General features: G+C 37.9%; 3 protein-coding genes, 2 long non-coding RNA genes and 1 other non-coding gene across 6 annotated transcripts; 2 read left to right on the forward strand and 4 right to left on the reverse strand.

Moving 5' to 3' along the window:
- Window positions 1-3,601: 3,601 nt before the first annotated feature.
- Window positions 3,602-11,639, reverse strand: LOC117299683. Its single transcript, XR_004520092.1, has 9 exons — window positions 11,557-11,639; window positions 9,807-9,876; window positions 8,889-8,996; window positions 7,953-8,057; window positions 7,146-7,299; window positions 6,778-6,886; window positions 5,602-5,709; window positions 4,839-4,969; window positions 3,602-4,044 (listed from the first exon to the last, which is right to left on the reverse strand). It is a non-coding gene; the product is annotated as an uncharacterized LOC117299683 (long non-coding RNA).
- A 453-nt stretch (window positions 11,640-12,092) lies between these two features.
- On the forward strand, window positions 12,093-20,238 carry LOC117293305 (hydroxyacid oxidase 1-like). The gene is made up of 8 exons (XM_033775563.1): window positions 12,093-12,260; window positions 12,697-12,848; window positions 13,349-13,601; window positions 14,067-14,203; window positions 15,198-15,289; window positions 15,896-16,057; window positions 16,733-16,802; window positions 17,199-20,238. The coding sequence occupies exons 1-8, from the start codon at window positions 12,136-12,138 to the stop codon at window positions 17,261-17,263; spliced, it is 1,056 nt and encodes a 351-aa protein (XP_033631454.1). The 5' UTR covers window positions 12,093-12,135; the 3' UTR covers window positions 17,264-20,238.
- Window positions 20,239-21,233: 995 nt separating this feature from the next.
- Window positions 21,234-39,660, reverse strand: LOC117304514. Its single transcript, XM_033789061.1, has 18 exons — window positions 39,253-39,660; window positions 37,092-37,172; window positions 35,183-35,310; window positions 33,878-33,986; window positions 32,365-32,505; window positions 31,852-31,959; window positions 31,241-31,339; window positions 30,759-30,837; window positions 30,039-30,133; window positions 29,398-29,511; window positions 28,423-28,479; window positions 27,376-27,489; window positions 26,674-26,847; window positions 26,067-26,142; window positions 24,698-24,804; window positions 23,884-24,048; window positions 23,046-23,276; window positions 21,234-22,293 (listed from the first exon to the last, which is right to left on the reverse strand). Exons 1-18 carry the CDS (start codon window positions 39,349-39,351, stop codon window positions 21,670-21,672), a joined length of 2,601 nt encoding a protein of 866 aa, XP_033644952.1. The 5' UTR covers window positions 39,352-39,660; the 3' UTR covers window positions 21,234-21,669.
- Window positions 39,661-40,354: 694 nt separating this feature from the next.
- On the forward strand, window positions 40,355-40,474 carry LOC117301469. Its single transcript, XR_004520318.1, has one exon. It is a non-coding gene; the product is annotated as a U5 spliceosomal RNA (small nuclear RNA).
- Window positions 40,475-44,169: 3,695 nt separating this feature from the next.
- On the reverse strand, window positions 44,170-46,519 carry LOC117297606. Its single transcript, XR_004519903.1, has 4 exons — window positions 46,100-46,519; window positions 45,342-45,479; window positions 44,887-45,111; window positions 44,170-44,285 (listed from the first exon to the last, which is right to left on the reverse strand). It is a non-coding gene; the product is annotated as an uncharacterized LOC117297606 (long non-coding RNA).
- A 6,907-nt stretch (window positions 46,520-53,426) lies between these two features.
- Window positions 53,427-54,523, reverse strand: LOC117295641 (uncharacterized protein DKFZp434B061-like). The gene is made up of 3 exons (XM_033778384.1): window positions 54,347-54,523; window positions 53,742-54,037; window positions 53,427-53,589 (listed from the first exon to the last, which is right to left on the reverse strand). The coding sequence occupies exons 1-3, from the start codon at window positions 54,521-54,523 to the stop codon at window positions 53,427-53,429; spliced, it is 636 nt and encodes a 211-aa protein (XP_033634275.1).
- Window positions 54,524-60,068: the final 5,545 nt, after the last annotated feature.

Consider the following 60,068-nt stretch of genomic DNA (forward strand, 5'->3'; position numbering starts at 1 on the left):
TTGAGCGACAGGCCTCTGTTGCTATGCCACTGATTGCCGATGTCGGTTCACTTTCGTTTTTTGAGCGAAAGGCCTGTGGTGTTATGCCACTGGTTGCCGATGTCGGTTCACTTTCGTTTCTTGAGCGAAAGGCCTCTGGTGCTATGCCACTGGTTGCCGATGTTGGTTCACTTTCGTTTCCTGAGCGACAGGCCTCTGGTGCTATGCCACTGGTTGCTGATGTCGGTTCACTTTGGTCTCTTGAGCGAAAGGCCTCTGGTGCTATGCCACTGTTTGCCGATGTCGGTTCACTTTCGTTTCTTGAACGAAAGGCCTCTGGTGCTACGCCACTGGTTGCTGATGTCGGTTCACTTTCGTTTCTTGAGCGAAAGGCCTCTGGTGCTATGCCACTGGTTGCCGATGTCGGTTCACTGTTGTTTCTTGAGCGAAAGGCCTCTGTTGCTATGCCACTGGTTGCCGATGTTCGTTCACTTTACTTTCTTGAGCGACATGCCTCTAGTGCAAATGTCACTGGTTGCCGATGTCGGTTCACTTTCGTTTCTTGAGTGACAGGCCTCTGGTGCTATGCCTTTGTTTGCTGATGTCAGTTCACTTTCCTTTCTTGAAAGACAGGCCTCTGGTGCTATGCCACTGGTTGCCGATGTCGGTTCACTTTCCTTTCTTGAACGAAAGGCCTCTGGTGCTACGCCACTGGTTGCTGATGTTGGTTCACTTTCGTTTCTTGAGCGACAGGCCTCTAGTGCTTTGTCACTGGTTGTTGATGTCGATTCACTTTCGTTTCTTGAGCGAAAGGCCTCTGGTGCTATGCCACTGGTTGCTGATGTCGGTTCACTTTCGTCTCTTGAGCGAAAGGCCTCTGGTGCTATGCCACTGGTTGCCGATGTTGGTTCACTTTCGTTTCTTGAACGAAAGGCCTCTGGTGCTACGCCACTGGTTGCTGATGTCGGTTCACTTTCGTTTCTTGAGCGACAGGCCTCTAGTGGTATGTCACTGGTTGCTAATGTCGATTCACTTTCGTTTCTTGAGCGAAAGGCCTCTGGTGCTATGCCACTGGTTGCCGATGTCGGTTCACTGTCATTTCTTGAGCGAAAGCCTCTGGTGCTATGCCACCGGTTGCCGATGTTGGTTCACTTTCGTTTCCTGAGCGACAGGCCTCTGGTGCTATGCCACTGGTTGCTGATGTCGGTTCACTTTCGTCTCTTGAGCGAAAGGCCTCTGGTGCTATGCCACTGGTTGCCGATGTTGGTTCACTTTCGTTTCTTGAGCGAAAGGCCTCTGGTGCTATGCCACTGGTTGCTGATGTCGGTTCACTGTTGTTTCTTGAGCGAAAGGCCTCTGTTGCTTTGCAACTGGTTGCCGATGTTCGTTCACTTTACTTTCTTGAGCGACATGCCTCTAGTGCAAATGTCACTGGTTGCCGATCTCGGTTCACTTTCGTTTCTTGAGTGACAGGCCTCTGGTGCTATGCCTTTGTTTGCTGATGTCAGTTCACTTTCCTTTCTTGAAAGACAGGCCTCTGGTGCTATGCGACTGGTTGCCGATGTCGGTTCACTTTCCTTTCTTGAGGGAAAGGCCTCTGGTGCTATGCCACTGGTTGCCGATGTCGGTTCACTTTCCTTTATGTCGATTCACTCTCGTTTCTTGAGCGAAAGGCCTCTGGTGCTATGCCACTGGTTGCTGATGTGGGTTCACTTTCGTCTCTTGAGCGAAAGGCCTCTGGTGCTATGCCACTGGTTGCCGATGTTGGTTCACTTTCGTTTTATTGAACGAAAGGCCTCTGGTGCTACGCCACTGGTTGCTGATGTCGGTTCACTTTCGTTTCTTGAGCGACAGGCCTCTAGTGCTATGTCACTGGTTGCTGATGTTGGTTCACTTTCGTTTCTTGAGCGAAAGGCCTCTGGTGCTATGCCACTGGTTGCTGATGTCGGTTCACTTTCGTTTCTTGAGCGAAAGGCCTCTGGTGCTATGCCACTGGTTGCTGATGTCGGTTCACTGTTGTTTCTTGAGCGAAAGGCCTCTGTTGCTTTGCAACTGGTTGCCGATGTTCGTTCACTTTACTTTCTTGAGCGACATGCCTCTAGTGCAAATGTCACTGGTTGCCGATCTCGGTTCACTTTCGTTTCTTGAGTGACAGGCCTCTGGTGCTATGCCTTTGTTTGCTGATGTCAGTTCACTTTCCTTTCTTGAAAGACAGGCCTCTGGTGCTATGCGACTGGTTGCCGATGTCGGTTCACTTTCCTTTCTTGAGGGAAAGGCCTCTGGTGCTATGCCACTGGTTGCCGATGTCGGTTCACTTTCCTTTATGTCGATTCACTTTCGTTTCTTGAGCGAAAGGCCTCTGGTGCTATGCCACTGGTTGCTGATGTGGGTTCACTTTCGTCTCTTGAGCGAAAGGCCTCTGGTGCTATGCCACTGGTTGCCGATGTTGGTTCACTTTTGTTTTATTGAACGAAAGGCCTCTGGTGCTACGCCACTGGTTGCTGATGTCGGTTCACTTTCGTAATAATTTTTTAAGTTCAAAATACACACATTGTGTGCTTGCTTGCAAATGGTGCACTTACTTTTTACAAGAACATTTAATTGAATGTTAGATTACATCAGGAATGTACCTGGCATCATTAAATAACATGTCTACAATTACTTCTGCCTCAGACATTAAATAACTAACATGTCTACTTACAAATGAAACCAACAAGCTGGTTGCTCATTTAGGATTCCTTCATATATAAAATGCCTTGAAGACCTTGAGGGTTCAATAATATTACTTTTTCTCTCAAACTCTGAAGCTTTCAAGATTGCAATGAGAGTTATTTGCTACACTTTTTTATGCTGTGAAATGGAAACATTGAGGTGTCCTAAAATGTAACGGGACACACAAAAGGAAGTCAAAAACTTCTATTTATGCTGAACTATGTAACTCTTTGCAATCTTGCTTCTTCATCTCTCCTGCACCAGGAGTGTCTTTTAGACAAAAATGGCACATTATAAATTGCCACTATTATTATATTTGTTATTATTATTTATTATTATTTAATGAACTAGCCATAACTAGGGGCGTTTAATTTGCCCTTGTCATCAAAATATGGTGATCCGTTAATAATGACTCCATTTATACATCATTTAAATTTCAAACCAATTTAGCCAAAGTGTACCTTAAACAAATGGATCCGATTTGCCTGAACTAAGTTTTGTAAATTTGTTTTAGGTCAGGCAAGGTGTTCAGCACATCCCAGATCTTTTACTTATCATCATCTGATGCGAAATAATTTCATTCCTAGTTTATGATTTAACTTAAAGCCATTATACACTTTCGGAACAGAAAAAAACAAAAAGTTCACAGATTTACAAATAACTTACAGGGTTTACAGAAGGTAATGGTAAAAGACTTCTCTTGAAATATAATTCCATGAAATGCCTTATTTTTTGAGAAAATATTAAAACAATTACCAATTCTCGACATCAAGAATTACGGATTTATAGTAAACACATGTTATGACACGGCGAAACGTGCAAAAACAGGAGTGGGTTTTCCTGTTATTTTCTCCCGACTCCAATGACTCCGATGACCGATTGAGCCTAAATTATCACAGGTTTGTTATTTTATATATAAGGTGTGATACACAAAGTGTGAGCCTTTGGACAATACTGTTTACCGATGGTTTTAAGAAAGAATATCAATGGTTCATACTAAAAAGCTTTTTATTTATTTAAAATTGTATTTCTGTACAGTAAAAGGGGTTTTGTTAATCAAAAACATGTTTCCTATCTTTTAAATCTGTAATCAATCTGTAGGGACAGACCTCGCATTTTGGGTTAGGATGATGCCAGCATTCATCCCCAAAAATGTTGTGGCATGTGATGAGATATTGTGTTGGAATGAGTACTGCAAAAACAGACCACCCTTTGATGTTAGTGTAAAACAACCACAGGGATTTTACCTTCCTCTTGCGTAACCCTCACACATGTTAACTGGTGATGTGTAGACAGTGGGCTGACTATACGCAGTTGCAGGTCTCGGAAATCTGTGTGACAGGTAGGCATCATCTACAGATAGATTAAAACAAACAAATGCTTTGTTAAGGTACAGTTTAATTGTGACATTCAAAAATGTAAGCTTAGTTTTTTCAAGTATTCAAAGAAAAGATTAAAAGATGTTCGAGGTCAACGATGGGATGTTAACGTTTGAGACAAGGTCATTCTTTATGTTGAGGTCTGTGTATATTTGTAGAGGATTCCTCAACATGAAAAATAAATCAAACAATTCCCTGAATCCCCGCCCCCCCCCCCCCCCCCCAAAAATTAAAAAAAGAAGAAGCCCCCCAAAAAACTAGAATGGTGTTTTGACAAGTGCAAGACCAATTCTACAGATCAAGTTTGGAGATGACAAGTTCTTCTAGAGTTATTGCTTGGGCAACATTTATTTTGTTTTAGCCATAATGACCTTGCCATTTGACCTAGGGGATCCAAAAACAATAGGCTTCTGGGGGATCCCAAGACCAATCAACACATCAAATTTGGAGTTGATGTGCCAAATCTTTTTTTTTTAGCCACAATGACCATGACATTTGACTATGGGTTCCAAAAACAATAAACTTCTGGGGATCCCAAGACCAATTCACAGATCAAATTAAGAGACAGTATGCCGTGTCTTGTTTTTGTTTTAGCCAAAATGACCTTGACATTTCCCCACAAACCATTTTCTTTACACCTTTTACTTATTAGAGTCTTGGGACTCCACTGCCAATAGGTTAAACTACCAAAGATTAAAGATTGATGATATATTGCAATGATAGATTCATAAATTAACAGCTGTTTTCATGTTCAGGAGTTTCCCTTACCCTTTATAAAGGAGAGAGCAGTTCCTTTTCCAGGATCATTGTACGCTGTTAGGAAGATCATCAACTGCAGGTCTCAGACATCTTCTTGGTTGATGAGTAAATCTTTGTGGAGATGACAACCCTTTCTGTACCTTGCAAACAAAGAACACGATAATGTTTTAGATAGCTTTACAACAATTAAGGAGTGATGGAACACATGAGGTTATTCTTTAGTGTAAAACAAAGTTTTGTAATAATCAATCAATATAAAATCAACTAATATTTAACTTTATGTTCGAAATAAACTTTTCTTAACCAGTGATCGTGGGATAACGCTTTAACAGGGCAAGTGTTTTGTACTTTGTTCTGTAACAAAAAGGACCAAAGGCACTTGAAATCCTGCTCTAAGCCTCCCCCTTACTAGAGACTCTTGTGTAATCCCCACTTCTAGACCTCTGAGTGACAAATGAGGGTTATGGGAGCTTTATAGGCTGCTATCAATGTTTTCTTGGTATTTGGCTTAAGAGATAAGGTTAAAAGGCTTAGATCTGGCAAATTCACAGTTCACAAAATCAATATTTCCTCAAAAGGAAAAAGAAATTCCAGTTCATTTTGTGAGAGCGTTTGTCCTCTTTTAGGTCAAAATTAAAAAGAAGAAGAAAAAAAGAGCATAAATAATAAATAAATAGTTTCAAAAATGAATCCTGCAGGTGCGCACAGGAATATTTAAGAGTTCCCAGCAATAAGTGAACAACTCTGGAATAAATCATCAAAATAAATTTACCTTGGGTTGGAGACAACATCATTGAATCCTGAGCTTTGCTGCATTCCAATCTTGCATCTACTTCTGGAGAGGAAGACTTCATCTGACAATGGTGTGTCTGCGGCTAGGCTAAATGGGAACAAAATAAAAGAGACACCTATCGATTAGGTCTATAAGAGACTATTTATGTGAGGTATCAAAGCACTCGCTAGTCAAGCACAGCATGGTGGCACAACTTGCTGCCAAACCATACCAGCTAGGCTAAATGGGAATAAAATAAAAGAGACATCTATCGATTAGGTCTATAAGAGACTATTTATGTGAGGTATCAAAGCACTCGCTAGTCAAGCACAGCAGGGTGGCACAACTTGCTGCTAAACCATACCAGCTAGGCTAAATGGGAATAAAATAAAAGAAACACCTATCGATTAGGTCTATAAGAGACTATTTATGTGAGGTATCAAAGCACTCGCTAGTCAAGCACAGCATGGTGGCACAACTTGCTGCCAAACCATACCAGCTAGGCTAAATGGGAATTAAATAAAAGGGACAGCTATCGATTAGGTCTATAAGAGACTATTTATGTGAGGTATCAAGGCACTCACTAGTCAAGCACAGCATGGTGGCACAACTTGCTGCCAAACCATACCAGCTAGGCTAAATGGGAATTAAATAAAAGGGATACCTATCGATTAGGTCTATAAGAGACTATTTATGTGAGGTATCAAAGCACTCGCTAGTCAAGCACAGCATGGTGGCACAACTTGCTGCCAAACCATACCAGCTAGGCTAAATGGGAATTAAATAAAAGAGACACCTATCGATTAGGTCTATAAGAGACTATTTATGTGAGGTATCAAAGCACTCACTAGTCAAGCACAGCATGGTGGCAACACTTGCTGCTAAACCATACCAGAAACACAGGAACAAGCCCCTCACTTTCACTGTGAGTGTTCTGGGTTCTATTACATGTGTTTCATAACATACAAGACCTACAGCTGTATGCACCTTCCAGAGGATGAAGCAAAAGTGCCTTGCTCATCAAAAGGAAATGCCACAATCAGGATTCGAACCCAGTGGCAGGTGGTTGAAAATAAAAATACCTACGTGTTTCCATATTTTTCTCAAAGCCTATTATTATCAAACTATCAAAAATCTCTTGATGCATTTCCAATTGATGCCCTTTCATAAATTTACCTATTGATGGAGAAGACATCGTTGTTTCTTAAAGCTGGGCTGTATTCCCATCATGCATCTACCTCTGGAGAGGTAGACTTCATCTGACAATGGTGTGTCTACAGCTAGCCTATAAGGGAATAAAATAAAAACAGTTTAAAGTAATTTCATATTTTTTAAAACATGGGATATGGAATTTCATGGTGGTGTTGTTATGCACATCGGGTCACCCCCAAGTGACCCACTTTACAAGCACGGCACTGGGGGCTGACCCGAGTGAGCCCCTGCAATGACTTCAAAGCTATTCGAACGTACCGGGGCAGCAGACCAGGTCGACACAGGGAAGCTAAGCGAACGCAATCATTATTTATTTATTTGAGTGTCCCTACCTGTACATTGCTTTTGTTGGCAGAACTCTGTATGTGATGGTTGACTTGATTGAGGACACAGTCTAAACTCCACCAATGGTGAGCTGCCATCAGGTTGATGTCTCAGACATGTAATGGTTCGGACTTTGATACCAACACCACAAGTTACTGAACACTGGAACCAAACAAGATGAGAAAATCACGTCAAGTTCTGAAGTTGATTTATGATTAAATAAGGCATCAGTAGAGCCTACTGCATCATTTTAGAGCATAAAATAAAAACTCAAATTTTGGCCAAAATTTGACAAAATGCCTGGATTTACCCCTTGACGTTTTTTTCATTTTTGGGCCCTTTTTCAAGTTTCAATATTTGCCTAAATAAAGCTTAGATCTAGGTTCAAGTTGCATAAAAAGGCAACAGTAGAGCCTACTGAATCATTTTAGAGTATAAAATAAAAACTCAAATTTTTGCAAAAATTTGACATAATGCCTGGACTTACCCCTTGACGTTTTTTTAATTTTGGGCCCTTATTAAAAGATTAAATTTTTCTCTAAAAAAAGCTTAAAACTGGGTTCAAGTTGCACAAGTTTTTTTAATTTTTTATATGTGTTACATAACAAGACCTACAGCTGTATGCACCTTCCAGAGAATGAAGCAAAAATGACTTGCTCATTAAAAGGGCACACCACAACTGGGATTCGAACCCATTGGGAAGTGGTATAAAAATAACATGACGTATATGTTTCCATATCTTTTATCAAAACCTAGTTTTATCAAGTTGTCTATAGTCTCTTGATGCATCTTAAATTAAAGGTTTATAAATTCACCTGTTGATGGAGAAGACATCACTGAATCTTGAAGTTGGGCTGTATTCCCATCGTGCATCATACTTCTTGAGAGGTAAACTTTATCTGACAATGGCGTTACTGGAGCTAAGCTCGATGGGAACAAAAGAAAAAACAGTATATAGTATTAAAACACGAGATATGGAATTTCATGTTTTTATATCATGATAAAGAATAATAAATTAGATGAATAAACAAAAGAATTTTGTGAAAGGGACACTTCTCGATTAGGTCCATAAGGAACTATTTATGTGAATTTTTAAGGCACTCGGGAAGTATCTCCAAATTGTTTAATCTTCTATATCAGGTTTAATATAAATATAAAGCATAAAAGGCATCAGTAGAGCCTACTGCATCATTTTAAAATATAAAATCACAACTGAAAAATTCGCAAAAATTTGATAAAAATGCTGGACTAACCCCTTATGATTTTTCTTTTTTTTCCCGGCCCTTTAACTTTCAATATTACCTCTAATAAAGCTTTTATCATGTGTCAAGTTATATAAAAAGGCACCAGTAGAGCCTACTGCATCATTTTTTAGCATAAAATCCAAACTCAAAATTTTGCAATATTTTTTGACAAAATGCCTAGACTTACCCCATGATGTTTTTTCAATGTTTGGCCCTTTTTTTTAAGTTTCAATATTTCCCTAAAAAAAAAGCTTATATCTAGAAGTTGCATAAGTTTTGGTTCTTTTACATGTTTACAAACAAACAAGACCTACAGCTGTATGAAACTTCCAGAGAATGAAGCAAAAGTGCCTTGCTCATCAAAAGGAAATGCCACAAGCAGGATTCGAACCCAGTGGTAAGTGGTTGAAAAACACTCTAACATTAACATACTTTTTTCAAAGCCTAGTATCATTAAATTTTCTAAATATCTTCAAGCATCTCAAATTAAAGGTTTATAATTATTACCTCCTGTTGGAGACGACATCATCAAATTCTAAGCTGGGCTTCACTCCCATCATGCATCTACTTCTGGAGAGGCAGACTTCATCTGACAATGGTGTGTCTGCGGCTAGCCTAAATGGGAATAAATAATGAACAAGATTCTATGAAAGGGAATATCTACTAATAAGGGACAAAAGAAAAGGTGGACATTTGTTAAAGGAACACGTTGCCTTGGATCGGACGAGTTTGTCTATAAAAAGTGTTTGTAACCGTTTGTTATAAAATGCATATGGATAGAAAGATCTTTTAAAAGTAGAATACAATGATCCACACAAATTTGCCTCGAAATTGCGTGGTTTTCCTTCTACTCTGCGAACTAACACGGTCGGCCATTTATGGGAGTCAAAAATTTGACTCCCATAAATGGCCGACCGTGTTAGTCGATGAGGTAAAAGGAAAACCGTGGATTTTCGAGGCATGTTTGTGTGGATCATTGTATTCTACTTTTACAACATCTTTCTACCTATATGCATTTTATAACAAACAGTTACAAACGCTTTTTATGGACCAACTCGACCGATCCAAGGCAACGTGTTCCTTTAAGAAGAAACTATGTGAAACATTTTGGTTGGCGCAGTGGTGCAACTTGCTGCCAAACCATACCAGAAACACAGGCCCTTTCTCTTTTATGATAACTGTTCTGGGTTCTTTATAAGATGCATTACATAACAATTAGGACCAACAGCTTTCCGCCCAGCCCTCTTCCAGAGGATGAAGCAAAAGTGCTTTTCCCTCAAGGGGAGCAGGATAAGGACCTAGTGACAACTGGTTAAAAATAATTTAACCATTAAAATGTTTACAAGTTATTCTCACAGCCTAGTATCATCAAAATGCCAAAAATCTTTTGATGCATCTCAAATTAAAGGTGGTTTATAAACTTACCTGTCATGGATCAAGCTTTCTACTTTTGGAGAGGTAACGTTGGACAATGGCGTATCTCTCTGTGGCTAGCCTAAATGCAATCAAATTAAAAACAATTATTTTTTGAATAAGGGGTGTGTTTCTGTTTGCCTTTAAAAAATTAATTGCCACAACAATTTGTTAAACTTAATGCTTAAAGATAAACCATGGTCCATATGCTTGCGAAGCTGTAATTAACACCCATTTAAAAGAGATGGCCCCTCTTTTCTGTTATCGCCTGTCTGCTGGCGGTGTATTGTTGAGAAACAGATGATTCGGAAATTGTCCACTGTTTTTTTAGGGAAAAATCAGCTAATCAGTGCACCAACAGGAGGGCGCAGATTTTCGTAATTTTGTGTATGTACTTATGTACTGCTCAGGTAAGTGACAACTGGGGAAAATATAGGCATAAAACTGTTGGTTTCTATTTTTTATTATTTTTTTTATCAGTTTTGAAGTGACATGGGCTAAGGGTCATGCCAAGAAGCCGAGGGAGTCCAGCATATTGGCGCTATTGATGATCATGATGAGGCTCATCAATCATCAATCAATGATCAATAATCAAACTACCTGTTTGGGAAGCGCAGTGGTCAGGTGGTGCATTTAGCTGCTAAACCTTACCAGCAGAAAAACAGCAGGCGAGACACTATTCTTTCTTCCGGTTCACATTGACTCACGACATGCACGAGCTGACGAGTTGAACTCGAGTGTTCTGCTTGGTTGGGTTCTTTTTATTTTTAGGTTAACAATTAATTAGGGCATTAGTGAACAGGGCCTACAGCATATATTATAACCTACTCCGTGTATGTCATGAATTAAGTAAAATTTCCTTTCTTTGGAAAACAAGTGGCAAACAATTTGCAAGAGTTTGTTTGGGAATTGGTTGTCTCGGCCGGGGGAGACTTGACTGATTGAGTGTGGGTCCACACTGTGGGGAACGGGATGTCGGACACTTCGTACTTTTGCGACTTCGTACCCTGGACACTTCGTACCTTCGGGACACTTTGTACCGTAACCAAATTGGTCACTTTGTACCGTGGGCGCTACGAAGTGACTATCAGCTGAGTCACTTCGTACCTTCATTAAAATGTGTATTCCTCAATAGTTTAATGTTTGTTGAGATAAAAATTAATAATACTTGACATAGGCCCCAATTGCTAATGAATTATAATTTTTGTTTGAATATGTGAATGTAATCTTTAATGTGAAGTTAATATTTGGTTTAGTTAATTACCGCCAAGCTTGCCAAGGACAACATCTTCCGCCAATATTTTTTACAAATATTTTAAAGTCAAACAATCACGCAATCGTCAAAATGGCTCCTTGGTCCCAACAAAATAGTAACAGTTGGTTTGATTTGCTTTTATTTCATAATCATCCGATCACATAATAAAAAGCACAAAAAAATAATCATAAACGATGCAGAAATCCCGAATTAGTACGAAGGTAGGAAGTGTCTCGTGAGTGAGGAGGTACGAAGTGACTCGTGAGAAGGTACAAGGTGTCTTGTAAGAAGATACGAAGTGTCCAGGGTAAGAAGTGGCAAAGGTACGAAGTGTCCTGACACCGGGGAACGGAGCAGCACGGGAATTTTCGTTGCACTTGCATTGCTGCAAAAACTGCAGTACTCCGGCTAAAATTTGTTGAAAAAGTTGCCTCATTATCCAGTAAATTCTTTGTGTGGAAAACATTTAACAAAATCTTCAATATAACGATCAAATTGGCAACTCACCATCACATTTAATTTGTACTTTTGTCCTTAAAACTCAGTACAAAATTGTCGAAGAAAGACAGCGTGTGTTTTATACGTGTTGACTCCACCATACATTTCTCTTTAAAAATGGCGGCATGCCGCGTCCTCTTTCCTCTGCGCATGCGCCTGCTTGTGTCAAGTGATATGCAAAATCAGTCAGTAAATTTAGTGAATGAACAAGTTTGTTTGCAATCTAAATTATTAATACCAGAATCGTTAAAATAATCACAAATATGGAATAGGCACATTGATCGGAAAATGTTAGGTCACGAAACAGCCGTGTTGGTTGTCTAAAAAATAAAAAGGAATAAGGCCGTGTCCGAAACGATAAGTTTGGCTCGAGATACGACTAGATCGCGCGCGTCTGCCTAGTCTTCATCACTTGCAGACGCGGTGATCTAGCCGCAGCTCAAGCCAAAGTCACCGTTTCGGACACGGCCTAACAACAATCCACCTAATTTAATGATGACAATTAGTGGCGCCCTACCAGATGGTTGATTAGAATAGCAGACGACGTGACACTAAACGGTCAAAACGGCTGAGTTGGTTCACATCAAAATGATAAGTTTGGATGATTTTGAGAAGTATGCGAGAGACAATCTGCCTAGAAGTGTCTTTAATCATGTCAGTAGCGGTGCAGATGATCAACAGACCCTCCAGGACAATCGGAATGCCTTCAAAAGGTAGATGTCAAGTTCATAAATAAAATATCTCACTTCTTATATATATTATAAGTTAAGTTCTCTCCATAAATTATTAAAAGCTGTCACCCACGCACGGCACTGCTGGCACTAGCAGGGCTGAAGGTAGCCCTGGGCTAGGCTAGGCTGAAGGATGTCAAATTTCGCATGCAGTGACGAATCCGCAACGAATGAATCAAACTTTGGCTATCTGACTGCTCTACTGATTTATTATTATAGACCATCATGTTGTGTTTGGCTGTTATGTTTTGACTCTCAATATTTATCTTGCACATTTTTCAATAAACATGATCAATCAATGTTTACAATATCAAGACAAGAGCCGCCATTAAGGGGGTGGGAATTTTTTATTTGAGTCTTCAGATAATACTATATATATTTGTAATAAAAGTTGCCATATTTTACTTATATTTGATAGAATTCGCATCCGTCCCCGGGTATTGAGAGATGTTTCCAAGAGAGATCTATCAGCAACTATTCTCGGCAAGCATGTACCATTTCCAATTGGTATTTGCCCATCAGCCATTCAGAAACATAATGGCAGTGATGGGGAGACGGCCACAGCAAGAGGTAGGTCAAATTTACTCCTAGGAGGTTCGTTCTGCCATCGTCTCCACTCCACGTCTCCACGATAACGCAGACGATAGCAGAACAAACAGTCATAGTTCATGGAGTAGGTCAAATTAATACAAATAATACTATAGCTCGTATCTGGTACAAGAGAGGTTCTAAAAGTGCAAATTGTAGAGAGTCAGCATCAAGAATTTTGTGGAACTCATGTTTTATGAAATATTTTTCTCAGAATCTACACCAGAAGAAATACTTATAACTTTTATAACTGCTCTGATATAGTTTTAATGAGTGCTCTTATAAATATAAATTAAAGAGTGGTCTTAAAATGTTTCAACTATATCAGAGCAGTTATAAAAGTTATAAGATACTACACAGTCATTGTTTTCTCATTTTATAATTATTTTTGAATAGTTATTATCTTGAAGCTTTTTCAAACGGACTAATTACACCAATCTCTAAGTTGAATTTTTAATGATGTTTTTTTTTCACATTTAAAGCTGCATCCTCAATGGGCTCCATAATGATTCTCAGCACCTATTCCACTACTAGCCTCGAAGAAGTTGCAAATGCAGCACCAACCGGCCATCTTTGGTTTCAACTTTACATCCTTAAAGATCGGGAAATGACAGCAAGGCTTGTACGCAGAGCCGAGAAGGCTGGATATAAAGCCATTGTAGTTACAGCTGACGCTCCATATGCTGGCAGGAAATTAAATGACGAGCGATCTGGTGGATTTAACCCCACAGTCAGGTATTGATGTGTTTGGGTTTGTAGAGAGGGAGCTTTTAAAAAATAATAATATTCATAATAATCGGTTTTTATGTAGCGCTCATACATCCAAAGGGCGTCTCAAAGCCCTTCCAACATGAACATTATTACCCCTGGTCAATGGGCCATTTATTTATTTCATTAAACCATCTCAGCTCCCTGGGGAGTATACAGCCTGTGCTGCCGAATATAAAGCACACAAGGCTAAATCAATCACAAGAACCATCTCTTCCCAAAAATTGAAAAGTCTTTCCAGCTTGTTACTTAAGTGACAGTTGATGAGCTTTTGAAAAATTAAATTCTTAAATGATGGCCGAGTCTTGAATAAACCATTTCTTGAACCGTACTGGTTGACCAAATCCAGATTGGCAAAAGGAAACAATATATAAAAAATGTTTTTTACCATACTACTTTCCAAAGACTATTTTTTAACACTTTTACTTTCAGATGTCCCAACGTAGAAAGTAGTTCTGTTCAATCTTCGTACGGCTCATCACAACTCTCAGCATCAGTTACTTGGTCTGATATTAGATGGATTCGAAGTCTCTCAAGTCTACCAGTCATAATCAAAGGAATCATGTCAGGTATTCATCAAAATCAATCAAAGAAAATATACAATACATTTTGGAATTGGATAATATACTTCTGAATAAGAGAAAATGTTATCATTACGGGAAAAAGAAATAGGCTAAAAATTGATTAAAACATCCTTTTTGTCTGACAATTACACCTGTTCAATTCCTTTTCAAAACAGTGGACTTAATTCATTCATTGATTAATTTATTTTATTTTTCCAACACACAAAGAATAAGTGATGAAATAGTTATGATAAATTATAAAAATTATGAAAACATAAGGACATTAATTAGATCATGCACAAACCAGTGAGGCTGCTGACTGCCCCAGGAAGATTAACTACTCATCCAAGTTTAATGACTCAATGATCAGTTGCTAAAAAGTGCCCAAAACACTGTACTTCAGACTGGGAAATTATTTAATGGAGCTTTTCAATACTTTTCAATATCCCCCATTGTTAACCGAACATCCACAGCACCAAGAGGTCACCTAAAAGCTAAACCAAAAGTCTGTCAACAACTTTCTGTTATTATTGTTCCAATCTGTTGTGTTGAACTGGTATAGGAATGTGAGCTTAGAAACACTGGTTGTGCCCACAGCACCAATTTCAAAGCGCAAAGCAATGAAATGTAAAGGTCGCCCATGAGAAGTGCCTTTGTATTCGTGATCTAAAGCATTGCATGGTGAAGTATTTATGTATATTTAGTTGGCGGTAACACCATGTGTATATCTACTTATGGGTAGATTATGTTCTTTAGAGAACTTGTCTTGCTTTATAGTCTACTACCACAGAGTAGATTTTCGGAATTCATGATACTTCTAAGCTTATATAAGCTCTGAAAAGAACTATCCTGCTTTGTATTTTTAAAAAAACAGTAACTCAACCCCCAGATCTTTTGAGCAATGGACTTATACAACAATATATGTACCTAGAAACAAAATGTCATAAAAGGGTTGTAAAACTTAGAATTTTGATTTGTATTTGTATTGATCTTTATCCAGGAGATAGTGCAAGAGAAGCAGTGGCGGCTGGAGTGGATGGGATAATAGTGTCAAATCATGGTGGAAGACAATTAGATGGTGTTCTAGCAAGTGTATGTTAATGTTTAGAGGAATAACCTTATATTTGATCAAACACTTATATTTGATCACAATCTATCCCAATTTCTGTTCGAGTAGTAATCATCTTTATCCCCATCAAAACAGAAATGCTATTCATGTGGTTCATTGTGTCTATAGTTGTGGATAGGTTTTGCCGTAAAACACTGAACATTATTTGTTCTTATTATTTGCTTTGAACCACACACGGATGTGTGAAATGTATTGTACGCTTAGTACTTTGTCCGAGTCCTGTGAAAAAAATCCATAGCCATATTACTTGGGTGGGATTCGAACCTATGACATTTGCTATTCAAGAGCACATGCCTTGGCAACTAGACCACCGAGATTGCCTAATAGCTAGAGGCAGTTTGAATCTTTTCTCGCACGGTAATTGTCGATCCAAGCATGGAACACACAGATTAAGAGAATAAAGCATTTATTTGATCATAAATTTGATAAAATGAATAATTCTTCCGTTGCTGTAGCTGTGACAAGAAGTGGTGGTGTACATGTAATAACTTTAATGTTATAATTGACCTAGCAAACTACTAGATCCCCACTATGCAAAGTTATTGATAATTCATATTTTCTCATCATAGATTGATATACTACCAGAAGTCATTGCTGTAACCCAAGGCACTAATGTAGAAGTATACTTAGACGGTGGAGTCCGTCTTGGGACTGACGTCTTGAAGGCATTAGCTCTAGGAGCCAAGGCAGTGTTCATTGGAAGACCTGTATGGTGGGGTCTAACCTACAAAGTATGTATTGTCTTAATCCCCACATGGTGTGACTAGTAAAGAACCTAGGCTGCACATTGCGCCTTACTTTGTACTTGCAATACTGCACACATAATGTTCTATCTTCTCACCCCATCACTGTATCTGTCCAAAGGCCAGTGCTCTGTGATATTCTACTAGCTTTATCCCTTTGCTGCACTTTGGAACTCCTGATGACCTCTAACTGTGTTCTAATATCCTACTATCTATAGCAGTTAAACAGAAATATGACCATTCAACAATTATCCCCTCTTTCAATAACTTTTCTATAATTTCCCTGTAGCCCCCACCTAAAGTGGTCTTCTGGACTTGTGTTGGGTAATTTTAAAACAAAACTGTTAAAAAGTTATCTCTGTCAAAACATAGAGCAAAGACAAGATGAATCAGAATTAGACCCAAGTTCTTTGAAGCGATTATTATTACTTAAAACATGTTTACATTTTTCTTATAATACGTAGAGCTCAATCCAAGGTTTGTGGAGAAATGCCAAGTTATACGTTTGGTGCTGCAAAATTGAAATAAGTGTTTAGCTTGCAGCGATTGCAACTTGTTCTAGCACATCATTATTCTTAATGTGTTGCGAGACAATGTTTTGACTAATTGTTTACAAACAGTATGTACACTTTAGATGGATTAATGATTGTTTGTCTTTCTCAGGGTGAGGAAGGAGTGAGGCAAGTACTTGAGCTTCTCCGAGATGAATTGAGTCTGGCCATGGCCCTTTCAGGTACACATATAGTTATTGTCTGACAGAGCCTTGAATGAAGACTATACAAATGTGTCAAATAAACCTTGCATTGTAGAAGATAGCTAATAAGAAGAACCAATCTTGTTGACATTTGGAATGGCATCCATTCAGTCGATTGATAAATTTACCAAATAAAACAGATTTAAACCAATGACCTTGTGATTAACGTATCCGCACTACTGCAACTGATCTATCTAGCCCGATGTTGGCGGTCTCCCTTTTCTGGCAATATCTTTGTTTCGAGTGCCAGTCAGAAGCCATACAATCGTTAACTACCGTGTATTAGGGATCACAAAATTGCCTAGAGCGGGATTTGAACCAACAACCTTTGAATTAACGTTAAAGACAGATACGATAAACTGTTATTCTTTTCAGGTTGTGCATCATTGAATGATTTGAGTCCATCTATGCTGACTAGAGGCCCTCCCAGTAATCTGTAACCAATTAACCTTCAGACCCTTTCCTATAATCAGATTGACCACCATAAACACGACTGGAAGCTTCAATGGTATGTTTAGCCCTGGGTTTTTCATATCATGGCAATACTTATGTCAACAAATAGTGTAATTGTGCATACTAAAGTCCAGTTTTCGACTATTAAGATAGTGCTCCTTCTGTAGATAATTTTTTTCAGCAAACCAAAGATCACAAACAATGATATAAACTACATAGCACCATCAATTTAGCTGCAAACTTGGTGTTTCCCCCCCCCCCCCCCGAGTCCTACTGAAACAATTCCACAGGCAGATGTGGACACCAGAAACCGATTACATGGCTCTACTACCGCCAAATGCTGTGCTTATGATCACCAGTCTGTATGCTTACTGTCCTAACCGCTGATTTTTTTGCTTACTGTAAGCAGAGCCATGAAATGGAGCCACATTTACCCTGTCATAGAATAAACACAGGCACATTACTTGCGCAGGATTCAAACCCTTGACCCTGCATTCTAGTGCAGAAATATTCACCACTAAACCACTTCGTGTGTGTAATGCAAAATACATCAATTCGTATCCAGATGGCTTTTCATATTATTTGTGAACTTTTGTATTCAAAACCCTTCAATCAATTAGAATATATCTTCAACACAGCACATTTTAAAACTATAAGAAAATATTATACAATAATGTTTCTTAAAAACTGCAACCTTTAATTTATGTGTACCCTTGAATGAAGTATGATTAATACACTATTTAATAATCTTTTTACTGATATTTTATAATCTACATATTTTATAAGACGAAGTTTATTTACAAGTGGCATTTCGGAAAAGTTTTGTATCAAATATAAAACAAAAGTATGTATATAATCCAACAAATATATACAAAGGTGGTGTACTGTTATATCATTTTATTTTGATTTTTTTCTGGAAGTTGTGGTTGATCATAATTGAAATAGTGATGCATATTTCATTGACAAAAATTGTAAAAATCCTCAATTTAGATATCAAGTTGATCATAATTGAAATAGTGATGCATATGTGTATTTCATCTTATAAAATTGTACAAATCATCAATTTAGATGTAAAGTTCAGATTATATTTTTAATTACTAAGATGACAAGTACATGTATGTACAATGTACATGTATATAACCTAAAAATATACAAATGTGATGAGCAATGATGTTATTTTATCTTGATATTATTCTGGAAGATGTGGTTATCGTAATTGTGTAATTTATGCATATTGAATTTATAAAATTTTAAAAAGCATCAGTTTCGATGTTATTTTATACTCAGTTTAGACTTTAAATGACTCCGACAACAGACAGTTGAGCTATGTAACATGGTTCTGATAAATCATTTGCATGAGTTTACAAATGACAAACACCTGTTCCCAATAATTGAATAAAAAGTGTAATACGTAACTAATTTTATCTTCAATTTTGTTCACTGGAATGTTTTTATTTTTGCATCCTTTGATTTTTTTTTGAATTTCAGTTTTGTGCTAATTATTTATAACTTTGCTGCTTGTTGAATACTGTTCAAAAATACTAAAGAAAACTTAAGGTATGCTGGGAATGTGCTTGTGAAGCTCACTGGGCTCAATTCATAGAGCTGCTCAAGCACGAAAGAAACTAAGCACAAAACTACTATGCTTACCATATTCAGGTTACAAGTTAAAATACCACATCACATTTACAATTTGCTCAGCAGGTATTGTAAAGCAATATTTTATCTCAAAGCTGCTCTATGAAATTTGGCCCAAATCATTTTGGTTGATGTTTCCAATCATGTTTATCTACCAACAATAGCTGCATAATCGACCTTAATTTGTGCAAAACATGCGTAACTAGCATGCTGCTGCAAATATTTTTTATAAAAAAGGTCATAAGAATTGTTTTCTTGTTGGTGTACATGTAGAATCAAATGAAATAATTCTCAAATATCACCAATCCCACATCAAATATATCCTATTGAAACATGCACTAGAGATGTATTTAGAATGACATATGATAAAAAATGAGCTCATGTTGTAAGACAGTAGAGAAACAAATTGCCATTTCAGAATAATTCTGAACTCCTTTATAAAATACCAATAAACAAGAAAGCTTTCTTTACAGACTTTAAGAAATGTGCAGTACTACCTTCTCTGTATGCCATGTAAAACTTTGTAATGGATAAATAACAAACAAGCTTAAAATTATACCTGTTGAACGAGGAACATTAAAAACAGAGTGAATTCCTATGCTACTACACAGGCACGTACTGTTACGTACACATCTTTAAGAGGGGCTCCAAGGTCAAACTCAGTTTTGTGATGCACTCATTTTCCAATAGATCGAGTCAATACCTCCTTTTAGCTATATATTGCATTCCCATAAGTAAATTGGTGCACCCAACACGCGCAGCCAGCGAGTCTTAATTGGCTTCAACTATGTCTTTATCAGCCGGTTAAACACCCCAATGTAACGAACACCGACCGGGGTACTTATTAATATAAACAAACTTTGACTTGGCATAATGATCCAGGCAGTATGGCAAATAACCTTGAAGTGTATACTGTCACTTTCACTTTAGAAATACTAGTAAAAAATTAAACCATACCGAGTTGTGGCAAGAGGTAGAGAAATACTAGTCATATGGATTGTAGAACTTTTGGAAGCATCCCAAACTACTTTCAAGTACTTGATATTAAAAATATGATACAAATTTTTTAATGTACGAAAATATTAATTTGGACGGATTAGTATTGTCATGAAAAGGTTGAGTACAACTTACAGTACTTGACATGATTTGATTTTTAGATTGAAGGCTGCTTCTAGAAGATTGTTATAACTGAATCTCACTGATTGCGCTTAAGCAATCTTCTTGATTGGCTTTTTAGTTAGATGGCTGAGTTAGACTTGACCAGAGATGCCAACATTGAATTTTAAAAAAGAGTAGCATCTCCCAAATGTTAAAGGCGAGCGCATCTTGGGCTCCCTAAACCGATCTTTCTATTACTCTCTACAATGCTAATTAGCTCATTTTCAGGCATTGTTGTGAAATAACAATTACCTGTATGCGTCAACAGAACAGCTACAAATGTTTATAATAGCCAGTGAAAAAAAAAATTGAAAAAAAACCCCTGATTTCCCTCATCTTCTGACTATGTTTCAAAAATAAATGTAACATAAAAAAGGGTGGCCTTACTTAAATGTAACATAAAAAAGGGTGGCCTTACTTAAATGTTTTTGTTTTAATGATCAGAAACGCAACAACAAGCTATTGGGAGAGTGAGGAGAAAAAAAAAAAAAAAAACGTGTCCGGTTTTTGGGCAAAAAATACGTGTCCGTATTTTGGGCATTGTCTGGGCATTGTCTGGACATCGGCGCTACAATTACTGGTAGGAAAACATGGAAACTGTCTAGCTTAGACCTCACAGGCCACTCAGTTGAAGGTATTTTTGTTCAGAAGGTCTCCTTTTTTTGTCGCCATTATTTCGTACTTTTTTTGCCAAGCTTCGATAAAGTACATGTACAGCCAGCGTGGGCACAATAATAGTGGATACATGAGGAATGAGGTTACTGTGACACGTTAGCTCACACACAACCTCATTCCCCACGCACGTGTGCACTATTCCCCCCCATCGTGTAATAGAGATCAATGGGTACGATCTTGCAGAAATGCACTAGCGTAAAAAATGCACACTCAGCCGGCCAGCCAGCAGGGGAGGGCACGCAACAATCATGCTGGCGAGACACGTACATTGTTCGAGTGAATTCGCCGCTATTATTTAACACTGCGTTCTAAAATTAAAAGTGTTTTTTTCTTTTCTGTTACAATTGTTTTGATATTTTTCTTAATTTTTATTTCCACTTAATAGTTCATTAGTTGTTTGCATGTATTGTACGATTTAATAAAATTATATTGGCCGGCTTGTTTAGCGTGTTTTATTGAGTATTATCGTAGCGTCGTAGTCACGGCTCGAAATCGTATTTGCTACGCCCAAATCGTGTATGTTGGTATCTCTGCTTGACCCAAAGTTGTTCAAATCATTCAAGAAGATTCTTTCTCCATTGTTCCTGGTTGGCTCCTTGCTGCTCTCAAGCTTTCTTCCTGATTTACTTTTTAGTTTGATGGCCAATAAGCAATGTGGTTCATTAAGGCAGCTTGGCAGCAGCCATTGTGGATGAAATGCCAAAGAAATGCCATCGTTCCTTGGGCAAACCAAAGATGCGCTGTTTGGACAAGATCCCAGAGTGGTCAGGTTGTGATACCACCAAACTCAAAGCAGCAGCACCGGAAAGATGGGATGTGTTTGGAGCGGTACCAGTGATTCAAACAGGGTACAACTTGAGGAGACTCCACGGGCAAATGCCTACGTTTTGTTGATGGACGAGTTGGGCTTGACTCAAACAATTCAAGAAGTTTCTTTCTCCTGTTCAGTCTTTGCTCCTTGCTGGCTCACTGTTGCCCTGGAGTTATCGTCTTGACTTGGTTTTTCTGTTGGTGAGTTTGGTTTAATTGGCTCAATAGATTGCTCAACCTGTGCATTGGTTTCAGGTGAAGCAGGAACAGGCTTAGGCTTATCTTGTGGTTCGGCAGCAGTCTTATCTGACTGATCCTCTTCAATTGTCTGCGTCTTGTCTCCATCACTCTCTGTCTGAACTAACTCTTTCTCATTAGTCTTTGTAACTTCAATACCAGCATCTTCAGTTTCATTGGAAGTGTCTATGTTCTCTGTCATCTTCTCTTGGGTAGCATCTTTCTCGTTATCAGTTCCTTGAGATGTTATGTCAGATGCAGCTTTAGATTTGGCAGTTTCAGGGTCCACTACATCTTTCTCAGATGCACCTGACGTAGCTCTTGTTGCTGATGTGGGTTTGTCTTCAGTCTTCTCTTCCCTTCCTTTCGTTTCAGCTGATTTGACTGAAGACTTTCCTGGTGAGTTTAAGGATGTTCTTGAAGACACTGGTAAAGGTCTCTTAGCCTTAGAGACACTTTGTCTTGAAGTATTTGATCTCTGGCCTGAAGATGGTGGAGACTGTAATGACAGGCAAAAAAAACAGATGATAATCTTCAGATTATGATACGCAATCGAATAAATTACTTCCATGGTATTGGGGCCTACTGCAAATGTTACAAGACAGTATTTTTGTAATGCAGAGTTTCAAATCTCAAAGGTATTATACAGGATTGGTAAGATAATTAAAAAAAATCAGTGTTAGGCTGGAAGCTTAACTGATACTGAAGATCACACTAGAACTATTTTTTCTGTGAATCTTTCCCTCTGTAATAAAGTCATATTTGAGAAAACTGTATCTGTAAACCTAAAAAATAAACACAGCTGATTTCCATTGTTAAACAAACATTAAGGTAAGTTTGCTTACACACTGAAAATTGTGCATGGTTTTTCACTTTTTTTGTGTAACTCACACTACAAATTCAGCCCAACTTTTCACAGGTTGGTCTTTTCATGTGCATAATTGATCCCATAAAACATGAACACTGTCTGCGACTTTTTTGTCAGCTCTACCAATCCTGTTTAATACCTTTATTAAACTTAAGCACAAAGTAAAACGAAAAATGTAAATTATCCACTCAGGGGTGGATTTCACAAAGAGTTAAGAATAGTATAATCTTTATAAAGAAAGGTTTGCGGTAACACCATGTAATGATAATCTCTAAATGAGTTGGGATGGTTTTTAATAACTTCTAAAGAGTCCTAGGACTAGTCTTAAGTTAGGACCATCTTTGTGAAATCGACCCCAGAACCTCTTGAACACAACCCCTTACCTGTTTAGCTCTAGGGTCCACCACAGTCACAGTCTTCTTAGGTTTGACGACCCTCCTAGGAGGTACAAGGATTGATTCTTTTGCAGCTTGTGTCTTGATACTTTGCATCAGAGGGTTGCTTGGTTTCAGTATGGCTGCTTTGTTAGGTGAGGGACGTCGTAGGGGTTTTGCTTTAGGAGGAGCCACCTTAGGGAGGGTTGGAACCTTAGTAGCACTGAAGGCTCCTCGTGCCTTAAGAGAAATCATTGCAAAGAAAATTCAATTGAAACTAAATTGTATCCCAAATTAGAAGCCGTTTTATTTATGTTTATATTTTGTACAAAGGAAAAGGAAAATTGTAAACATTTTCAAATCCTCGAGACCATTATATATTCATATGCTGTGAAACTAATTTTGCTGTGTTTGAAGCCGGACTCTGGGTCAGTTTGAAAGAAGTTAGAAGTTAGACAGAAATGCAGGAATATTCAACCATTTACTATGGCTGGTACTCAGTTTCTTCATAAACTGTTTTTTTTTCTTGAGATCAGATTTTTGTTTCTTTGTTTACTTGACTGTGATGACATAACTTCTTTTAAAAAAACCGGACATTCTATTCCTGCTATACTAGCCAAGTATCCCATGGAGAGAAGACGACGAATGTTAGATGTGGGAGGAAAACCAAAGTGACTTTTACAAGGGAAAACCGATGTCATCAGGTAGGAACTGAAAGCCCTATCTACATATTGCGCCTGTTGGGATTTGAACCAAGGTCCTGGAGATGAAAGGTGAGGAAAGATACCACTACGCCAACCCGCCCTGGCCATCCCTATTATGTCTATTGAATGAATGAAGAGCTTACCTTTTGATCTTCTTCTTGATCTTGTTGATTCTTGAGAGCTCCGTGTACAAGAACCATACTGACTAGAGCTTTCTTATAAGGCTCCTTACATAGAGTCTCTATAGCATCCATCAATGTCTCACCATAACGCTGTCTGTAAGCCTTCCTTATCTGTGGCATATCAATCTAATGTGCACACACAAAGAATAAAAAACTAAATTAATATCATTAATGATGAAAGATTGAACTAAATTTAGCATTTATGAAATATGCCTGGTCATCTTTATTTACATGAGTTTCAAACCAGCATTAAAAGGTCAATGAAAATTATTTATCATTTAAAACCAACATGTTTCAACTTGTTCTAAACTTTGAGCAAATTTTGCAGTTTAATACAAACAAATATTAATAATCTTAAGCAGGATTTGGAACTTTGCATGGTGGAAATACGATATGAAAATGTTTGCGGTAACACCATGTAATTACTATCTCTAAATGAGTTATCGTGGATCTGAAAAGTACATTTGGTTTCAACTCGACGTTTCGATCAGTATGCTCTGATCGTTTTCAGGAGAAAGCTGCTTTCTCGAGAAGACAATCAGAGCATACTGAGCGTTAATCCGAAGGTCGTAGGTTCAAATCTCGCTCTCGCTCTTTGTTAAACCCAAAATTATTTTGAATTTACCCTGTGGTTATTACATAATACATAAACCTAACATATAAAATTGTATATAAGTTGTTTCCGTAAAAGTGCATCCAAAAGTATTGTCATTTGAAAAATGGTTACTAATGTTGAAAATGTAAGAACATGTGAATAAATTAAGAAGAAGCTCACCTCAGATCTTGTGACAAGAAGACGGATTAAGCTGGCGCTGTTTTTCCTGACGAGACTAATACGAAGTCTCTCTGCCATGTACATAGCACAGTTATACAGACACTTCACTGAAAACCAAATCAATCATTGTTAAGAATCTTACCAATTCATAGATTCTGAAAGAGAAACTTCAAGACAAATTGTTCCAAGCAGGTTCCAAGATATCAGGCAGTCTCCATGAAACCAGGAACATATTAAATTTTTCAATATAGAACAAATCAATTTGGCTTTGAATCACGAAGTAATATCTCATATTGCAAGATTGCGCATGCATCTGAAACACGTGGTGCAGTTTATATCTCATATTGCAGTCATATAGTGATCCAATAAACACAGTCAATTAACATATGGCAAACAGTTGTACAATGGTCAATTATAGCAACTCAATATTTACTGAATCCATTTAATTATCAGATGAGTTGCCTGGCTTGGCTGGATGGTGGGTAATACGTATCCCTCCTGTGGAGAGTGTGCTTTGTTGGTTATTCAATATTATCTGGAACCAAAAGGTCAGCCACTTTGAAAGTGACTTTCTGTCGCTATTGGCTTTCCCTGCCAGGGTTCTTGTCTTTTGTTTTGTCTCTAGTGTTTTGTGTTCCACCCCCAATGGAGGTGTTTCCTACATAATCCTTGTATCTGCCTGCAGCCAGGCCAGGTTTCTCAGTAATTTGTTAAAGTTTTTACATTTGTGTATTCTTATGATAACCATTGTATTGCTTGTTCTTGTAAATCTGTGATGTACAATTTTTAAATGTGTTTTGTCATGTTTGCTGGCAAATAAAATCAAATGAAATTATATAAAAGTTGTACAATGGTCAATTATGGCAAGGATGACAATAGATACACAAAGAGAAAACCTTTTTCCTTTGTCATTGGAGAAATCAAAGTGACCATGTGTACCTTCTAACCACTCCTCATGGTCCTTCATTATTACCCTTCACTGGAGGGTCACAAAACACTTAGGCCAGGAGGAGACTTTACGTTAAGATTAGATTTAAAGATTAAAGTCTGTCCCAAGCATCAATATGGCTTATCAGACCAGCGTTTTTATCCGGTTTCCTTGACTTTTAAACTGTCTCTTGCTAAAGGACACAAGTGTCTCAATTAACTAGGCCAGGGTTCAAACCAACATTCTGTAAACTAGAAACTTTAGTCGACCACCATAGAACGCTCGGCCACAACAACCCACTTGGATTTATATTGACACTTTGTTGGTGTGAGGGGGCTGATAATCAATCAAATCTCAGACTCAGAAACACTTGCATCAATATGCAGTAAATCTAAACAATCAGCTTCCCTGTAAGGGTTTACAAGAACTAGAAGAACTTACCCAATGCTTGCATTGCATCCCGATAGTCTCCAGCTAGGGTTGAACGAAACTCATCCTGGACTCTGCTCTCAGTCAGCTAATAATCAAAACCAAATCACATCATTAGTTTATTTCCTCTTGAGTGAAATTATACAACTCCATTCATTTCAATAGAGTCATCAACAATCAATATTAATACGCCTCTCTTATTTATGCATGAGGTACGTCACAATTCTAACCCAAACGATGCTATGGGCGCAGCCACTGCAAGTGGTGGCGGGCGTGCGCCTTTAGCCTCATTTTGGGAAAGAATTATGATGTCATGCATGAATAAGCAAGTAAGCATGCATGAATATTAAGAGAGGCGTATAATAACCCACTAGACTGCAGGCATAAGATCAATCATGGGAGGTTTGCAGAGACGCCATTTGAGTAAAGATCTCTGAGCTGTGCTGGTTCCAAGAAGAACCAGGGGTTAAAAAGAAAGAGTTATTTGCCACTGATTCTTTAGGGTTCACCAAGGTCCATACAATGGGCACAAGAAATGCATACACAAATATTGCTAAATCACGGGTTTACCAAGGCCCGTACACTGGGCACAAGCAAATGGGGGTAGTCAATTACTGACCTGCTCATAATGTTCCAGCACTTCTCTAATTTGAGCGAAGCTTGCTATTCTGAACAACTCAGCCATCTTGCCCGAGTCTGCTTTCCATCTCTCATTATCAGGTTCTCCCATCAACATCTCTGCATCATGTTCAGCTCTATCAGCATCCACTGCTGTACTCTCCATACGGGTGCCCTAGAAAATAATTACAATCAATTGTTTAAAATCTTAAGCTTACAATCACCATTCTCCACTTACAGAGTAAGCACTGAATTTAACTGTGTAAGTGAAGAATGCCAGGTAATGTTGAGTATGCACACGCAAAGGCAAAGCAAACCTGAAAACTGGTCAAATATGCTTGCGCAGAATACCGTGCTTTGGCAAGCGACTGTAATTACCTGCTTCCGTAAGCACTGATACTTTGCTTATGGTAAGGAGAGCCATGATATAGCACTTAAGCACAAAAAATAGCCAAGTAAACAAAGTTATACACTTAGCGAACAAGGCTATCAAACAAAATAACATGTTAAGTGTAAATTATGTGTTGTATTGTTTTCTGCTAATTTCTGCTCAACAGAAAAATTTTCAGCATCATTTTCTCCTTTAACAGCTTAATGAAATTTGTCCCTACTTTCAATCAAGGTGACATGCAAATATGAACACAATCATTCTCTTATCAATCAAACCAGAGTGTTTTGCTCCGATAGTCAAAGCTGAACCTACCTTAGCTAAAGCAAGGAAGAGATGTCTGAGTTGACCCTTGGTTTCATTCTTAATGTCATCCATTAAGTTAGTGGAATACTCCTTATTATACGTCTTCTTGATTGAACTGAGTGCCTGGTGATAGAAACAGAGAGAATCATCAATGATGTAAGCTGGTTATGAAAGTCTCAATGTACATTTCATTTTAATTTCATAGATTAATTCTGGTTGTGAAGCCAAGGACTCACAGAAAAGTAAACTTAATGACTGTACTCGCCAAGAACCTAATGGAGAGAAGACAATGGAAGAGGGTTCAGGGTTAGTTGTGGGAGGAAAACCCCAGAGAATTATTCCAGAGAAAACCCACACAGTTAGGACTGAAAATCCAATTCACAAAGTGCCCCCGGTGGAATTTGAACCTAATTTGTACTGGGGTTCCAGAGATGGAAGGTGAGGAAATATACCAGAACGCCAACCTGACTGCCTAAAATGAAATCAGCTTTTGAATTCTAAATTGAGGCAATCCGTCTAAGCCAGGGAATTAAAGGGAATGCTCTGAAGGATCCCACTAAAATAAAATCAGCTTTTGAATTCTAAATTAAGATAATCTGCTAAGCCAGTGGATTAGAGAAACTGCACTGAAGGATCCCCTAAAATTAAGTCAGCTCTTGAATTCTAAACTAAGATAATCCGCCTAAGCCAGGGGATTAAAGGGAATGCTCTGAAGGATCCCACTAAAACGAAATCAGCTTTTGAATTCTAAACTAAGATAATCTGCTAAGCCAGTGGATTTAAGGGACTGCACTGAATGGCTGGTGGAGTGCTGTAGGGACTGAATCAAAACCAGCGACTTAAAGGCAATGATAGTAATTCTTTGAAGACACAAGTATGCGTTTTGTGTAAATATTGCATGCAGGAGTTTTATCAAATTCCTTGCATAATCGGTCGGTGAATCACTTGGCTGCGTAGACAAATTTGAACACTTAATGCAACTCAAAGCCAAAACCCAAGTTGCCGGTAAAGATGGCATCTAGCCAGAACTATCTATTGTTTTTATTTGTGACTTACTGAGTTATTTCGTGTACACAGGATTTCAATCATTGTGTCTGTGAGAGGTAGGTGACCCTGTGAAGAGAAATTGATAATATAAATAAATTTGAATCAATAGTATGGGTCACACAGAGGAGAAGCAATAAGTTTTAAATAAGGGAATCAATGTGTGGTGAAGAGGTTTTCAACTAGTGGTTTAATCCCAACGAGGCCTGGTTCTTGATAATTACTAAGGGAATCAATGTGTGGTGAAGAGGTTTTCAACTAGTGATTTTATCCCAACGAGGCCTGGTTCTTGATAATTACTAAGGGAATCAATGTGTGGTGAAGAGGTTTTCAACTAGTGGTTTAATCCCAACGAGGCCTGGTTCTTGATAATTTTACCGAGACGAAGTCGAGGTAAATTATCAAGAACCAGGCCTCAGCGGGTTTAAACCGCTAGCTGAAAACCGATCAACACACTTTGATTCCCATTCATAAATACCTTTTCGGTAAAAAAAACATCAACACTTTGGGTCAAAAAGTAAAATAAATGCAAAAATTATAATTGTTCAATGATTTCTTTCAACACAACACCCCTCCAGCTATGAAATGGTAAAGCCCTCCGCCGCCTTTGGGTAAACAACTCCTTATAAGGGAATGCTGTGCGCGTTACGCGCATCGCGTGATCTGGCACAACTGTTTCAGCCGTTGCTCTCAGTGAATAGGAACAAAGAAACTGTCTTATAAGAACAGGTGTAACCTCGAGTGTCACGCCCATGTTTCAACACTTTTTACTGGTCATAAACAAAGGTTTATACACACCCACGTGACGCGCTCTCCACCAATAGGAATAGCGAAACTGTCTGAGGTATTTATGAATATGTAATTAATGATTTGGGGTTGTAAAAGAAAAATCAACGAGAGCGGGACTTGAACCAACAATCCACACATCATTTTGAAGGTAATTTATAATGTGTTTTTTACACAAGGACAGCAGTTATTGAGGCATACCTTGAGTGCTTGATGACATGCTGTAGCATCAATCATTTCTCGTTTTGCAAGAAGAGTTGTGACAAATTCATTCCATTCATCATCCATTACTTCCATTAATTCCACTTCAAGATCCTGAAATAAAATCAACAAAAACAGTTTTGAGAAAATTAGCTGTTTCAAACTGCTTACCAACCGCAAAGACCTAGTTCATGGCCTGACGTTTCGACCAAGAAAGGCTCTGTTAGGGTTGAAAAGCCATTCACTTTTTCTTGCAAATACAGTTTTATAAAAATCACTGCCATAAGTTCCCTGCAAACAATTCACAAGCACAAAAAGGTCAATCATTTTTAGTCAGTAGACATAATGGAACATTCAAGAAACTTCACCAAAGAAAATTTGGCCGTTTCCATGGTGACCAATCACACTATCAGAATTTTGTCATATAAACTTTGTTTAATCTTAAAACAACACTTTCTTTGGGGTTTAATCTTTTAAAAGTGATCAAAAGGAAAAACTTTCTTTATATCTTTTCAGTATATAAGTGATTAGTTTTCTTAAAATCAGACAAATATTATGAATTACTATGAAGAGTTCTGTTTATGACAACAAACAGATGGGAGACTTAGAGAAGTGAGGGGATTTTAGTCTGAGTATCTTACCAGCTCATACTGCTTCTCAAACGTAGTCATTGTTTGCTGTCTCTGACTGTAGGTCCGTCTTGCAAGCGTCTTTGTAAGCACTGGATCGGCTCTTGCTGCATTCAGAAAAATAAATTTAAAATGGCCGTGGGTATTTTTAAAGACGAAGAGCTTTCGTTGTAGTAACATTGACAAATAATAATCTTAAAATTCACCTAGTTAGAATCCCTTGAGATTTTGTTATATTTAATATTTGAAATTAATAAAAATTGATCCCCAGGCTGCCACTTCCCAGGTTGTATAATCTACTTAGATGTGACCCTTGGCTATATTTGGCAGTTACAGGTCGATTGGCTTATAACAACTGGCCTCCCCGAACAAACATATTTACAAATAGGTAGACCGCCAACAGTTTAAAATACCTCAGTTGTTAGTGGGCCAGCACGTTAATGTGGAAGTTGCAGGTTCAAATCCTGCTCCCGTAAATTGTTCTCAGTTTAACCCATACTAATAACAGTTTATCTAGTCTGTTTCCCTTGTGGTTTTTTACTTGAAATAACAATCAATTTTGACAACAAGTGAAAGAAAACCAACCTACACACATTGTGCTCATAGCTCAAAGAAATGTCAGATACATCCTTAATTTAACTCTGATGAATTATATCACTTAAAAAAGTCAAATCCTAAAAAATGTTTCATTTTGGAATTAAAACAATATCTAATTTCACTTCAAATACTTACACATTTCTTTAGTTGTTTTGAAGAGTTTAGCTGCATCTTCCTTGTCACTGTAAGGTGCGGGTTTACTCGCTAATTCTTTCTGTTATTGCAAAATCAATCAAGTGGAAACACAATTAATTATCTTATTAATCGACGCAGCATGCAAAACAAGAAACATAACATATAATTTTCCTTTTACACTCGATTTTGTATTGAAATTTATGAAGCACTGTGTTTAGCTTTTTCATAGTTCTTTGGAGAAAATCAACGAGGCACAACTTCATAAAGCCTGTAAACACACAAACTTGCTAAGCACAGAATAGTATCGCTTAGCAGGAACAGGTTACCAGCCAAAATTACATTAAGTTTGCATTGTTGTGGGCGGTGTCCCACCAAGTTTTGGCTAACGGAAGAAATTTGTCAAGCAGTATTTTCTGCTCCACAGCTTTATGAAATTTGGCCCATGACATCGATTTGTCCGTCATCTTTTAATAAAATCTTACCTTTCTTTTTTCTTCTTCCTTTTTCCTTGGTTGTCCAAGAAGAGGCAGTCTTGGCTGGGGCTTGACCCTTCGGAATGGTCCTGGTGCCTTCTTAGATTGCTGTTGCATCAAGAAGCAAAATAATTAAACTATAAAACATGTCTTGACCTTCAAGTCTTGTATAAGAAGAAAAATACACAGTCGACTCTTTCCTTATAACAAGATCGCAGGGACCTGCCAATTTAACTCTTTAGAGGACAGCGACAAAAAGAAGCTTGAAGTAAAGTGAGTGTCTGGACTTCAGAATGTTCTCTTTGTAAGCACAACCTCTTTATAACAGTGCTCGAGGGCTGACCGTACGGAGTTGAACCACTACGATCAGACCAGAAACACCGAACAACTTCTCTTTATGATTTATTAGTGCACTGGGTTCTCTTACGTGCATTACACAAAACACACAAAACACACAAAACACAAGAACTGCAGCTTTACGTCCCATCCACAGGACGCAGCAATTATAGATTAGTGTCTTGCTTAGGAACACAAGTGTCAAGAACAGGACTCAAACCCACACTCTGCTGAACGGAAACACCAGAGCTTGAGTCCGGTGCCCTTCTAGAGAAGGCACTCACCGTTGTCTTGGTCGTTGTCTTGGGCTTGCTTGTACTCCCTGTAGTGGTACTAAGTTCATCAGCTTGCTCCTCAGTCTCGCTCCGTCCACCATCAAACTGAGACACAGACTACAAAATAAAGAAAGTACTTTAATTCATTGACTTTTCGTGGATGTTATATACAATGTGTGTATACCGCTTCAGTACAGTCAATAGATATATACAAAAATTATGTAATTGTTCACTTTACAACTGTAAGTTGAAGCCAATCTTTCACCAATTTACAAAGAGTAGTCGGCGATTTGGGTTGGGGAGATTAGTAACTCATACTGAACTACTCTCATGCCTGGAATTGCATCTTTCTTCAGAGGGCAAGGCCATTTTCATTTTGCAAAGGGCACATCTATTTGAAAATCCTAAAGTCTATGGGAAACTGTTGAAGGGGCACCAAGGCCAAGACCAGGGGCAACAGTTTGCCTTAGTGTATTCCCAGGTCTGTACTCCAAAGCCCAAAGTCCCATTAACTGAACTCACTCCATTAGCCGTCGCAACCTCTCTATCTCTGTTATAGAAATGTGGCTCATCATCTTCAAAGCCTCTGGTATCCACTTCAAAACCTTTAGTTTCTTGAGCTTTCAATGAGAGATAGTATCCATGAAGAAGATATTCATCCTCCTACAAATAACAAAATCAAAAGATATTAAATAAGATGCATTCAAATCTTGCAAGAAATGTTGAGTATTGTACTCAATACCAATTTACAAAGTTGAGTATGGCGCCCTCACCAAGAGATAAAAAGAAGATTACTCATTGATTAGGTATTTAATAAAATACCTTCAAATCTTGCAAGGAATTTTGCCAAATGTTTCAGAAAAACTACTGAAGAAAATTAAAGAAAAAACACCAGGCCTTGAATTTCGTTTTTCCTCTGATTAGAGGAACTAATACAAGGAAAGTTTTAATTATTGGAGCTTTGCAAATGGCACCACATCAAAAGCACAGGGCACAACAGCAATCGCTGTAGGTGCCGTGGGTTATTTCCAGGCCTGCTGAAACACTATGCAAATCATTGAACATTGTGCCCTCCACTAGAAATAACCAAAAATTGCTCTTTAGCCATCCTTTGCGCCTAGGGTACATACGTAGCTGTGCATTTCCTTTGTGTTGTCATTGCTTTGCCTCTACCTTGGAGCTGTGATGACGTCAATGCCAAACATTCCAAACAGTAAACTATTGATTGGACTATTGATCCTTGTCAAGGAGATATTGACCAATTAAAGGTGCTGATATATAATAGATGGCTATGGTTCAAAGATGTCAATTACTTCTAGGAAATCTGGACAGTCCAGGAAAAACAGATGAGTTGCCCTGGGTGAATTTCACAAAGAGTTAAGACTGGTCCTGTTTTGAGTTAATCGTCCTAACATAGGACTAACCTAAAGCTTTGAATATCTCCTCAGACTAGTCCTCAGTTAGAACTAGTCCTTACTTATTGTGAAATCGACCCCCGGAAAACCAAAAGTTTGAGCAGTCAACGGCTTAAAGGCAGTGGACACTATTGGTAATTGTCATCAAGGACTAGCCTTCACAGTTGGTGTATCTCAACTAATACATAAAATAACTAACCTGTATAAAATTTGAGCTCAATCGGTCATCAAAGTTGCGAGATAATAATGAAAGAAGAAAACACCCTTGTCACACGAAGTTGTGTGTGTTTAGATGGTTGATTTCGAGACCTCAAGTTCTAAATCTGAGGTCTCGAAATCAAATTCGTGGAAAATTACTTCTTTCTAGAAAACTATGGCACTTCAGATGGAGCCGTTTCTCACAATGTTTTACACCATCTACCTCTCCCCATTACTCGTCACCAAGAAAGGTTTTATGCTAGTAAATATTTTTAGTAATCACCAATAGTGTCCACTGCCTTTAAGAAACTGTGCTAGGTTACTCATTATAGCCAAGAAACAAGCGTGACAACAAATACATGTAACAGTTCTAACAAATAAAGGTAGATATCAATAAGTGTAATTGTCTGTCATTAGCTTACCCATTGATCCAGATTATATTCTGCGGTAACTTTAGTCAGTTTCTTTGTCAGTTTACTATTTTCGGTTGCAATCCTCTCCTGTTCTCGCTGCATGTGAGGTTTGTTCAAACTAGAAATAAAAAAAGGGAAATTTAATATTTAGTTTAAGCCGTTTGAGGTGTAAATCACCACTTTATGAGATAATAAACGAGATAATAAAAGAATATTGTTTCGTTTAACCCTTCAATGTGTGTGTGATAACCACTGTATGTCTCAATTCTTTCCAGGGTCCCTTGAAAAAACTACAGGCATACTCAAGACTAAGAGGGATAAATTTGAACCTAAGACCGACGTCATTCTAGAGCAGATGTCTTACCTCTAGACCGACAAGCTTGCCCAGTGACAAGAGGTTAATTCAAACAATGTACATGGGAAATAATTTAAATAGATGTAACACTGCATTGGGGATGGAAATGGGAAGCATCAAACATGTACAAGAAAAATAGCATGATAAACCCATGACCTAATTTTGGTTTATTGGGCTAGGATGTCACCACTGCTTCATTGACCTTATTTTTTTCCCATTTTAGCCGTACCAATTGTTAATTTATTAAGTTGCAATTTATTAACAAAAATAATCTAACTGTTATTTTTAATCTATTGGACATTTGTAATCAAAACATCAATTAATTAGCGCTAAATACTGAGTAATTTGATGACTGCACTACACAGTCCAGCCAAATGAAAAGAAGAGAACAGATGTTGGCATTTAGTGCATTGCAATGTTGAGAGCCCGCTGGCAAAATGTCAAGTACCACCAGCTGTCAAAACAATTCACACTGGTCTGAATTTCATTTGGAAATATAAGAGGACATCACTATTTCATTTGAAGGTTGTTTACCTATCTTGACTCCTGGGGCCAATTTCATAGAGCTGTTTTAAAAAAGCAGAAAATACTGTTCGACAAATTTCTTTGCTAAGCAAAAATCGAGTGGGGCACCGGTCACAACAATGTAAACCTAATTTTGGCTGGTAACCTAGTTCTGTTTAAGCAATACTTTTCCGTGCTTAGCAAGTTTTTGTGCGTAATAGGCTTTGAAATTGAGCCCTTGGCGCAATTTCATAGAGCTGCTAAGCACAAAAAGGCAGCTACACGTACACTGTAAGCACAACAAAATTAATCTTACCAGAATAAGGTTACCAGCCAAACTACCATCCCACATGTACAATTTGTGACGGTATCATGCTCATTTCTGCTAAGCAGAAACATGTCAAGTAATGTTTTCTGAAATTTGGCTCTGGTTGACAACAAGATTCTAAACCTACCTTTTAGGGAGGTCATCATATTCCTCATTCCAGTTGTCTAGTTGTCCAGCTGACCTGATGACTGTGGTCAGTTTAGCCAGAAGAATCCGATTCTCCTGGTCAATCGCTTCTTGTCTCTCTTCTTCGAGCTAAATGAAAATAAGATAGCTTGTAAGAATTGAGACTTCTAGAATAGCTGATGGAAGAAGGTACTCCGATTGAACACTCAAGTAGCTTATGAGTCAACTCGGTCCCAGTCAACTCGGTCCCAAGTCAGCTCGGTCCCAAGTCAACTCGGTCTCAAGTCAACTCGGTCCCAAGTCAACTCGGTCCGTATGGTTGACGGGAAGTAATTGTATGTTTTCTTTGAATTGAAAAAAATAACTAATGTCTTTTGACTTTGTACATGAAACGGGATAAGTGTGCACTGATGTTCGGAATAATTATCATATTCAATGCCTTCAGTTGCGACCCATTTGTTTCTATGTTCAACCATGGTTCAACATTCACTTTTGAAAATTACCGATTGTGTTGGCCAACAAAAAATTCTTCAAAATGTCTCTTTGCTTTTATTTCAACCAGAGTAATGTTTTCTGTATCATGATGGCTCTCAACAATTAATTAATTGACAAACATTAATAATTGAATCCTCTTTGATTTATTTTCAAGTAACTTACGTTTAAAATTAATTAATATAAAATCAGTACGAACTACATAATAATTATTAAAAACTAAAGAAAGAAAATGATTTTATGTTTTGTTAAATTATAAAGAAAACTTTCAAGTTAACTTATAAGAATAACAAATAATATCCAAAATCTACTAGTTAAATAAAAATCATAATAATTATAATAATAAACTAAGACTAAAGCGCATTTTACAAGATACAAATACAAATCTTGGGTTAATTGCGGTCCCTCCTCCCCTCCCGCCCATGCAAGCTTCCCTGTCTTGGGACCGAGTTGACTTGGGACCGAGTTGACTGGGACCGAGTTGGGTTGGGACCGAGTTGACCGGTACCCCTCAAGTAGCAGGCCTGATACTTCACAAAGGCAACAAAGGTAATTGCCTTCATGCTCCCTGGGTAATTGCCTTGGTGCCTTTGAAATGCTGCGGTAGAAAATTACAATTATTTCCTCATTTATAGGATGCCCTTTACTAAGGATAAAATGCCTCGGTGCCTAGCATACAGGCCTAGGCCTGAAGTAGAACCTTCATGATTGAAGATTGTTGGGCAAGCAGCATTCATTGATCAAATCAATGCATTTTTGTCCCTTTTTTAACTGTTGCACGCAAGTGTACGCAAGTGTTTACAATTCCAAAATATAGTTGATGCCAGGGAACAATCTTGCACACAATACTTGTTTACATACTCTAATAGATTTATGACATAGGTCTACTTGGATGTTATAAAACGATTGTTGAATGAAAAGATTATATCATTCATCAAAGGATAATCATTCATTATTTGTAAACTAATCAGTAACTAATAACAAATAAATAGTGTGGCGGTAGTTATGGTCTGTTCAGATCTTCTTAGTTACATAAAATTCCTGTCTCCATTTGAACAATTTAAGAACAATAACATTTACATAAAATTAGTTGTGTCGCTTTAGATAAGTGTCTAGGTTAGCTTAGTGTCACCATGGAGGTCACTGGCCAATATTGGGGGGGGGGGGGGGGGCTAGTCACACAAACAGGTCAACTGTAGCTTGGTACAATTTTACCATCAATAAATTTAAAAGCAAAAAACATCAATCCTCCTTGGTAACAACCTAAGTGCATCCATAAAATTGTTATAAAGAACCAATTGTGAATCTCTGTTGGCACAAATAAATGAGTATTAGGCTTATTTACAATTATGCCCGAACTCATAGACCTTAAATCTGATTGATTTGTGTAATGTTATTTATTATAAGACAGAACCAACCTGTATTTTCTTGAGGTTCAACTGCATATGCAGGTAAGATTTAGGTGTCCTGGTATTCAGACCAGTAGTCATTGCTTTCCTCTGGAAGTAGACAAGAAAAATAAGGACATTTTAATAAAGAAAGGAATAGTCTGAGCAATCTGTTAAGTACATTAAAAAATCAAACAATAACAATTAAAACCCTGGCAGTGATTTTGAATTTCTAGCAATTAATCAAAAATCACTTTTAGTCCAGAATGTTTCCAAATGACATTCGAGTATGGGCAATTCAGTTGGCAATATATTTGGAGTGTTTTATTTTCCCTCAGTGTGTCTAGATCTAGCGGCGTGTGTAACCAGAAGCCATTGGTAAACAACCTATGACCCGTACACAATAGGGTTACCTAGACAACCATCAGTTACTACTTCATGGCCTGAAGAACGAGCCCTACTTGTGTACACACCACTCATAATATTCCTTCATTTTGGCACGTATCACATTTGCCAAAGAATGTCGTTTTGATTTTAGTTGACCGTTTGTAAAAAATTACACGTTGACATAAAAAGCCAAGTTTTATATTTAACCCAGTATTATTAAATTCTGAGGCAAGTGTGACCAAAGTACACAATATAATTTCCCTTCAAATCAAGTCATACTTGAGTTTGTCTGGTACAGTAGCTCAAGCTCATAGCTGTATGTAATGAATCAAGAGAAATTAGCACACTGTTATTACAAATTGATATTTATCCAGGGGCCAGCCAGGCCTAATTTCATGGCTATGCTTACTGTCAGAAAAGAAACTAGGCTTATGAAACAATAGAATTCTGTGCTTTTGTCAAGCATATAAAATTTGGTAGTGTCAGTCCTAAATTACATAGAAAATAGGTCAAAATGAAATGCGCCATCTGAATAATCTCAACTAGCGGAGGAGCAGTGGATGGTGATCTGTGAAAGATGTTGCTCCTAGCCATGGCTGTGACAAAAGAGAGACATTCTTCTAGAACTGTGCGTCTTCTAACAATGAACGTACATACGCCAGAACAAAAAGGGGGTGTCCTATTGGTCCATAGTCAGAACAAAAAAACCTTGCATGACCAATTGCACATCCTGTATGCCAACTAGTCTTGCATATTGACACAAGCCAAGAACATTGCATTTTTGACGAAGAACGTGGTAAATTGAAATCTCTTACGAACGGTCCCCTTTTGAAAGGAGAGATACTAAATCATAACTTTTAAATGCAAAAGAACTTGAGTCAGCTCTTACTCCAACTTGCAAACTCGGCTTCTTGCAAACTCGGCACCCACAAACTCGGCACATTTATGTACAAATACAAACTTGGCACCCAGTTGAAAAAGTTCGATTTTCACACTGTGATTTTCAGCCCCCTGGTCCCATAAAAAGTTTGATCCTGTTATAAGTTATTATAACACTTATTTTAATTATCGTACAATTTACCAGAAAGTAGAAGCGACGTTATAGCAAAATAGCACAGGACGGAAAAAATAACACTAAAAGGATCAGAACTGTCGTGAGTGGTCCGTCGGTAAATTCATGGAGGTAGAAATCCGGTCACGGCAAAACTTCATTGAAAACTATTAACCAAATTTTAAAAACAAACCCTTTTTTTTAAAAATGTTCACAGCCAAAATCATAAAAAAAAATTGCGCTGCACTTTCACCGACACCGACAATCAGCCTAAACAACCTTTTAAAAAAACTTGTAGACTGAACTCGGTGCGGCGCCACGGTAAATTTCCTATGGGCCTAAATTTTCTCGAAAGTTTGGAATTCTTATCAACTTCCGTAACTAGTGATTTTGCCATGAACAGCGTTTACAAAGCTACTAATTATCAAACCCTTTTTTTATTGTGTAATTACACGTACGTTACTTTATTTTAACCACTTGACTCTTCGAGGTTATTTTTGCTTGGTGCCGAGTTTGTTAGTCAATAAAAGGCCGGTGCAGAGTTTGTATGGTGCCGACATTCTTGGTGCCGAGTGGATGCCGAGATTGCAAGATGCCGAGTTTGCAGGTGCCGAGTTTACAGGTGCCGAGTTTGGGAGGTGCCAAGGTGTCCGGTATTCCTCCAACCAACTGGTACTCAACCATCATGAGCATCTCAAAAAGTTCAAATTAGGCTATCCTTGGCCACACAAGTGGGGCTAAAATTAGGCTTACCTTTTCCAAATGTTGTTTGTAAGCTCTTTCGTTCCATTTCTTCTGCAAGAGGTTGTTAGCCGGAGGAAAGGCACCAGTTTGTCGAGGCATCTTCAACATGCTTGTTTAAATCCTAGGAAGTCACCAACAAAACATTTTTAGTTTTAGCTGTGGTCTGCTATAGGAACTCGTTTCAGTCTCCATTCACTGTGCTGTGTGTGTGTGAGTGACTGGCCAGGGATTTTGGCCAAACTTTGTGACTGATGGTCCCGCTGACTTCGTCCAGTAAAACAGCTGTTAAATAAACATCCTACGGAACTTTCAGAAAGTTGTTCAATCCTCTTGAATGAGGTGTGATAGCAACTCACACAAAAAGACTAAATTATTAAGCAAAAATCAATCTCGTTGTCTCGCTACCCAAAACACGGTTTTGACGCTATACATGTAATGTATTATGTATGCAACATCAAACACTTCACAGAGAGTTGATTGACTGACCGTAACTATGGCGCGCCAAACAGTACAAAAATGCAGACGTGGGGTTAAATTTTTGTAGCCTGCAAAATATGCAAAAACATTTGTTTCGCGGTTTGTCAAAGCCAACTGCTAAGTAGCAGATTTATAGAGTAACTTAATTAAATTTGATTTTGTTAAATAGAATATTTAACCTCATTTGGACGACATCAAATTGTCGCTCTTCAATACAAAATGTGTAAAATAATTTTTGCCCGGTCTGCAGACTATAGATTATCAGCTCTATGGTTACCCTGTAAAAGGGCATAAATAAATAAACACTGGAGGAGAAAGAGGGCGCCCTGTGGTGATGAATATTCACATAGGTCATCTTCGTGAATAAATTACAGCGTTAACCTTGCATTGAGTTTATATGCGCAGAGGTATGCAACAGAATAGGTGGTTGTTTTTAACTATATTTCTTATAAAACACAAAGTCAAGAGTTATGGTTTAGTAAAATTTAGATTTATATGAGCATTAAATTATCATTTTATTAAAGTAATGAAGTAATACGACTAAAAATAAATTTTATTATTTTTATGGAATTTTTACCGCCATGAGTTTAAGTGCACAGTAGTTTGACCGCTATCAAAATTTACTCTTCAATTTGTACTCTGGTTTCACTGCATTCGCATAAATCTTTCGCCTTTTACTAAAGATTTCCGTGCAGAGGAACAACTTAATGAGTCTATAGACTAATTTTTAGCTGCCCGACCGAAAGAGAGGGCTATAAATCAAATCCCAAAGATAGAAAAAGTAAGTCCAAAAGAAATTATGTCCCAATGGTTACCGCGTGTCCCCACCAACATTGCAATAATTTGTTATTAAATAATTACCAAGCAGATATTATACACATAATGAATGTTTATGAGTGCAATGGTGCGAATATGTTCATGAGTTGAAAGACGGAATGTTCTATTCAACGAGGCGGAGCCGAGTTGAATGGAACATTCCAGCTTTCAACGAGTGAACATATTCGCACCATTGCACGAATGAAAAACATTCATTATTTGTTTTATATAACATCCAAGTAGAACTTTGTCATTTTGATTGAAAGAAACAACTTTCAAAACAAACAATTTCAACTGTAGAAGCCGAATGCTAGTAATTTTACTATGCCTTCTTGCAGTAACACCTGCTGCGTTACCAAAGACACGCGCACGCAGTGATGTTTTTACTCAGCTTTTTCGTTCCATCCGAAAAGTACCATTGCACGCTGGCAGCGTGCCAGCGTGCAATGGTACTTTTCGGATGGAACGAAAAAGCACGGCGAGTGACTCAGCGTGCAATGGTACTTTTATTTGCTATCACGTGACGGACAATCCTCCAATCAAATGGCAAGGATCTGCTTGGGTGTTATATAAGAATGCATATTCATTTCAAAAGGGTTATTCTACCAAGCAAAATCATGATTTCAAGCTTGAAGGCCGTGCACACTATTGGTAATTACTCAAAATGATTATCATCATAAAACCTTTCTTGATTACAAGTAATGGGAAGAGGTTGATTGTAAAAAACATTGTGAGAAACAGCTCCCTCTGAAGTGATGTAGTTTTCGAGAAATCGGTAATTTTCAACGAATTTGATTTCGAGACCTCAAGTTTCGAACTTGAGGTCTCGAAATCAAGCATCAGAAACACACAAAATTTGTGTGACGGAGGGTGTTTTTTTTTTCATTATTATCTCGCAACTTCGACGATTGATTAAGCTACAATTTTCACAGGTTTGTTATTTTATGCATATGTTGAGATACACCAACTGTGAAGACTAGTCTTTGACAATTACCAATAATGTCCACTGTCTTTAATCAGTTTCATCAATTTGGGAAAATAAGACACTTCCTTGTTATATTAGACAGACAGACAGACAGACAGACTGACAAATGTAGCTATCACACGAGACTAGTTGTTTTTAAATTTATTCATGTTTATCAAATGTACTTTTTAAAATTTACATGTTAATATATTAAAATAGTAGACTATACTACAAATATTTTGATTTTTATAAAATACAAAACATCAATGATTCATGCTTTATACAATTCAATCCGATTCTGTCATTAAAGGCACTGGACACTATTGGTAATTAGTATTACTATATAAAAATAATTGTTAGCATAAAACCTACTTGGCAACGGCCAATGGAGAGCTGTTGATAATAATAAAACATTGTGAGAAATGGCTCCCTCTGAAGTAGCGTAGTTTTTGAGATGGAGGTAATTTCTCACTCAAATAATAAAAGACTTCAGCTGAGGCCTTTTATGATGAATGTGAAAGCACACAAAGTAGTGCAACAAGGACATTTTTCTTACATTATTCTCCTGCAAATTCGATGATAAATTGAGCAAAAATTATCACAGGTTTGACAATTACCAAATCGTGTCCAGTGCCTTAAACAAGGATTGTCAAACAAGTATCTGGAAGACAACAACAGGTGAAAATTAATGGGAAAACCTGAAACTCTTTACCAACCCTCTTTATAAATGTGATTGAACACTTACCCCAGATTCTTACACTGTGTCTGTCAACAAAGGAAGTGCATGAGCTCTTGAACTTTCACAAAAAATTAAGTTCCATCACAATGAATTAGACAAAAAGCTGAGAGAAAAGAGAGAAAAATTGCACAAGTTACCCGTTTGCTGAGTATGAGCAAAAAACCTCAAAGGAAAAGTAGGGAAATTCCCATCCAGCTCCAATTGTTTTAGGCAACCAAGTTGTTAACTTCATACATTGGCTGAGGTTTATTAAGTTGAATGAACTAAACAATTTTTTAGTGGTACAGGCAAGATTTGTTCAATTCATTTCAAGACAGCAATCACTTGAAAAGCAATCCTAAAAGGAGGGAACTTTTCAAGTAGGTTACACAGAGAGTACTGCTTTTGGGGGCTCTCCCAACTCCCTTCCCAAAAGTAGCACTTTTCAGCACTTTTCTTTCATAAATGAAGTACAAATATTTAAATACCAACATTTTACACCATTAAAGTCAAACATGGTTTCCAACCCACTAACCCATCATACTTTTTTTTATGACTGTGAAAATGTTGAAAACTTTGGACATGGTCTTATAATGACAAATAAGTTGAATGCCTTAATTTCTAAAATATCTGAAAATATCATTTCAAAAAAGTGGTCGTGTTTGTGGCAGAAAAATCCTGCTGAAACTCACAATCTGAGTAGAGGAGTTACCGAGGTAATGCTTCTCGGATTCAAATTTTTGGGGCACAAAAACTGATGTTTACATAACCACACTTTGGAAATGAAAAGTTTCTCAAAAATCTATATCCAGTCCAAAGTTGCTGTATGCTTCTATAGAACCAATAGTTCTGACTGGTGCATACCTTCCCTTTAAGACATCATCACTCTGGGACCCTCCAAAGTGTTCAAGTAGGTTGTTTAGAAAGTACTACTTTTGAGGGCATGGAATAAACTTTCATCCTTGGGGAAGAAAAGCGAGCCATCTAGTTTTTCAAATAAACAACATGTAACCTATATTGAAAAGAGTAAACACTTTGATTTATAGAAAACCTTGTCATTTGATTGGAGGATTGTTGGTCACGCGATTTTCATTATTTACACCATTTCACCCTATACATTAAGTTTGCATTTTGTTCTATTCAGCGTGCTTTTTTGTTCCAATGGAGAAAGTATATTCATTTGTTGAGAGACGGAACGTTCCATTCAACTTGGCCATGATGAATGAAAAATTCCATATATCAACTCATGAAAGTATTACCACCACTGCACAGGCTTATAAACACTCATTATTTGTATATTATACAACATCCTGGTAAACCTTTAATTTGAGATTAAAATATGAAGAATTAACAAAATGTACTTGAAGACTGTCTGGCATCCAATGAGATGGTATTTTGTACTGGTGTGCAAAAATAATGTTTTCTAACATGCAAAAGTTCAAATGGGGTGTGATTAATTTGCATAATTGATCAATGAATGTCACATGACCAAATATCCTCCAACCACATGACAAGGTTGTTTGTTATTAATAGTTTAAAGTCTGAATCCCTGGGGATGATCTCGAGCAAACGTCCGGCAATCGGTCACTCCCACGATGTACAGTCTTCATGCGAAAAACAAAACAAAAACATGGTAAGTTATGAACAAAAAGATAATTGTCCATACTGTATAGATAACTCTGCTTCTTATCTTTCTTGAATTTTTGTTTATTGTACTTAATGATTGCAATGTATCTGGACAAAAATAGACAATGTTCTGAGTTTCTTAATTGTTTAGGAAACAATCATAGTTTTGATGGTAGCAAAGGAAAAGTACATCATAGCTTCTTAACCACTTCACAAAGTTCTTTTTGGACCGGCTGCACCATGAAACTGGCACAACCAAAAGTCTTTCTTTCTGCAAAGAGGGTGAAACAACTGTTTAAAGTCGGTCTCTTTTATTTACCTTTCACTCTGTTGACTGATTCACCGCCAAAAGTCACGATAACGTAGTTATACACACAGGCATCACATCTGAAGAAACACCACATCTGAAGAAACACTCACAGCTGAAGATCAGTGCCTTTACTATATTGAACATAGTACAAAGACAAAAGAGCTATAGTCAGGAAACTTGTTATGCCACTTTTTTTTACCAAACCTACTACCGATGTTTTACAATGGATGTATTGAGAATTGATTGAATAATTAGGGGACATAACCTATTAGTGGAGATTTTTGTTGGGGGGAGGGCTGTACTTTAAAAAAAAAAAATCCAATTAGGCCTAGACATTGTTTATTACATCTCTGCATGAGTGAGTCTAAAAATAATATTATTGCAGTTTTTAATTAATTAAACAGGGGCTCCAGATCAAATTTAGGCCTCACTTTCAAATAGATTCATCGTTATAAGTACAATAGCTATTGTGCTTAATGGGGTTAAAGCTATTTATGCATTTATTAATTGCAGCATGTTTGTTCACAGTTTTAGTTTGAAAAAGGAAAAATTTACTGGAATGGGACTTGGACCAACGAACTATGGTCTAATGTAGCCGCGTTCTACCAAATAAGCTATCCAGCCCTCCATTTGAGAAACAGTATATGCAAATTTGGGAAGCAGCAGCCAGGGTATCAGTTTTCCTTGTGGTTTATTACTTGAAGTTTGATACAAGTACAAATCTTCACTTACGAACTTGCTGCTAATGAAACTCAAAAAGGAAGCTGTCCCTATCCTGCTCTAGGCCACCTAAGATGGTTCCAGGGCAGGGGGCAGTTCCTGAAGGCTCCTTCTTGTGGCTCTCCTTGGGCTCTTCCTTGGGGTTCTTTATGGGGGCTCTTCCTGGGGGCTCTTCCTGGGGGCTCTTCCTGGACGCTCTTTCTTGGGGCTCTTCCTGGGGCTCTCCTTGGGCTCTTCCTGTGGCACATGGGGTATAAATTCCACGAAAAAACTTAAACAAAAATGTTTACATTTAATTGTTATCTGAGTTAAGCACAATTTGTGAGTTTTACCTCAATTTCTGTGCATTTGCATTGTCCAACGTTTTCAGAGAAACAGTTTTGTACATTTGGGAAGCAGCAGCCAGGGGATTAGTTTTCCTTGTGGTTATTACTTGAAGTTTGATACAAGCACAAATCTTCACTTACGAACTTGCTGCTAATGGAACTCAAAAAGGAAGCTGTCCCTATCCTGCTCCAGGCCACCTAAGATGGTTCCAGGGCAGGGGGCAGTTCCTGGGGCTCTTCTTGGGGGCTCTTCTTGGGGGCTCTTCCTGGGGGCTTTTCCTGTGGCACATGGGGGTGTAAGTTCAACAACAAAAATTTAACAAAAATGATTACAATTAATTTTTCTCTGAGTTTTATGGATGGGCATTTTTATAAACACTAGAAGTTATTCATAGTTTTGGAACAAGTTGCCTTTTTAAGTTAACCAGTTAACTTTCCTCAATCCTATGCAGACTCAAGCACCTACACATTTTCATGATTAAAACATGAACTGTGCTGCTCAGGTTTGTGGATCAAATGAATTGTTTTCCTTTGACAGATGGTTGTTTATTGTAACAAGTAAGATTTTTACAGGTCAGCAACATGGAAAAAACTGTTTCATATAGCATGTATTCGATGTAGAAGAAATTGCTGTTAGAAGTCAGAATATGTCATGTGATGCACACACCCAGGGCAACATTATTTAAGCATTTTCCATGCACTATATTCCTATAATGGTGTGTGCTATAACTGGTCAATTATTAAAGTTTACACGTTATGTCAAATTGACACAAACCTGGGGTGCATTTTGGCGGTCATAACCAATAATTGTTTTGGTCTTTGGCCAGTGGCTAACCAATGGCCAATTCAACCACAACAGTCAATGGTTACGATCGCTAAAATGCACCCCAATCATCTACCATCTCGCTGCTGATGAAGCTCAAGTTAGAAGCTCATGCCATCCTCAGCATTCAAGATGTTTCCCAACTCCACTCATTCATCAAAAGTTTCATTCACCACATCCTATGCTCCGAGGGAACTCTTCAGTGGGAAAATGTTGCAGTTAACAGCACAGTGATGAACAATATCTGTTGGAGATAAAGAAACATACTCGCCTTCCCAAGACAACAATTAGTATTGCAAGGACAGATGTCAAATGAAATAATAAATGGATTGAAAACATACACAACTGAATGCCCCGCCCCACCCCCAATTGTGTTATTTTCCTTGCTTGCCCCTTTTCCAAATGAAAATGTCTGGTAATACACCGCTGTTTCATATAAAGACTTGTAAGCATATCAATAGTCTTTTCAGAATCAATTTGAAGGTTATTGAACATATCTTCATCTAGGAATGCTTTGCATATTATTTTATCACATGGCTAGAAAATTTCATTTCACTGTATTCAGTTGATCACACAACAAAGGCAACATGGCCATATTCCAAAAGGGTCTGTAGTCTGTAGGTTCAAATAGTTTTAAAAATAGTCACAATGACATGGCAGTAGAAGTTTCCTGAAAACAGATGCCAAAAATGCATACAATCACTACACACAATCACTGTCCACTTTACGATCACCAACACACACAATCACCATCCAGTTCTACTTAATTCCAATGCCAAAAGTTTTCAGTTACAACTACTGCCATGCTAAAGCAACTATCATTGGATCAAGTCAATCCATACTAAAGATTGTTACTGCAAACTTGAACAATATTGTTAATTATAAATCTATGTACAAGATAATAAGTTGAACATTGTACAAAGTATCATGATGTACAAACATATAAGTCGTACGTAAATAATAAGTCTGACATACGATTTAATAAGTCATACATATCAAACAAATCATATGTATGAAAATTAACCGTATGTATGAGATAATAAAAGATACGTACGAAATGATCAGTTGTACATAATACATGATAAATTGTACACAAGACATCAACCTTGTGTACATATAATAGGTAAATAACTTATATGTACGAGAAATGACTCGTACATATAAGTTTTCATTAAAAGTGTGTAATAGTTAGACAGCAAATAGCAGCTAACTAAAGAGTCATACGTCTGAGCAGTGAGACAGACGTATGAAATAATGAACAACAAATCATCTTGCACTGTGATTTCAGAGAAACTTAAGTTTTTCAAGTTTGCAGCAATAAGTAATTTGTAACAATTTGCTCTACTTTTTTTCTTAATACAGTCCCAAATGGCCACATTCACCTTTTGATATAGACTCTTTTGGTTGTAGTATAACTACTATCTGTTATCTTTTCTTAGATTGTCTTATGTCTAAAATCACTTTTTGGTTTAAGAAGAGAATGATATTGATTACAAGTCTTTGGTTTAGAATACCCAGTAAGGGAGCGAAAAGCTCACATTAGTGGTTCAAACCCAAAGGCAATGTAGATTTAAATAAATGAATTTGCCCTCATCGGATAAGCAAAATACAAACGTCTACATGCTGGTGCGTACCCAAGATTTGGGTTACAATGATGGTAAATGCATGGTATTTTGGCTGGTAACCTATTTTCACTAAGCAAGAGTTTTCCTTCGCTAAGCAAGAGTTTTCCTTCGCTAAGCAAGAGTTTTCCTTCGCTAAGCAAGAGTTTTACTGTGCTGAGCAAGTTTCTGTGCTTATGCTTGTTGAAATTGGGCCCTGCCCATTTTACTTATGGTAAGGCAAGGTTTCACTAAGCACCACTTCCTTGGGTAAGTCCTCAAAACCTCTCATGCCAAAGTGCTGCGGCATAATGAGGTATTGGTTAAATTAAAAACATATTCAAAAGAAAATATGTTTTCTTTCGCTTCTATTTTACCTTCAACAGCTGAATATTACATCCTTCTTAAGGCAGGTTTCACCAACATCAGGTTCACAGAGCACCACCTCGTTGAAAAAATGAAATCATCTCAGTTGCAGGTCTGCATCAAGTATAAAACTGCTGTAGAATAATAAAGTACTGTTAATGGGATTTTTAAATATTTCTTTCAATATGGCAATAGATGACCTTGTGCTGGTGAGAAAAGATTACATAAAGCCCCACAGGCAAAATTTGAGTACCATTTCTGCTCATCTTACCACCCCAGAAGTCCAGAAGACATTGCAATCTTTTGAGTCAATTACCATCGCAGGGAGCAATATCTGTAAGAGAAAAAAAAACATACTCGCCTTCCCAAGACAACTATTAGTAATTGAAAGGACAGATATAACAAATGAAAAAATAAATGGAATGAAAACATACACAACTGAATGCCCCACCACATCTTGCGTGTCACTTTTCTTGCGGACACTTAAAGAGGAAGAACGACGGAGAGTTCAGTTGCTGATTTTTGAGCCGGCATCTAAAGATGAAGATCTTAGATACTTAAGTTTCAATTGAAAGAAACACTTTTGAAGAAGACTGTCCGTAGCCCCTGAAGAAGATTTGTTTATCATTCCATCCCGTTCAGTAATCTGCATTTTAGCAAAAAAGACCAGTGCTACAACCTTGCACTGAAGAGTCAAACATTTAATGCAACAGACACTTAAAGAGGAGGAACGACGGAGACGTCAGTTGTTGATTTTTAAGACGGGCATCGAATGATGAAGAAACCGTGGGAAAAGTTGACCCATCAAACTTGTTGTCTCAAGACTGTTAATGTTTGAAGTAGATGAATGATGCACCCTTGAGATGTGATCCTACTGGAGATGCGATTTACTGAAGATGAGCTTCAAGTGATGGAGACATTGTTGAAATACACATTTGTTTTGGCTGATAAAGATGAAGACTTTTGATTGTTCCATCCTGTTTAAGTAATCTGCTTTTTAGCAAAAGAGGAACTCTTTGAAAATCAGTGCTATCGCCTTGCACCGAAGAGTGTCACCTCTATGCAACAGACACTTAAAGAGGAGGAACGACGGAGACATCAGTTGTTGATTTTTAAGATGGGCATCAAATGATGAAGAAACCGTGGGAAAAGTTGACCAATCAAACTTGTTGTCTCATGGTTGTTGGTGTTTGAAGTAGATGAATGTTGAACCCTGGAGATGCGGTTTACTAGAGATGTAATTTACTGAAACCGTGGGAAAAGTTGACCAATCAAACTTGTTGTCTCATGGTTGTTGGTGTTTGAAGTAGATGAATGTTGAACCCTGGAGATGCGGTTTACTAGAGATGTAATTTACTGAAACCGTGGGAAAAGTTGACCAATCAAACTTGTTGTCTCATGGTTGTTGGTGTTTGAAGTAGATGAATGTTGAACCCTGGAGATGCGGTTTACTAGAGATGTAATTTACTGAAACCGTGGGAAAAGTTGACCAATCAAACTTGTTGTCTCATGGTTGTTGGTGTTTGAAGTAGATGAATGTTGAACCCTGGAGATGCGGTTTACTAGAGATGTAATTTACTGAAACCGTGGGAAAAGTTGACCCATCAAACTTGTTGTCTCAAGATTGTTGATGTCTGAAGTAGAAGAATGATGCACCCTCGAGATGTGATCGTACTGGAGATGCGAATTTACTGAAGATGACCTTCAAGTGATGGAGACATTTTTGAAGAAGACATTTGGCCGATAAAGATGAAGACTTTTGATTGTTCCATTCTGTTAAGTAATCTGCCTTTTTAGCAAAAATGGAACTCTTTGAAAATCAGTGCTATCGCCATGCACTGAAGAGTGAAACCTCTATGCAACAGACACGAGGAGTAACAATGGAGACTTCAGTTGCTGATTTTTAAGATGGGCATCAAAAGATGAAGATCTTAGTTATAAGAAACACTTTTGAAGAAGACTGTCTGTAGCTCCTGAAGAAGATTTGTTTATTGTTCCATCCCGTTCAGTAACATGAATTTTAGCCAAAAAGAAACTCTTTGAAAACCAGTGCTACAACCTTGCACCGAAGAGTCAAACATCTATGCAACAGACACTTAAAGAGGAGCAACAGAGAGGCAGTTGTTGATTTTTAAGATATGCATCGAATGATGAAGAAATCGTGGGAAAAGTTGACCAATCAAACTTGTTGTCTCATCAAACTTGTTGTCGCATGGATGTTGGTGTTTGAAGTAGATGAATGATGCACCTTGGAGATGTGATTTACTGGAGATGCGATTTACTAAAGATGAGCTTCAACTGAAGGAGACATTTTTGAAGAAGACATTAGGCTGATAAAGATGAAGACTTTTGATTGTTACATCCGTTTCAGTAATCTGCATTTAAGCAAAAAAAGAAACTCTTAGAAAACCAGTGCTACAACCTTAAACCGAAGAGTCAAACATCTATGCAACAGACACTTAAAGAGAAGGAGCAACAGAGACGTCAGTTGTTGATTTTTAAGACGGGCATCGAATGATGAAGAAAACGTGGGAAAAGTTGACCAATCAAACTTGTTGTCTCATGGATGTTGGTGTTTGAAGTAGATGAATGATGCACCCTGGAGATGCGGTTTACTAGAGGATTTACTGAAGATGAGCTTCAATTGATGGAGACATTTTTGGAAGAACACATTTAGCCGATAAAGATGAAGACTTTTGATTGTTTCCACTTTTGATTGTGTGAATAGTTGACCCATCAAACTTGTTGTCTCAAGAATGTTGGTGTTTGAAGTATATGAACGATGCACCTTGGAGATGCGATTTACTGGAGATGCGATTTTCTCAAGATGAACTTCAAGTGATGGAGACATTTTTAAAGAAGACATTTGGCTGAAAAAAATGAAGATTTTGATTGTTCCATCCTGTTAAGTAATCTGCTTTTTAGCAAAAGAGGAACTCTTTGAAAATCAGTGCTATCGCCATGCACTGAAGAGTGCAACCTCTATGCAACAGACACTTAAAGAGGAGGAACGACGGAGACGTCAGTTGTTGATTTTTAAGACGGGCATTGAATGATGAAGAAATCGTGAGAATAGTTGACCCATCAAACTTGTTGTCTCAAGAATGTTGGTGTTTGAAGTAGATGAATGATGCACCCGGAAGATGTAGTTTACTAGAGATACGATTTACTAAAGATGAGCTTCAAGTGATGGAGAAATTTTTGAAGAAGACATTTGGCTGATGAAGTTGAAGGTTTTGATTGTTCCATCCTTTTTAGTAATCTGCTTGTTAGCAAAAGAGGAACTCTTTGAAAATAAGTGCTACCGCCACGCACTGAAGAGTGAAACCTCTATGCCACAGACACTTAAAGAGATGGACGACGGAGAGTTCAGTTGCTGATTTTTAATCTGGCATCAAAAGTTGAAGATCTTAGACACTTAGAGTTCATTTGAAAGAAACACTTTTGAAGAAGACTGTCCGCAGCCCCTGGAAGTAAAATTCTCAAAATGCTATTGTTATACATCGAGTTTACTGCCTTAGTTTACTGTATTGGTTCTGTAAATAGTTTTGCTATTTACTGAGAAGTCATTTTCTACATTATACACTTGAAAACTACAACAGTTTATAAACTTCACTTGTTCGGAAGTGACACTTTAAAGTTTGCACACATTTATGCAGTCTTGTATTGTAACTTTCCATCTTGAATTGAACAGCTCTGAACAATTACACACTTCTTTTTGATTTTTTTTTAGTGATGGAATAAACTTTCATCCTTGGGGAAGAAAAGCGAGCCATCTAGTTTTTCAAATAAACAACATGTAACCCATATTGAAAAGAGTAAACACTTTGATTTATAGAAAACCTTGTCATTTGATTTGAGGATTGTTGGTCACGCAGTTTTCATTATTTACACCATTTCACCCTATACATTAAGTTTGCATTTCGTTCTATTCAGCGTGAATTTTTGTTCCAATGGAGAAAATATATTCATTTGTTGAGACACGGAACGTTCCATTCAACTTGGCCATGATGAATGGAAAATTCCATATATCAAGTCATGAAAGTATTACCACCACTGCACAGGCTTATAAACACTCATTATTTGTATATTATACAACATCCTGGTAAACCTTTAATTTGAGATTAAAATATGAAGAATTAACAAAATGTACTTGAAGACTGTTCTGGCATCCAATGAGAGGGTATTTTGTACTGGCGTGTAAAAATAATGTTTTCTAACATGCAATAGTTTAAATTAGGTGCGATTAACTTGCATAGTTGATAAATGAATGTCACATGACCAAATATCCTCCAATCACATGACAAGGTTGTTTGTTATTAAAGTCTGAAAGGTCACGATAATGTAGTTACCACACCGGCGTCACATCTGAAGAAACACCACATCTGAAAAAACACTCACAGCTGAACACAAGTTCCCTTTACTGTAACGAACATAGAACAAAGACAAAATAGCTTTAGTCAGGAAACTTTTTATGCCACCTATTCAACAATAGCCACTGCCAATGTTTCACAATGGATATATTGAAAATTGGTTGAATAATACGGGGACATAACCTTTCGGTGGGGTTTTTTGTTGTGGGGGGGGGGGGGCCTGTACTTTTTAAAATATGCCAGTTAGACATTGTTTATTGTCTCTGCATCAGTGAGTCCAAAAATATTTTTATTGCAGTTGTTAATTAATTAAAGAGGGGCTCCAGATCAAATTTTGTTTTGTGATTAACTCAGTTTTAAATAGATTCCTCGTTATAAGAACAATAGCTATTGTGCTTTTAAGCGCGGTTAAAGCTATTTATTCATTTTCTAAATGCATCATGTTTTATAAAAAAAAATAGTTTGAAAAAAGAAAAATTGACTGGAGTGGGACTTGAAACAACGGACTATAGATTAGTGTACTGCTAATCTACCAACTAAGCTATCCAGCCCTCCATAATTTTCCATATCTCCGTTTGGGGGTGCCAATCACAGAAGCCATACAACCATTAACTGCCGTTGAGCCAAAGACCATACCTAGTTCACAATAAGCTGGGAAGCATCAGCAAGAGGGTCACTTAAGATGAAATGACGCATTTTTTTAATGTTAAATATCAAGTCATAAATCATAAGGGAAACTGACTGAGTAAAAACTAGGGTTTGAGTAAAGAAGAATTGACTGGTGCGAGACTTGAACCTACTACCTCCGGATCAACGTGCTGCCGTACTCTACCAACTGAGCTATCCAGCTCTATGTTGGCAGTCTCCCTAGTAGTCAATATCTTTATGTTAGGGGTGCCAGTCAGAAGCCATTTAACACCCAAGCTTTTGATACAACCTGGGAAGCAGCAGAGGGGATCAGTTTTCCTTGTGGTTTATTACTTGAATTTTCTTAAAAGTGCTAAGCTTCACTTACGGACTTGGTGCTAATGGAACTCAAAAAGGAAGCTGTCCCCTTCCTGCCTCAGGCCACCTCAGATGTTTCCGAGGGCAGGGGGGTCTTCCTGGGGGCACTACTCGGGGGCTCCTCGGACTCTTCCTCAGGCTCTTCCTTGGGGCTCTTCCTGGAGGCTCTACTTGGGGCTCTTCCTGGGGCTCCTCCTTTGGGGCTCTCCTTGGGGCTCTTCCTGTGGCACAAAAAAACTTAAACAAAAATGTTTCTATTTAATTATTCTCCAAGTTGGAAAGCAGCAGCAAGGGGATCAGTTTTCTTTGTGGTTTATTACTTGAAGTTTGATAAAATACAAATCTTCACTTACGAACTTGCTGCTAATGGAACTCAAAAAGGAAGCTGTCCCTATCCTGCTCCAGGCCACCCAAGATGGTTCTAGGGCAGGGGGGCAGTTCCTGGGCAGTTCCTGGGGCTCTTCCTTGGGGCTCTTCCTTGGAGCTCTTCCTTGGGGCTCTTCCAGGGGCGCTTCCTTGGGGCTCTTCCTTGGGGCTCTTCCTTGGCTCGTCCTTGGGGCTCTTCCTTGGGGCTCTTCCTTGGGGCTCTTCTATGTGGCTCTTCCTTGGGGCTCTTTCTTGGGGCTCTTCCTTGTGGCTCTTCCTTGGGGCTCTTCCTTGGGGCTGTTCCTGTGGCACATGGGGGTATAAGTTCAACCAACAAAACTAAACAAAAATGTTTACATTCAATTATTCTCTGAGTTAAGCACAATTTGTAAGTTTTGCCTCAAATTTTGCTATAATAGATTATAGTGTGCATTTTCATTGTCCATTGTCCAACGTTTTCAGAGAAACAGTTTATGCAAATTTGTGAAGCAGCAGCCAGGACATCAGTTTTCCTTGTGGTTTGTTTAATACTTGAAGTTTGATACAAGTGCAAATCTTCACTTACGAACTTGCTGCTAATGGAACTCAAAAAGGAAGCTGTCCCTATCCTGCTCGAGGCCACCTAAGATGGTTCCAGGGCAGGGGGGCAGTTCCTGGGGTACTTCCTGTGGCACTTCTTGGGCTCTCCTTGTGGCTCTTCCTGGGGTGCTCTTCCTGGGGGCTCTTCCTTGTGGCTCTTCCTGGGGGCTCTTCCTTGTGGCTCTCCCTGGGGCTCTTCCTGTAGCACATGCGGTGTAAGTTCAACCAAAAAAACTTAAACAAAAATGTTTACATTGAATTATTCTCTGAGTTCTATGGATGGGCATTTTTATAAACACTAGAAGTCATTCATAGTTTTGGAACAAATTGCCGTTTTTAGTTGAACCAGTTAACTTTCTTCAATCCTATGCAGTTAGTTAGTCAAACACCTACACATTTTCATGATTAAAACATGAACTGTGCAGCTCAGGTTTGTGGATCAAATGAACATTAATTTTTCCTTTCCATTAGTGTAGCATGACAGGTGATTGTTCATTGTAACAAGTTGCCTTTTTACAGGTCAGCAACATGGAAAAAACTGTTTCATATAGCATGTATTCGATGTAGAAAAAATTGCTGTTAGAGGTCAGAATATGTCGTGTGATGCACACACCCAGGGCAACATTATTAGAGCGTTTTCCATGCACTATGTTCCTATGATGGTGTGTGCTAGCTGATCAATTATTAAAGTTTACAAGTTATGTCAAATTGACACAAACCTGGGGTGCATTTTGGTGGTCACAACCAATAATTGTTTTGGTGTTTGGCCAGTGGTTAATCAATGGCCAATTAAACCTGAACAGTCAATGATTACGATCGCTAAAATGCACCCATTTGTCATGCCATCCTCAGCATTCAAGATGTTTCCAAACTCCACTCATTCATCAAAGAGACCTCCCTCATCAGTCAATTTCATTCACGATCTACCTCCGAGGGAGCTCTTCAGTGGGAAGACGTTGCAATCTTTGAGTCTTACCATCACAGGGAGCAATATCTGTAGGAGAAAAAGAAACATACTCGCCTTCCCAAGACAACTATTAGTAATTGCAAGGACAGAAGTACCAAATGTTACCTTATCTCTTACCAATATTGAACTCTAGAAAACAATGAAGTGTCTTGCACTAGTAAGACGAATCTGCTAAAAAAAAGGTGGACAGATGTTGCTTATCTTATTTCTCACAGAAGGTAGGCACGGTTCATGTGCCCGCAAATTGTACCTCTTAATGATTTGCTTTTTTATATTAGCATTTTCCTTGCTTGCCCTCTCTCCAAATGAAAATGTCTGGTAATACACAACTGTTTCATGTAAAGACTTGTAAGCATATCAATACTCTTTTTAGAATCAATTTGAAGATTATTGAACATCTCTTCATGTAGGAATGCTTTGCATGCTATTTTATCACATGGCTAAAAAAGTTGCATTTCACTGTATTCAGTTGATCACACAACAAAGGCAACATGGCCATATTCCAAAAAGGGTCTGTAGTCTACATTGGTTCAAATAGTTTTAAAAATAGTCACAATGACATGGCAGTAGAAGTTTCCTGAAAACAGGTGACCAAAATGCATACAATCACTACACACAATCACTGTCCACTTTACGATCACCAACACACCATCACCATCCAGTTACAACTACTGCCATGCTAAAGCAAATATCTTATATCATTGGATAAAGTCAATTTATACTGAAAATTGTTGCTGCATTTAACTTGAATATTATTGTTAATTATAAATCTATGTACAAGATAATAAGTTGAACATTGTACAAAGTATCATGATGTACACACATATAAGTCGTACGTAAATAATAAGTCTGACATACGATTTAATAAGTCATACATATCAAATAAATCATATGTATGAAAATTAATCGTATGTGTGAGATAATAAATGATACGTACGAAATGATCAGTTGTACATGATACAAGATAAATTGTACACAAGACATCAAACTTGTGTACATATAATAGGTAAACAACTTATATGTACGAGAAATGACTCGTACATATAAGTTTTCATTAAAAGTGTGTAATAGTTAGACAGCAAATAGCAGCTAACTAAAGAGTCATACGTCTGAGCAGTGAGACAGACGTATGAAATAATGAACAACCAATCATCTTGCACTGTGATTTCAGAGAAACTTACGTTTTTCAAGTTTGCAGCAATAAGTAGTTTGTAAGAATTTGCTCTACTTTTTTTCTTAATACAGTCCCAAATGGCCACCTTCACCTTTTGATATAGACACTTTTGGTTGTAGTATAACTACTATCTGTTATCTTTTCTTAGATTGTCTTATGTCTAAAATCACTTTTTTGGTTTAAGAAGAGAATGATATTGATTACAAGTCTTTGGTCTAGAATACCCAGTAAGGGAGCGAAAAGCTCACATTAGTGGTTCAAACCCAAAGGCAATGTAGATTTAAATGAATGAATTTGCCCTCATCGGATAAGCAAAATACAAACGTCTACATGCTGGTGCGTACCCAAGATTTGGGTTACAATGATGGTAAATGCATGGTATTTTGGCTGGTAACCTATTTTCACTAAGCAAGAGTTTTCCTTAGCTAAGCAAGAGTTTTCCTTCGCTAAGCAAGAGTTTTCCTTCGCTAAGCAAGAGTTTTCCTTCGCTAAGCAAGAGTTTTCCTTCGCTAAGCAAGAGTTTTACTGTGCTGAGCAAGTTTCTGTGCTTATGCTTGTTGAAATTGGGCCCTGCCCATTTTACTTATGGTAAGGCAAGGTTTCACTAAGCACCACTTCCTTGGGTAAGTCCTCAAAACCTCTCATGCCAAAGTGCTGCGGCATAATGAGGTATTGGTTAAATTAAAAACATATTCAAAAGAAAATATGTTTTCTTTCGCTTCTATTTTACCTTCAACAGCTGAATATTACATCCTTCTTAAGGCAGGTTTCACCAACATCAGGTTCACAGAGCACCACCTCGTTGAAAAAATGAAATCATCTCAGTTGCAGGTCTGCATCAAGTATAAAACTGCTGTAGAATAATAAAGTACTGTTAATGGGATTTTTAAATATTTCTTTCAATATGGCAATAGATGACCTTGTGCTGGTGAGAAAAGATTACATAAAGCCCCACAGGCAAAATTTGAGTACCATTTCTGCTCATCTTACCACCCCAGAAGTCCAGAAGACATTGCAATCTTTTGAGTCAATTACCATCGCAGGGAGCAATATCTGTAAGAGAAAAAAAAACATACTCGCCTTCCCATGACAACTATTAGTAATTGAAAGGACAGAAGTAACAAATGAAAAAATAAATGGAATGAAAACATACACAACTGAATGCCCCACCACATCTTGCGTGTCACTTTTCTTGCGGACACTTAAAGAGGAAGAACGACGGAGAGTTCAGTTGCTGATTTTTGAGCCGGCATCTAAAGATGAAGATCTTAGATACTTAAGTTTCAATTGAAAGAAACACTTTTGAAGAAGACTGTCCGTAGCCCCTGAAGAAGATTTGTTTATCATTCCATCCCGTTCAGTAATCTGCATTTTAACAAAAAAGACCAGTGCTACAACCTTGCACTGAAGAGTCAAACATTTAATGCAACAGACACTTAAAGAGGAGGAACGACGGAGAGGTCAGTTGTTGATTTTTAAGACTGGCATCGAATGATGAAGATCTTAGGTAGGCCTACCATGGGAAAAGTTGACCCACCAAACTTGTTGTCTCAAGAGTGTTGGTGTTTGAAGCAGATGAATGGAACACCCTGGAGATGCGATTTACTGAAGATGAACTCCAAGTGATGAAGACTGTTTTAAAGAAGACATTTGGCCGACAGAGATGAAGACTTTTGATTGTTCCATCCTTTCTAGTAATCTTCTTTTTAGCAAAAGAGTAACCCTTTGAAAACCTCTGCTACAACCTTGCACCAAAGAGTCAAACATCTATGCAACAGACACTTAAAGAGGAGGAACGATGGAGACTTAAGTTGCTGATTTTTAAGAAGGGCATCCAAAGATGAAGATCTTAGTTGAGAGAAACACTTTTGAAGAAGACTGTCCGCAGCACCTGAAGAAGATTTGTTGATTGTTCCATCCCGCTCAGTAATCTGTTTTTTTTTTTGCAAAAAAGAAACTCTTTGAAAACCAGTGCTACAACCTTAAACCGAAGAGTCAAACATCTATGCAACAGACACTTAAAGAGAAGGAGCAACAGAGACGTCAGTTGTTGATTTTTAAGACGGGCATCGAATGATGAAGAAACCGTGGGAAAAGTTGATCAATCAAACTTGTTGTCTCATGGATGTTGGTGTTTGAAGTAGATGAATGATGCACCCTGGAGATGCGGTTTACTAGAGGATTTACTGAAGATGAGCTTCAATTGATGGAGAAATTTTTGGAAGAACACATTTAGCCGATAAAGATGAAGACTTTTGATTGTTTCCACTTTTGATTGTGTGAATAGTTGACCCATCAAACTTGTTGTCTCAAGAATGTTGGTGTTTGAAGTATATGAACGATGCACTTTGGAGATGCGATTTACTGGAGATGCGATTTACTCAAGATGAACTTCAAGTGATGGAGACATTTTTGAAGAAGACATTTGGCTGAAAAAGATGACGATATTGATTGTTCCATCCTGTTAAAAGTAATCTGCTTTTTAGCAAAAGAGGAACTCCTTGAAAATCAGTGCTATCGCCTTGCACCGAAGAGTGAAACCTCTATGCAACAGACACTTGAAGAGGAGGAACGACGGAGACGTCAGTTGTTGAGTTTTAAGACGTGCATCGAATGATGAAGATCTTAGATACCATTGGAAAAGTTGACCCATCAAACTTGTTGTCTCAAGAATGTTGGTGTTTGAAGTAGATGAATGATGCACCCTGAAGATGTGATCCCTACTGGAGATGTGATTTACTGAAGATGAGCTTCAAGTGATGGAGACATTGTTGAAATACACATTTGTTTTGGCTGATAAAGATGAAGACTTTTGATTGTTCCATCCTGTTTAAGTAATCTGCTTTTTAGCAAAAGAGGAACTCTTTGAAAATCAGTGCTATCGCCTTGCACCGAAGAGTGTCACCTCTATGCAACAGACACTTAAAGAGGAGGAACGACGAAGACATCAGTTGTTGATTTTTAAGACGGGCATCAAATGATGAAGAAACCGTGGGAAAAGTTTACCAATCAAACTTGTTGTCTCATGGTTGTTGGTGTTTGAAGTAGATGAATGTTGAACCCTGGAGATGCGGTTTACTAGAGATGTAATTTACTGAAGCCATGGGAAAAATTGACCCATCAAACTTGTTGTCTCAAGATTGTTGATGTCTGAAGTAGAAGAATGATGCACCCTCGAGATGTGATCGTACTGGAGATGCGAATTTACTGAAGATGACCTTCAAGTGATGGAGACATTTTTGAAGAAGCAGTTTGGCCGATAAAGATGAAGACTTTTGATTGTTCCATTCTGTTTAGTAATCTGCCTTTTTAGCAAAAATGGAACTCTTTGAAAATCAGTACTATCGCCATGCACTAAAGAGTGAAACCTCTATGCAACAGACACGAGGAGTAACAATGGAGACTTCAGTTGCTGATTTTTAAGATGGGCATCAAAAGATGAAGATCTTAGTTGAAAGAAACACTTTTGAAGTAGGCAGTCCGCAGCCCCTGAAGAAGATTGGCTGATTGTTCCATCCCGCTCAGTAATCTGTTTTTTTAAGCAAAAAGAAACTCTTTGAAAATCAGTGCTACAACCTTGCACCGAAGAGTCAAACATCTTCCCAACAGACACT

This window comes from Asterias rubens, chromosome 1 (genome assembly GCF_902459465.1).
Source record: "Asterias rubens chromosome 1, eAstRub1.3, whole genome shotgun sequence".
NCBI classification, from domain to species: Eukaryota; Metazoa; Echinodermata; class Asteroidea; order Forcipulatida; family Asteriidae; genus Asterias; species Asterias rubens.

Excerpts from the sequence above, each read along its gene's own strand:
- LOC117304514 (XM_033789061.1), bottom strand. The coding sequence starts at position 39,351 with ATGTTGAAGATGCCTCGACAAACTGGTGCCTTTCCTCCGGCTAACAAC. Across the intron at positions 32,506-33,877 it reads AATATAATCTGGATCAATGG|GAGGATGAATATCTTCTTCA; the intron begins GTAAGCTAATGA and ends TGTTATTTGTAG. Across the intron at positions 26,848-27,375 it reads TCTTCCTTGCTTTAGCTAAG|GGCACCCGTATGGAGAGTAC; the intron begins GTAGGTTCAGCT and ends ATTATTTTCTAG.
- LOC117295641 (XM_033778384.1), bottom strand. The coding sequence starts at position 54,523 with ATGTGCTACAGGAAGAGCCCCAGGGAGAGCCACAAGGAAGAGCCCCCA. Across the intron at positions 54,038-54,346 it reads ACCATCTTAGGTGGCCTCGA|GAACAGCCCCAAGGAAGAGC; the intron begins GCAGGATAGGGA and ends CATGTGCCACAG. Across the intron at positions 53,590-53,741 it reads AGGGACAGCTTCCTTTTTGA|GAAGAGCCCCAAGGAGAGCC; the intron begins GTTCCATTAGCA and ends TTTGTGCCACAG.
- LOC117293305 (XM_033775563.1), top strand. The coding sequence starts at position 12,136 with ATGATAAGTTTGGATGATTTTGAGAAGTATGCGAGAGACAATCTGCCT. Across the intron at positions 12,261-12,696 it reads AATCGGAATGCCTTCAAAAG|AATTCGCATCCGTCCCCGGG; the intron begins GTAGATGTCAAG and ends TATATTTGATAG. Across the intron at positions 14,204-15,197 it reads AATCAAAGGAATCATGTCAG|GAGATAGTGCAAGAGAAGCA; the intron begins GTATTCATCAAA and ends ATCTTTATCCAG.